General features: G+C 34.1%; 2 protein-coding genes across 17 annotated transcripts; both read right to left on the reverse strand.

The window, feature by feature from the left end:
- Nucleotides 1-9,403: 9,403 nt before the first annotated feature.
- LOC8258042 (uncharacterized WD repeat-containing protein C2A9.03-like) lies at nucleotides 9,404-15,790 on the reverse strand. Of its 4 annotated transcripts, none has more exons than XM_048375389.1 (10): nucleotides 15,617-15,790; nucleotides 15,231-15,436; nucleotides 14,920-15,087; nucleotides 14,741-14,827; nucleotides 14,499-14,633; nucleotides 14,130-14,240; nucleotides 12,336-12,427; nucleotides 12,149-12,254; nucleotides 11,370-11,456; nucleotides 9,404-10,024 (listed from the first exon to the last, which is right to left on the reverse strand). In XM_048375389.1, the coding sequence occupies exons 2-10, from the start codon at nucleotides 15,390-15,392 to the stop codon at nucleotides 9,611-9,613; spliced, it is 1,362 nt and encodes a 453-aa protein (XP_048231346.1). In that variant the 5' UTR covers nucleotides 15,393-15,436; nucleotides 15,617-15,790; the 3' UTR covers nucleotides 9,404-9,610. The 4 variants fall into 4 exon arrangements, with proteins under 4 accessions (XP_048231346.1, XP_002518228.3, XP_048231349.1 ...); XM_002518182.4 differs by having other exon boundaries at nucleotides 15,231-15,442; XM_048375392.1 differs by having other exon boundaries at nucleotides 15,231-15,459.
- Nucleotides 15,791-18,377: 2,587 nt separating this feature from the next.
- On the reverse strand, nucleotides 18,378-56,416 carry LOC8258034 (fanconi-associated nuclease 1 homolog). Of its 13 annotated transcripts, none has more exons than XM_048369885.1 (17): nucleotides 56,103-56,416; nucleotides 55,888-55,988; nucleotides 55,079-55,530; nucleotides 54,891-54,995; nucleotides 54,397-54,661; nucleotides 54,237-54,299; nucleotides 47,064-47,138; nucleotides 46,864-46,982; nucleotides 37,987-38,057; nucleotides 37,804-37,891; nucleotides 37,560-37,700; nucleotides 36,224-36,450; nucleotides 35,587-35,860; nucleotides 35,232-35,465; nucleotides 28,339-28,485; nucleotides 18,990-19,409; nucleotides 18,378-18,883 (listed from the first exon to the last, which is right to left on the reverse strand). In XM_048369885.1, exons 2-17 carry the CDS (start codon nucleotides 55,928-55,930, stop codon nucleotides 18,812-18,814), a joined length of 2,796 nt encoding a protein of 931 aa, XP_048225842.1. In that variant the 5' UTR covers nucleotides 55,931-55,988; nucleotides 56,103-56,416; the 3' UTR covers nucleotides 18,378-18,811. The 13 variants fall into 13 exon arrangements, 12 of the variants coding, with proteins under 12 accessions (XP_048225842.1, XP_048225834.1, XP_048225836.1 ...); XM_048369877.1 differs by having other exon boundaries at nucleotides 46,864-46,979; nucleotides 55,859-55,988; XM_048369879.1 differs by having other exon boundaries at nucleotides 35,587-35,800; nucleotides 55,859-55,988; nucleotides 56,103-56,415.
- Between the last annotated feature and the right edge of the window lie 15,673 nt (nucleotides 56,417-72,089).

The raw sequence follows: 72,089 nt of genomic DNA on the forward strand, positions 1-72,089 counted from the left end.
AAGAACCCATATTTGGTTGTGAAGTAGAGCTTTGAGATATAAAATTAAATGAATTTACAAGGGCATTCCAAACATCTCGAGATGAAGTAAGGCTAATGAAATAAGAAAACACCTTTTTAATTAGAGAGCTAAGGATCCAGGTTAACAACAGATGATCTTTTTGGAACTAAGATTGATAAGCCGAATATGGTATTTCAGGAAGTGGGTTGTGATTATTCAAATTGGTTTTTGGTGGTGAAGCAAGAACCATCAATATAACCCATGAGGTTTTGGTAGTTTAAGAGATGTAATAATTGAGTTCTCCATGCTAGGTAATCTTTTATGGCTAAGTTTGATTGAAGAAGTATGATGAGTTGAGAAAGAAGAAGAATTTGAAAAAGTAAAAGTAGGTTTAGTGATTTGAATATTGTTATTGTTTGCCATTTTCTCTTGAGAGCTCTAGTACCATGTAAATGAAAGTACTTTGGAAAGAAACTAATTAACTATATTAGATGTAAAACTCTTTACATATATATAGATTATAATGGGAATAGACTTAAGTGTTTAACAAAACTACAACAACAACTATATCTAATGTGTTAACCTAAGTCCTTTCATGACTTTAGGAACCCTTGATTTTAATCTTGACAATCAAACTAAGGTCTACTAATTTCATATTTGAGTGTCTTGACAATCAAACTAAGGTGTACTAATTTCATATTTGAGTGTCTATCATATAATGTTAAAGTGACTTAAGCATTAGACAAAAGGTCTTAGTAAAATTCAAATAGCATTGTTGACGTTACAATTGCATCTAGGCGCTTTCAAAGCGTGGGGCGCTTTTCTCTAGAAGCCTACCAATCTGACAGTGACACCTGGCAATCAAAGAGTCTTCTCCTTATAAAGTGCAAGGACGCCTCCTATTAAGGAGAAAGATAGAATATGGTAGAGAATAACGCAAGCTCAAGCGCAACGCGCTTCAAGGATTCGTAAGGGCGCTTCTCCAACATGGGGGCAGCATTCACATTAAATGCTAAGTCAGTGATCGTTGTGATGTCAAGTGATAAAGCAGCGCCACATGTCAAGAGCCATTGAAGTTCTAACGACTATAGTCGGAAAGCATGGGGGCGCTTTCAAAGCGCGAGGGCGTTTTTCTAGCAGAAAATTACTTTTTCCATATCATCTTTACTTTACATTTAATGAAGTGTGGCTTATTTGTAATGCCTATAAGAGGTTGGTATGTATAAAAATATCCTAGTTAGTTTTCTAAGTGCACAAACTCTTACAAAGTGGTTTCTCGTCTTTCTACATTAAATTCTCTTTATATAGATTTAAGTGTGAGCCATAAAACACTTGTACAGGTTTGAGTATAAGCCTTAAACACTTGGAAAAGGGTCTGAGAGTTAGCCTAGAAGGAAAAACTCTTGTAAGGTTTGGTGCAAGCCTAAAAAGTAAGTTTGGGGGTGAGCTTGGGAAAAACCCTAGGAAAAATTTTGAGTGTGAGCTTAGAAACACTTAGGTTTGATCTTGCACTGCAAAAGAATCATTAATAATGAAATATCCAATTGTAGGTTGGGGAATGGATGCAGGATTAGTTAATACTCAAACCACCATAAATCTTTGTATTGATTTTCTTTCTCTTCTATCTAATCTTTAGATTGTATTTTTAATTTCCTATTAACCTTTAATACATCAATTCAACTCCCCCTTCTTGGTGCATTAAGGGACAACAAGTGGTTTCAAAGCCAAGTACTCTTCGTCAAGCTTAAGTGTAAGAGTTAAAGATCAAAATGGCCAATAAAGGACTTCACCACCTTAGACCGTTCTTCGATGGATCCGATTATGCCCATTAGAAGTACAAAATGAAAATATATTTGGATAGTGATGTGGTGGGTGTTTGGGATTATGTTAGGAATGGGTGGAAGCCTAAGCAAGAAGATGGTGTAGAGATTCTTCTTTATAGAAATGAATGGATTGAGGCTTATAGAAGAGCCAATGGGAAAAATAAAAGGGTAGTGATCATTCTCTTGAGCTCTCTATCAAGGGAAGAATGTGAAAAAGTTTGACATCTTCCCATTGCCTTCAAAATTTGAAAGACTTTGGAGAATTGTCATGAAGGGACCAAGCAAGTAAGGTTCAAGAAAGTTCAATTGCTCATAACCAAAGATACCTTTTCAAAACGAAGCCTAATTAGAGTGTCACCGGTATGAACAACCAGCTTCTAACCATCATCAACAACTTAAGGAAATTGAGAAAGCACTATGAGCAAATTGATATCAACAATAAAATTTTTAAGGCACTCCCTCTTAAAGACTATGACTCAAGCGTTGCAAGTGTTGTAGAGGCCAATGAGGACTTGGGTAAAATCTCAACGGATGAACTCATTGGTAAGCTTCTCACCCATGAGATGGCTCTCAAGAAGGAAGAAAAGCAAGAAAAGCAAAGAGAAGGCAAAAACAAGTCCTTTCCCCTTAAGAGCTCAACCAAGCATCATCAAGAAAGTTAGAGCTCAAGTGCATATGAATCAAGTGGTGATGTTAATGAGGAACTTCTCATGCTTTTTAGAAGGGTCAAGGAAATCATCAAGAATAAGAAAAGAGACAAGAGACCTTTCAAGAAATCTCCTTCAAGCTCAAGTGGAGATATAATTTACTATGGGTATGACAAGCAAGGTTAGGTTAAGACCGATTGCTACAAAATCAAGAATAAGAAGAAGGAGAAAAAGAAAGCATACAGAGCAACATGAGATGATAGTTGATGTGTGCTACTTGTGTTAGCTACAACATAAGGCAGTGTACCTATCGATGCAGTCTAGCACTAATGGTGAGTACCAAGGTCGTATTCCTCGGAAAAGTGAAAGCCCAGAGTTACTCCTTTGTTCTTTGTTATATTAACCTAAAATGAATGATGAATAATTTCTAAACTAACTTATAGCTACAAGCTAAGTTCTAAGGGAGATGCAAGAGTAATTGATAACTAAAATAACCAAGACAAGAAAGCAAACCCAAAGGGAACCTAAACTAGTTGGCAATCAAATAAAAGATAAAGGATTGGTGAGTCTAATTATGCTACCCGTGGATGAATTCTTAAACGAATTCAGTTTCTCTCTCGAGATAACCGAATTCCTAAATCTAATAACCTAAAGTTGGAATCTCTTCCTAACGATTGATTCTTAAATTAGCATTAAGCTTTAATCTGCCTCTATTAAGCTTTGTTAATTCCTAATCCGGCTAGTTAATTATCCTTATCTCTAAGCGATTATTAACCAGTTCTTGCTATTCAAAATTTTAATTGCCAAATGGACTTCTTAATCACACAAAGCAATCTAAACACACAATTCACAACGTCTCCTGAACAATGCATTATCTTATTAATACTGAAGGCAAGAAGAATACAAAACTAACCCAAACAATCCAACAAAATAATATTAAGCCAATATAGTAAAGAAATCTCAATGGATTTAATCAATCTAGCTAATCATGTTCATTATCAAAATACACAAGAATTCAATTACAATAAAGAGTAAAGGTAGAGAAACCCGATTACACCCTTGGATGAGAGTAAACAGCCCCAATTCCTCTTGCTCGAATTGAATCGATTCTTGTTCCTCTTGCTCGATTTGAAAACCAATCAATGAACCTCGCCCAATCTTTAATCCTTGAAGGGAATCCGATTGAAACCTTGATCCAAGTCTCATTTTCCCTTGGTTTCAGCTCAGAAAACCCTTAGGGAGAGAAAAATTAGGGTTTGGGACGTTCTCCCCTGCTCTCCCTCTTTTTTCCTCTCTTCTTTCTTTTAACTAATTCCCCCTGTCGCCGCCAACAACACGGGCGTGTTCCCAACACGGGCTGGTGTTGATGCCCGTGTTACTCTCTGTGGCCGTGCTCCCTAAAACTTCTGTTTCTTTGATGTTTAAAACACCAACACGGCCGTTTTGGTGCACGTGTTGGGAACACGGCCAGTGTTGAAACCAACACGGCTATGTTCAGATTAGGGATGCGCAAACTCGACTTGTTTCGGCAATTTTGACGTCCAATTCTTCCCTTTATCACTCTTTGACTTCTTTTGGACCTAAAGCACATAAACAAATGCATAGAGTGAGTGTTGGGACCAATTCACATCCAAATGTCCATAAATTCTGCCTTAAAATCCCTATTTAAATGTGTGTATTCTACGCACATCAATAGTTCTTCAAGTAAAGAAGATGAACAAGAACAAGAAGTTAGCAACCTTTACTTTATGGCCCTGAAGGATGACTCTAATGAGGCATATTCTTCATTTCATACTTGTGATAGTGATTATGGTCATGATATACATGAGATGATTGATATTGAACTCTTAGAAACCATGATTTTAAAATATAAAAAATATCATCTTAAGATGAAGTTTTATAAAGAAAAGAGTTTGAAACTAGAAAATGATTTTAAAGAATTAGAGAAACAAGTTTCAAGTATTACTTCTTCAAAGAGGTAAAAGACTCTTTAAATGAAGTCTCTTCAAAACCTCCTCACTTAATGAGTTGCATAAAGAAAATAATGATTTGAAAAATGAAGTAGAGACTTTAAGAAATTTTATTTCAAAATTTCACAAGGGAAAGAAAGCTTTAGATACACTTATTGTATCGCAAAGACCTCCTCTCATTAAATATGGTCTAGCCTTCAATGGAGATTCATCATCATCATCTCTATCTAGTTCCCTTTTTGTTAAAGTCTCTACACCTTAAACATCAACTATGGAGGTTATACCAAAGGAGGTTAAAGCAAACATTAGGCCTTCTTTCTCTAAGAGAAAAGGGAAAGCATTACAAGGTCCAAAAGGTAAGCCTTAAAGGACTAATCATGCTTTCATGTATAATAAAAATGCCAACAAGCACACATATGCTCATAAAATATATTCTTGTATGCATAATAGAGATAGGAATGTGATGAGACCCAAATTTCAAGCAAGAAGAGCATTGAACAAAAGGAACCTCAAACCTAATACTCAATGTCATTATTGCATGAAATCTGGACATATAAATATGTTTTGTTATATTAGAAAGGCACACCTCATATTAGAGGACCCTTCCAAGACTAACCAATATGGACCTAAATTTGTGTCGGTACCAAAGAAGAAACTTCCAATGAGGCATCTTCTTATAGGAAAATTCCAATCTTCTTTAAGGGAAGAAAGCTAGCATTTGAATGGTAAACAAATAATTATCAACTCTACTTCTCTCAATGGAAGTGGATAAAAGGGGAAAATGAATATAAGCACAATTGGTACTTAATTTTTATAGTTGTTGCTTATATTTAACAAGTGGTTTAATTGAGATTTCTTTTCTCATAATATTATTGGTTTGCTCCATAATCCTTTCTCTCCTTTATCCTTTCTATCCATTCTCTAAAACAAGTGGCATATTCCTTTCTGATCTTGACAAAAAGGGAGAGAATATGGACTTGTACAAAAATTAATCAATTCTTACATTAAGGGGGAAATATCAACTTTAAAATAATTTTTTATTTTAACTTATTTATGAGTTAAAGGAAAAGACATGCACTCTGAGCATTCTATATACAATTTATTTATTTTTGTTCAATTTAATTGTCAAAATAAAAAAGGGATGAATTATTAGCCTAAGTCCTTTCATGACTTTGGGAATCCTTAATTTTGACCTTGACAATCAAATTGAGATGTTTTAATTTCATATCTTGAGTGTCTATTATATAGTATTAAAGTGGCTTAAGCATTAGACAAAAAGTCTTGGCGAAAATCAAATAGTATTGTTGAAACTGCAAAAGCACCCGGACGCTTTCAAAGCGCGGGGGTGCTTTTCTCAAAGTCACCTAGAACCCTCCCAGTCAGAAATTGACACTTGGCAGTCAAAAAGTCTTCTCCTTGTGAAGCGCGAGGACGCCTCCCATTGAAAAGAAAGACATAAAATGGCAGAAAATAGCGCGAGCTCAAGCGCGGTCGTGCTTTTAGGCGCACTTCAAGGAACCATGGGCGGCATCACATTAAATGCTAAGTTAGTGACCATTATGCCATCAAGCGATAAAGCAATGCCACGTGTCAATAGTCATTGGAGTTCCAATGATTATATACAGAAAGCACGGAGGCGCTTTCAAAGCGCGAGGGTGCTTCTTTGACAAAAAGTTACTTTTGCCAAATCATCTTTACTTTGCATTTAATGAAGTGTAGGTTATTTGTAACGTCAAGAGGTTAGTATGTGTATAAATATCCATGTTAAATACTTAGACAATGGTTGTTGAATTCTTTTAGGTGTCCAAACTCTTGCAAAGTAATCTCTCATCTTTATACATTAAATTCTCTTTATATAAGTTTAAGTGTGAGTCATAAAACACTTATAAAGATTTGAATATAAGCCTTAAACACTTGGAAAAGGGTTTAAGAGTTAGCTTAGAAGGAAAAACTCTTTTAAGATTTGGTGTGAGCCTAAACACTAAGTCTGAAAGTGAGCTTAGAAAAACTTCTAAGAAAATTTTGAATGTGAACTTAAAAACACTTGGGTTTGATCTCGCACCCGCAAAAGGATCATTAATAGTGAAATACCCAATTATAGGTTAGGAAATAGATGTAGGATTGGTTAATACCCGAACCATTATAAATTTTTGTGATGATTTTTTTTCTCTTTTATCTAATCTTTTGATTGAATTTTTAATTTTTCATTACCTTTCCATACACTAAATTCAATCTTCGCCCCTCTTCGTGCATCAAGGGACAACATAATGATACATGATAAATGCAATAGAAGATACATATAACAAGAGGATAAGCTTGTGCACAGGTCATGCATCGTACATAAAACACTAGGACAACCTTGAGCAGACGTCATGCATTGTACATAATATCCTAAGATGAAGTAAGGCCAATGACATAAGAAAGCACTTCTTCAATTAGAGAGAAAATGATCCAGGTTAATAATATTTTATCTTTTTGGAACCAGGAATGAAAGAACGGATTTGGTATTTCAGCAAATGGGTTGTCATTATTCAAAGCTGTTTTGGGTGGCGGAGCAAGAGAGCCATCAAAGTAACCTAAGAGATTTTGGTAGTTAAAGAGAGGTAAGAATTTAATTTTTAATGCTGGACAATTTTTGTGGGTAAGTTTTACTGAAAAAGGTATAATTAGTTGAAAAAGAAAAAGAATTTGAAGAAGCAAAAGTTAAAATAGTGATTTGAATATACTTATTATTTGCCATTTGCCACTACAACCACCATATTCATGGATTCAGAACTCACCTAAAAGAGTCTATCTTCCAATAGAAGAAAACTCATCTCACGATATCCAATTAATAAAACAGCCAAACATAACCTTGAAAATTCAAAATTGAAAATGAGCTAGGAAGCGAAAAAGAAAGAAGGAAAAAATATCTAATGAGCAACAAAGTGCGACCGAAGAAGGAGATCATGGTGATGATGTGAGTGGAGAAAACGTTGTTATTACTAGAAAATACGTTGTTATCGAATCCACCTCTCTCTCTCTCTCTCTCTCTCTCTCTCTCTCTCAAACAACAACCACTGCTCTACCTCTCTTGGTTTAGTTTAGTATTTGTTGAGAACAACACCACTCAATTTTTTGCTTCACTTTGAGAACATAAACATAAAAAATCTAGTATCGGCCCCGATAATCTATTTGAAGGAAGTTGTACGGCAAATATAGTTTTACTATTTTATAGAAACTTCAGATTCCTCGGATAACAAGAGACTAAATTATTATCTCCTAGATTGAGAATTAGTGTAAAAAATGGTATTAGTTGTGTGGTACTGGGATTTTGGAGATAAAGGAAACAAAGCAATAAAAAGTTATATTTTGTTGAAAATGATTACTCAGAGAATTTTAATACTGGCTATTTTAAAAATCAACCTAAAGAGGTTAAAAAATGATATTTTTATTCATGGGTTTACTAGGATCAATGAATTTTCAAGAAGCAAAAAATGAAATATTTAGATTTAGATTTGAAAATGACTTAGTTCTGAATTGGGAAGGTGTTGACGATAGAACTATATAGTGATTAATCAAGTTTCTGAGATTTTATGAATGTTAGAAGATTTTTATGATCAATGGTGAAGCCAGGACAAATGAATTAAATATAAGACACCATAAAGTCCATTTCAAGTGACCGAATTGTATTTTAGAAATAAAAATATAAATATAAATCTTTTGAAAAAAGTGAAAGAAATAATTAGAATTTTTAGATAAAATATGCTCCATATCCTCATCACACAATTCAAATATACAAAATATCCAAATGCAAATTCCTCGCTCATCCCTTAGTCTAGAAATAATATTGTTTTATTTAATTCTTTTTGCCGTTGTGAAGTTGCTAAGGGAAAAACCTAGAGTTTCTATCCTCATGAGCTTAACTAAGAAACCCTTGACCGCTACTTCTAATAGATTTCTCCGTTAGAGAATGGCCTCTCAAGCTGCCATTCTAAGCTGCCCCTCATACAAGAACCAAACTGAAACTCTCGGGGGTAAATTAAAATTTGACCCATCATACTCACGGAAAAACATTAATTAATTGGAAATTTTTTTTTTTAAATATCTTAAAATCGAAGAGTATAAACTTATTCTTTTAAAAGTATTGTAACTCTAGCCTTTTTTTAAAATTTAATGTGTGATTATTGTTTAATTATTAAATCAAAATCAACCAAAACTGTAACTAAAAAAAGAAACGGTATATTTGATATTTTAACTAAGTACAAATGGAAAAAACTAAAAAAACAATTACCGTGAAATTGATAAAAAAAATGAAAGGAGTATTTCTGATTTTTTTTTCTTAATTAAAATTCTCACAACAATAATAATCAGGAAGCCTTTCGCAGACTAAAACCAAATTATTCAATTAGGCTCCACACCGCGGACTATAACTAACCGGCTTCCTTCAAACTTAGTTTGGCACAAATCTTTAGTAACTCTATCCGTATCCATGATCGATGATAAGAAAAACCTCAACAGAAAGGAAGAGAACCACCCACCAAACTGACTGATAGCACAAATTTAGACTTATGCTCGATTGGATTAGTGCCAGTACTCGTCATTGTTTGCTACAACTTTAGAGAAGCTCAATCCAACCACCCTTCTAAAATAGAGATTGTTAATGAAATGATCGAGTTAGCAATTCCTTCAGTAGATTCTAGTGCCAACTTGACGCATTTGCATGAATAGTCCACTAAAAAACTACTTAAAAGGATCTTTAAAACACCATAAATCGTTACGACCCAATTAATTAATGAATCAAAGTCGAAAAGTTTAGAAGCCTAAATATGAGAGCTGGTGAGAATTTTCTACTTTGTGACAATTTTCGTACATCTCAGCATAACTACATATTTAACTTCTCCAGTAATAAAATGCAAGCATTTAGGCCTATGAAAATGACCTGCATGAACACGCAGACATGCATCCACAGTGGGGAGACCTATGGAAAAATAGGGACTTACCGAGACAGCTTCCTTCCACCTCGAGTATTTAAGAACAGTATATTTCTGTACATGATCAGACTAGAGTTCCTTACCTTATTCTATATGGTCTAGATTTCAACTCGAGCTAATTAGTTCACAAAGAGCATTCAGAAAGAGGAATAAAATTATCAAGAGCATGCTTACGAATAAAATCCTTTGATAGACAATCATAAATATGAATCAAGATATCCATATGTATGCCTTTTGTTATATTGTAGCAAGCTTGCATAAGTCCGATCCCAGATTCCTATGTATAAAGACTCGTCATCTGGACTTAGAGCTACTCCAGATATCTCACCAAAGAAATCAATCTCTTGCCGCCTCTTGTAGTCTGCTTTGGTACTATACACATGAACGAAATCTGCAGGTTCGGCCACCACCATGAACTGGCCATCTGATGAAAAGCGAATGGATCTCACAGCACCCAAGTTCCCCTTCAGGATTGCAATGGATGACGACAAGTTTCTTATATCCCATACCCTGCAAGTTTTATCTTGATTACCCGTGGCAAACACATGTCCATCAGGGTGCCACGCAGTTGCAAAGGAGAAATCTAGATGACCTTTGACTGTGGCTACAGTCTGCAAAACCATTAAATAAGATCCATAAAGATGTCATTCTGACTTCAAGACCGAATTTTGGTATGTAAGAAACAGTTTTATATACAGACACAAGCCATGTAAAACCAGAATTTCAACATTAACAAACATCATTTTGTGTCCATATAAGGGCATCCCAAAAAGATAAAGCCTCGTACTGATGATCCAAAATATTCATTTTCCTCATCTTGTAGAAAAATTGCATCAAGCTTACTTTCCCTTTCCCCACCCCCAAACCCCAGTTTAAGAGGGCACTGCACTTGCAGTTCAGTTCCATTTTCAGTGGGTATAATGAGATCTCTCCTTTCTATTTGGAGAATTCAAGACTATGTTATCAAGAAAAATTGCATCAAGCTTACTTTCCCCTTCCCCACCCCCAAACCCCAGTTTAAGAGGGCACTGTAGACTTGCAGTCCAGTTCCATTTTCAGTGGGTATAATGAGATCTCTCCTTTCTATTTGGAGAACTCGAGACTATGTTATCAATTTCTTTCAGCCTGGTCAGTTAAAGAGTGGTGGAATTGAGTGCCCCAGAGAGGTTATGTCATATGGTATTATTTTGTACAATGACAGACACATTTTAGATTATAAAAGAAAAGAATTCTGATGTAGAAGTACTGATAGCACTTGATATTATCCTTTTCTATCTGATGACATAGACAATTTTCTAGAGGCAGAGGTATTGAAGTTTCAGAATTTTTGGACTAAGGTTAACGTTACAGGAGTTATTAATTCGATTTATTTAGATCATCAGGGTTATTAGAGTTATGTCTTCTTCTGGTTATGAGATCCAAGATTGACCCTTATCTCAGGATTATACTTCTGGGATGCTATGGCTTATAGATACACTGAGCAGCTAGATGGTTTGAGTGGGTCCTTTCTCATTATTTCCTTTCAAATTCAGAATCAAACCATATTCCTATGGCCATAAGCACTTAAATACAGCCTCAAATGGAATAATTGAGATGTGTATATCACTCGGATGACCTTTAGGAAATGCAATTTCTCTAGCAAATCAATCTTTCAGCCTATCAGTTCATTATTAAGTTGGTGATGACTCTTGCATGTTTATTAAATATCTAGTAGGATTCCATAGTTTTTCCTCTTTATAATTTTCAACAGCCTCCCTTTTCTTTTCTTTCTCCTGAACAACTTCGGGCGTTCTTTTTCAGTTCTTATTTTTGCCTCATAATATTATTGCGTTTCCATATTCTTTTAGCACACAAAAAAGGAACTTCCCAGTTTCAACATTCAGAATTAAAAACATCCCGACTGCTGCAAACTATCAAGATTCTACAAGAAAAGTATTTACATCAAGAAGCACATACCTTTCCATTCTGAGCATCAACCAGCAACCCATCCAGGTGATCACCAACAACTCCTATTAATCTACGGTCAGGACTCAATGACGTATGCTGCATCAGAAAAAAAGAATAGTTTAGTGATGAAGCTGGAAGTCGCACCAAAGTCTTAGCAGCAAAAGATGCACCGACAGTTATAAAGACGCATTATTAGTTTATCCCAAGTTTCCACTACAAATTATTTTCTCACTTTATTTTCTGTGTCTTATGATCCCAATTTGTAATTAAAACTTTTCTTTTGAATCTCATTCTATCGATTTTTATTAAATTACATATTAAGAGTTAAAATATAAATCGACTTCAGAGGTGTTATCATTATTTAAATTTCATTTTTCCCTTTTTCACATCTAGTGGATGTATAAAATCTGTTTAATATATCTTATCTACTAACTTCTTCCAAGCAACTGAACCAAATGCAGATGAATTTGAACTGTAATTCTCAAAAACACAGTTTATTCCATGTAAAAATTATAATTAATGAAATGGTTATGGATGGACTTTTGATGCATGTTAATATGTTATTGGTCCCCATCACCACCGCCACCACATTTTTCAAGCACTTTTTTTGCATGGTTGCCTTCAACCTTGTCAAGTATATTGATGGCAAGTTGAAAGCTCAAATCTCCCAGTCAGCAAACCCTACTTTCAGATTGTTCCTTGACTATGAAAACTTAGATGCTTCTTTAATTAGAAAAATGCATAATAAAACATCAAGTTAGTTGCCTTAGGTACTAAGGAGAACTCACATTCACTGGCCAAGAGAAGCGGAAGTGATTCAGGAGCTGAAACCTCTCCATGTCATATTCTCTTACACCACAATCATTATTGGATGCCATGAAATGGACTCCACCCCTGTAAAATAGTTTCCTTATCTGAATATATTCACTAGAAATGATAAATTATACTTTAAAAAACTCAATATGATAATACTACCTCAAGCTGTCGTATATTTCAAGAGCATTTGTGATGGCATTATCATCATATGTAGTGCGAGCACAAAAGCTAATGCCTTGTTTATCCAACCGCTGAAACAACAGATAAAATGGGACTTTTAAGAAAATTAACTCCACAATACAAACAGAAAGCAGGCACCAACAACGAACCCCTACAGCAATTATTCTTTCTAGATACTCTGGTTTGATATTGAAATTGACAATGCTATTAGCAACAATATTCATAGTAAGTTTTACGGTAATTTTCTGTTCTGAATGAGAGACGAGTAAATTACATGCTACTGCTCGTCAATATACCAAATAAAGTTACACTAACGTAATGCTCCACTGAAGTCAAAGGCAAAAACATTTAATCATATATAATTTAGAGCCAAGGAAGACCACTTTTCCTCAGAAGAGGACCTAAGACTTCATGTATAAAGACATGAAATTGGGGCTACAGATCAGTTTCCCCAACATGGGCCTTCAATCCACCAATACAGACAGGATTTTATCATCAAATTATGCCCTGGACTCTGTATTCTTAAGATAGTCAAAATTTGGCTGGGGCAAATAAAGTTGTTCCAGGATCAGTACAAGTGCAATTTCAGCAACCTAATGAGTTTACTGAGCGTAAGAAAGTGGGAGAGTTATGGCAGTTGTGAAGAGGATGGTAATATGTTACTCTGCAGTGTTCATGAAATAGAAATATATGAGCAAGGGGTATGTTAGGAATTAAATTTATCAGAGGAATTTGTAAGTCACTGAGTGCACTAAGGGCCATAAACTAAAACAGTTGGCAGGTGCAGCTAGGTCATGGTGTTATGCTCAAGTTTGTTAGACCCAACCTCCCAAGCCAGATGGATCCAGCAAGGGTTCAAGATATTTGTTTATCTATTACTAATATATACTAAGATTGTAAGCACAGAATTTGTATCAAGAAAATACAAAAGAAAAATGACAGCCACTTTTTTGAATAATGTGCTCAATAGGTGAAAAAAAAAATTACTTTTTAAAGGGATCGTATAATAATGACTTGCAATAAATTAAAATAAGGGGAAAAATAATAGATATAATTAAACAAGAAAATTAAAGAAAAAGCTTCAATTTGCTCATTCAGCATCAGTACAGAAGCTACTCCAGGCTTTGTTGTTCCGTTCTTTTTCTCTTTCTTCCTCATTTTCCCCTTAGCTTGTTAAATTACCTTACCAGATAAATTATAAACAGTTATTGGTCAAGGCTAAAGCTTATAATGTCCCTAAAGTAGACAAGGTAGGTACCTAAATAAATTATCCTCATATCCGAACATAGTTGGTCTAATTATACGATTAATTCGGTTCTATAATTGAATACTTCAGTTTTGATAAAAATAAAACCTTCAAATTGTTCAACTCTAGCAGCATACCAACAGAATAGGTCTGATTATAAGATTTATGCTTTTTGCATCTTTGTGGTTACAAACAAGAAAAGTAAAAAGGCCTCTTGTCATACTCATTCGTGCACAACTGCACAAGTGTGGATGTGTCTAAGAGAGAACCAGATATAGATAAATAGATAGATAGATAGAGACAGACACAAAGAGAGAGATAGAAGGCCAAAATAAGCTAAATAACTCAATTCATCCAGCCCATGAGAAGCATATGACCCAAAACAGCATAAGAGTACCAAGTACTTATCATCACACATGCTAATAGAGTTTTACATTGTTGTTCAAAATTATATGCATGCAAAAGAAATTACAACGTATCCAAAGTAATTAGAAAAAACTGTGCAAGACAGGGTTATTAACACTCACTTTGCATGTAAGCTCTCCTTGGAAACCCCCTGCAACAAGAAAATTATCCCTGACCGCTAATGTGCTAATTTGAGTTTGTGTGAAACCTTCTAGCAGACTTCCTGCATGTTTCTTTATTAACAGCAATAAAGAGTGTTAGCAAACAAAATAAGTAACAAAGCAAGAGGGTTTGACCTCAGCCATACAGTATACATGTGTGTCTGTGTGTGTGAGTACAGGAGAGAGAAAGAGAATCAGCAATAAATAAGTAAGAACATACTTGACCAGAATGTCTTATATTCTAAACTTATTTATATGTAAAAAGAAAAAATAAATACTTCACTAGGATTACTTATAAAGTCGAAAATTAAAAAGAAGAAACCATAATACCTCAGTAGGTGCTATATGTCCTGCAAAGTTAATGACCTCGGACAAATTACAAGATAATGACGACCAATGCATGACTGAATAATTAGACATGAGATAGACATCGTGTTTCGAAGTTGCCCAAACCAAGTTTCTGAGCTGTAATGCCATTACACACAAGAGAAAAAGAGATTATCAAACACAAGCAGCCTTACGTCAAAGGCAAAGCAAGTATGTAAGCACAAGAAATAACGAGTTACACGGACCTGAAAATGAAGAATTGTGGGCTTAACCAATCTAGTATTAAGGAAGAACTCATAGTAGTTGCCTCCTTTTTCCATTTGTTTACACTCCTACAAGAAGTAGTAGTACAAAAATCAGCATAAACAGAAACCAAGTTCCTGAACTAACGGAAAGAAACCACAAACAATAAGCAATGAAAAACCTTATCAACGGCTTGACCAGATAAAGGAATGTTTTCGTAATTCTTGTACTGTTCAAGCCTAGTCAACCTATACTTGTCCCTGGAAATGTTCAATCTTTCCCATGGAATACCCTGTATGTCTTTGCCCTTCCTAGCTTGGGCAGAAGACGTATCAGTCACCTTTGTAAGCTGCCCTCCAATACAAATCATTCGTAGACATTTTATAAATTAGCAAAATTAAACTCATCAAATGAAATACTATAACAACAACTGGCAAAAAAAGATATTAAAAAAAAAAAACAGAAAACAAGACAAGAAAAATTAGAAGATACCATCTCATATTCATCTGCCCCCATTTCTACAGTGCCTTCTCCACCATAGTAATTATCTTGTTCCATCTCATCTATTTCATCACCCATCATTATTTCTCCTTCTCCTTCTCCTTCTCCTTCTTCACCCAAGTAATTGAATTCTCCCAAATACTGGTGAGACATGCTTTGATTCCTCTCTCTCTCTCTCTCTCTCTCTCTCTCTCTCTCTATCTCTGCAAGCAATCACAAACTTCAACGCAATACCCATACAAAATCATCCACATAAAACACAAACACCCAATTAGATTAATTTGCAAAGGAATTGATGAATGTGAAACATAGACTTTACCAATATCAAGCGCATGAAATTAGAGAAGAAAAAAATAAAAGAATTAAAGAAGAGTTACCTGTAACCAATAAATAAGGGGCGAAAGAGAGAGAAAAAGAAAAGAAAAAGGAAAGAGTGAGAGACGTAATGAGTGAGAGAGTTGGGGTTTATGGGAAACTGTCGGCGAAAACCATTTGGTTTAGTGATTGCAACAGCACGCAGCGCAGCGCAACCCACATATCATCTTCTTTTTATGTGTCTCTGTGTGGATGGTTTTATTTATTTATTTATTTATTTATAAAGAAAAATTAAATTAAATTAGATAGAAATTAAAAGAAAATTAAAAGAAAATTAAAAAAAAAAAAAACGAAATAGAGAAAGATGATTGATTGATGATAAAATAAAAGAGATAAAAAATGCAAGTTTTCTTTTTTATTATTTGGATTAAATAGATAGAACCAAACAAAGATAACGAGACGAGGGCATGAATACGGAGAATTCCGCTTCCGGACGTGGAAACGGGGCCCACTCCTTACGTGGCGTGACGTGACTTGATTTTATGTTTATCTACTACTCGATATTTTGTGTAGGCAAAATTCATCATTAACACCTTGAATTTTTGGATTGTTAAATTTTTATTTTGTTTTATTTTTTAAAGTTATATATTTTTATAATATGTTATGAGGTTTTTATTTACTTTATTAAATTTTATATTTTTATTTATCTTCATTAAGTATATTAAATTTATAATAAAAATTTAAAATTTAAAAATACAAAAGCTTGATAAATAAATAAAATATATAAAAATTCAATAATAAATTAAAAATTATATATTATTAAAAAACATTAACATACCATACTCTCAAGATTTGAGAGATAGAGATGTTTTATTTAGTTTAGTACAAAATTGATTAACATTAATAATTGTTAAAATATAATTTTACAAAATAACGTAGTATTCTATAAATATTTAAGATCATAGAATTACTCTCAAACAAAATCACACAATTATTCTCAAAAAAATCACACAATTATTTTCAAAAAATCACACAATTCGATCCAATTTCGTGTACAATAGTATCCAACTATGTGTTATGGAATTATAAAAGTATTTAAAATTTTATTTAAAAATATCATCTTTTAAATTAAATTAAAAATTAAAAAAATATTATAGCAATTTTATTGTGATCACTTTTACTTAAATGTTAAATTACTTAGTATTATTTCATCAAACAATTTATTTATATTAATATTTATAATATAGAAAATGAAAATAAATATATTGTGTATTTAAAAATGCTAAAACAAAATACACATCCCAATTTTTTTGGAAAAAAGAAAAAGAAAAAAAAGAAACACTCTCTATCCCCAAGTGTTAAAATACCTAAAGCTGAATGCGTGGTTTCATATTTAAATTTTACAGATCTAACTTTGATATTTTTCAACTAGTATACTAATCTATTCTATTCTTCAATATTTATTTTTTTACCTCTTTCATCTCTCAATTTGATTTTAAATCTTTTTTTACTTCTATATGTGTAATTTTATATTCTTATACACTTATACTATAAGAAATTGAATAAAAATATGTACATAAGGGAAAAAATAGTAGAAAAATAGAAGTTAAAAGGTATAATAAGTTAAAAAGAAAATGAAAGAATTTCAATGTTAAATTGATAAAATTTATAGGGGAAACTATGCATTAAGCAAAATACCCAACTACAAAAGGCAGCTTGTTAGAACTCTGCCCCTATACCCTTTCTAGATTTGCCTTTAACATACACATGAGTCGTTTTTGTTTTTAAAATTATTATTTGTAAAATCTAAAAGAACTTCGTTAATGATTTCTATTGCTTTTAGTGCTTTGACCACTTAATTCTGAGTCAAACTTTGTTCACACCTCAGATTAAAATATTTGAAATCCTCAAAAATCATAATAATTTAATTTTAAATTTAATCTCATAGGTGAGTGTGAAAGTTCTATCAAATTAGTTATAAAAGAATGAGTTACATTACAACTATCATTTTATATTTATCTAAATTTTTATATTAATTAACAAATTGAAGTTTAATGATCATAATATAATAATAATATAATATAATATATAGTTTATAATTGGAATAAGAATAATTACAAAGATGATGTATAAACTTATTAAGATTTAATAATTAAGTGTTTAAACTTTTAAAAGTTACAATTTTATTACATTGTTCTCCTTATATTTTCATTAATTTTATTAAGAAAATTTCTCTATTTCTCTATTCAACTTTGAATGACACTTTGTTTCTTTAACCCATTACTATAAACCTCTAAAATAAAATCAATTATTACTAAATTAACTATAATGTTAATTAATACTATATCTCTTTATGACATGTATAATATTTATTCATATATTTTTATCTATTTTTACAATCTTTATCTATTTTTGTAATTTTTTATTATTTACATGAAAAATTTATCATTTTTTATGTAAATATTATCTTTCACTATAAAAATATGAGTTTCATTTATCTACAAGTTAATAATTTTTAATTTTATACATTAAATTGTAACTTTTAAAAATTTAAACACTTGATTATTAAATTTTAACAAGTTGACATACCATTTTGTAATAAACTGATATAAATAACTTATTATTGACCTATTATATACACTCAATCATAAATATTTAATAAATTCATATACCAAATTATAACTTTTAATGTTCAAATACTATTTTTGTAATTATCTTTTATAACTTAAATGACCATTAGTGAGATTAACCTAAGACATTAAATACTTATTTCCAATGAAGGACAATCTCAGTGCATTTGTTAATCATACAAAGATTCTAACCTTGGAGTAAATTTCACTTTAATACTGTATTTTCGCTTGCAGCTACTGCAAAAATGTTTACAATTTTATGTCAAAAATAATATCTGACCAAAACTAATGCTGGCACAGCAAAAATATGAATAAAATACAATCAGAATAATATTTGGTAATAAGTTTTGCCAAATCCTTATTGATTTTGATCTCCACCCTCTAAATATGGCATCATTTAGGAAGTAAAGAATGACAGATGCCATGACATAATTGTAGAGTCCAACCAGTCTCAAGAAAAGGATGTGGAGACTCTATAGGAGCATGCTGCACTCTCATTTCCACAACAGTAGGAGCAATTTGAAGAACTACCAATCAAATCTGAGTGCAGAAGCACTTATAATTGAACCCTTGACATAATAAAGAATTGCACTTTACCCTCTTCTGAGGTTGGCTTGAGGTACCTTCTTAAATACTTAGCTTCCTCAAATGATGACTCCCCCCATTCTTGGCTTCAGACAGGAATCCGAAGAAGTCGGGCTGAAAGAAAAACCATCTGCGTCACTTCACTTCCAATTATGAATTGCTCTTTCTTTTCCATACAGCACAAATGTATAAATCATATATCCGATGACATAGGTCTTACTTTACAAACTTCTGTACTGAATCCACAATCCATTAACAGCAACAGCCATGCTTGCTGCTGCTCAGAGAGACTATCTTTAGGGCCTTTAACTTCAACGAGCTTGGCTTCACCTCTGTATTCTCCCTGGAAGCGCCACAGGAATAAATCTGGCATTCCACTGGACCAACTACGATAATCTTGAGAAAGATGCCTGCAGAGTGAGGCCAAACAAGGGCTCCTGATGCAGGTAACAGCAGCCCGAACTTCAGATAGAGAATGTCGGACCCAATTAACTCCCCTACAAGATGTTCCCGAATGCAGTTCCCATGATTTAATGACAATCTCCTCAGCCATACCATCATGAATTTTCTGCAAGTGAGATTCTATAAGGCTCTTTCTTGCTAGATAGAAGCCATCAGTCTCCAAGTCCAATGGACCAGTCTGCAAAATGAGATGGTTTTTGATTTTCTTATATCCTATTTAACAAGAAAAAAGAGAAGGAACTGACATTTATAAATATTTGTTGAATATTGGCAGGAGTAAACAAACATATATAATGAGATTAACCAAAAATCTTTTCTTCACTAGAGTTTCTTTTCATTGAATAGCTGTGTGTTTTCTTGAATGTCTTCAAATTGCTAACAGGAGACATTTTTTTGCTTCCTAGACAGGGCTGAAAGAAAACCATGTTGTTCATTCTTTATGTTTCGTATGTTAGCAGACAAGTTAAAGCCTCATTTTATATCACTTACTAAATTATTTTGTTGTATTAGCAGCCCTAACGGTCAATACTGGGTTGTCTTTCCTGTTTTAACCATTATGGTCAAAATTATAAGATTTGTCAAGTACTTTGCTCAAGCTATTGGTTGTGCCTTCGCCCTATACAACCATATTTAGAAACCTAATATATCCTCATCCACCTTTAAGATAAATCACAAATTCAACATTCAAGCGTCCCAACTTATCCCCATTTAAATCTTGATCCATTTCATCTGAAGTTTTACTAGCAAATGATGTAACCAAATGACAGATAGTCGAAAGGATTCTTTTATCCCTTTAGCTTGAAGCATAATGGGTGTGACACAATACAAACATCCTATTTAAGCACAATCCTAACATCTTTAAGAAATTTAATATTCACTACACTCCCCTCGAGCTGTGTTAAGAACATTGAATAGCCCCAGCTTGTCAACTAGCTTCTCGAACGCTGATTTGAACAGTCCTTTTATTAACAGATCCGTAGCCTGTAGTGATGATGGCACATGCTTAATGCAAGCTGCTGCTCCTATTTTCTCATTAATGAAATGTCTGTCCAATTCCATGTGCTTTGTCCTATGACAATGAACAGGATTGTGTGAAATAGAAATTGCAGCCTCATTGTCACAGTAGACTTTCATAAGCTTATTTCCAGCAACTTCAGCTCACCTAACAGTAACTTCAACCATAATAACTCACAAATCCCATGAGCCAAAGCTCTAAACTCAGCTTTAGCACTGCTTCTTGCAACAATTATTTGTTTCTTACTCCTCCACATTAATAATTTTCCCATACAAACTTACAAGACTTGTTGTTGACCTGCAATCTTTCATGAAACCAGCCTAGTCCGCATCTGTAAAAGCCTCATTTTTCTTAAAGAACAAACCCCATCCAAAAGTTTTTCTAAGATGCCTCAAAATTTGAAAACAGCTTACATGAGCACTTCATGAGGAGAATGCATAAACTGGCTGACGAAACCTACAGCAAAGTCAATATCTGGTCTAGTATGAGAAAGATAACTGAGTTTTTGCATTAGACGTTGATATCTACCTTTATCAATCGGAACACTTTTTGATTTTTTTCCGAAAGTCTTATTTGGAATCATGGGAATATCCATAATTTAGAACCAAGCATTCCAGTTGGTTGTAAATATATGGAATAATTTTCTCATATATTTCAATGATATATATACAAGATACAAGTAACTAAATAGGAAATATACAGAAATATACAGCTGTATATATATTCCTAAATTAAGGGAAACTATACATGAAATATATAAAATACGAACCATACAAAATAGGAAAGAATCAAAGCCCATTCCTGCCAACTCAGTTTCTTTTAAGAGACCTAGTACATACTTTCTTTAGGAAATGGACATACCGCTTCTTTTTTCGAGCAACCTCTATACCGAGAAATACCCACACCTGAGATATTGAAGAGTGCCAAGTCTATAGTGAGCAATCAAAATAATATCGATCGGCCAAAGCTTAAAGATGTTGATTTGGATGGGCTTGATGATGAGGGCAACAAGAAAGGATCAAGGAAGGATCCATTAAGTTTGCCACAAGATCCAATTACAAGATCAAAGGCCAAGAAGCTTCAGGAGTCCTTAAATGGCTATATGCAAGAGTGGCTAACAATGGAAGTCCAATAGAATTCGGCCCAAATGAAATTCATAAAGAAGGGGCTTTGTTTAATGTTCTTAAAATCCAAGTTTATGAAAGCTAAATGGGCTTTGTTTAATGTTCTTCAAATGCAAGTTTGTGAAGGCTTTGCTTAGCTCTTAGTATCCTATTTGGTTAGATGTTAGAGTTCCCTAAGCTTGTAAGGAAACTCATATTAGATCAGATTAGTTAAGTAAAAGCTCTATTCTTCTTAGGACTTTGGATATATCTTTAAAACATGTCAAATTCGTATGCCTTTTTCAGATTATGATTAATTAAAGTTTTTACTTTCTTTCAAGTCAAAATTGTTTGTACCTTGTGTTCTTGTATGAATGCAAAACTTACTTATCAATGAGTTGATATATCTTTGTGGCGTACTTAGGATTGGGGTTTAAGGGACTTAGTTTTCCTTAAATTCTAATTCTTGATCATCTTACAATCTGATTAGACGATCCTACGGTTTGATTTCAAGTTGTTCTTTGGGTTTTCAAGTTAGTGATTCACGAGTTCATTCACGAGTTCATAAGGATTAGAGTTTGTAGGTTCTATTCTTGGAGGTTCTTTAACACAAAATAAGGGGTAATTACTATTTGTCTCATGTATTTTGCCATATTATACTAGTTACCCTTTTAACATTTAAAAATAATATTTTTTCATCTTTCTAATTTGCAATTTTATATTAAAATGTCATTGATGTGCGTAGAATACACACATCTAAATGGAGTTTTTAAGGCTGATTTTATGTACATTTGGATGTGAATTGGTTCCAACACTCACCTTATGCGTCTGTTTGTGTGAAAAAGAAGTCAAAGTGTGATAAAGGGAAAAATTTGAGCAGAATTGGACGTCAAAGTTGCCGAAACAAGTCAAGTTCGCGCATGAGGAAGCTGAACACGGCCGTGTTCCCAACACATTCTGAAGAGCAAGCCGTGTTCCCAACACGGGCCATATTCTTTCTCTCTCTAAGGGTTTTCTGAGCTGGAGCTAAGGAAAAAGGAGAATTGGACCAAGGTTTCAATTGGATTCTCTTCGAAGATTGGGCGAGGTTCGTTGATTGGTTTCAAATCGAGCAAGAGGAACGAGAATCGATTCAAGATTGGGCAAGAGGAATTGGAGCTGTTTACTCTCATCCAATGGTGTATTCGGGTTTCTCTACCTTTACTCATTGTTGTAATTGAATTCTTGTGGGTTTTGATAATGAACATGATTAGCTAAACTTGTTAACCCATTGGGGGTTCTTTATCTAGGGATTTTTGTACTTAACTTTTGAATTGAATGATTGTTTATCAGCTTTTGAGTTATTAAAGGAAAAACTAACCACGGCTACCATCATGGTTTCTCCTGATTGGGAGCTGCCCTTTGAGCTTATGTGCGATGCTAGTGATTTTGCAGTTGGAGCTGTTTTAGGCCAGCGCAGGGAGAAGAAGTTCCAACCTATTTACTACGCTAGCAAGATGCTTACGGATGCCCAAGAACACTATACCACCATAGAGAAGGAGCTCCTGGCTGTCGTGTTCGCCTTTGATAAATTCCATTCTTACCTTGTGCTGTCAAAGACAATCGTTTACACGGATCATTCTGCTTTAAAGTATTTATATTCAAAGCATGATTTTAAGCCTACATTGATTCGTTGGGTTCTTTTATTGCAGGAATTTGACTTGGAAATTAAGGACAAATGAGGAGCTGAAAATCTTGCAACAGACCATCTTTCTCGATTGGAGAACCCGCACTTGGAGGAGCTTAATGAGCAAGCGATCGATGACTTCTTTCCGGATGAGCACTTATGCTCAATGCAGGTAACTAATGCTATTCCTTGGTTTTCTAATTATGCTAATTATTTGGCTGCAAGGGTACTCCCAAAGGGTATGATGAGCCAGCAAAAGAAGAAATTCTTTGCTGACTTGAAATACTACATTTAGGACGACCCATTTTTGTTTAGGATTTGTGCAGATCAAATTATCAGGTGTGTATATGGGGAGGAGGTCATTCAAATTCTCAAGCATTGTCATGAGGGACCGGTTGGTGGACACCAAGCCGCAAACTATACGGCCAGAAAGGTTTTGAATGCTGGTTTTTATTGGCCGACTATCTTCCAGGATGCACGAGCATATGTCCAAGTTTGTGATGCATGCCAATGGTCAGGTAACATTTCTGCCCGAGATAGTATACAAGTGTTGGAAATTTTTGATGTTTGGGGCATTGATTTTATGGGTCCTTTTCCTTCTTCATATGGATGCAAGTATATATTGGTTGCTGTTGAATATTTTTCTAAATGGCCCGAGGCACAAGCCTTACCTACTAATGATGCTAGGGTAGTTGTGAGGTTCCTTAAGAAACTATTCTCTAGGTTTGGAACACCTCGAGCGTTAATTAGTGATAGGAGAACCCATTTCTGTAATTCTCAACTTGAGAAAGTGCTTAAAAGATATGAGTATCTCAACGATTTTTCACGGCTTATCACCTACAAACGAGTGGACAAGTAGAGGTTACTAATAGGGGGCTTAAGCGCATTTTAGAGAAGACTGTAGGAGCCAGTAGAAAAGATTGGGCTACAAAGCTAGATGATGCTTTATGGGCATTTAGAACTGCCTATAGGACTTCTACAGGGTTCACTCCCTTTAGGCTTGTGTATGGGAAAGGTTGCCATTTACCTGTTGAGCTAGAACATAAAGCGTTATGGGCACTTAAATCTTGTAACTTTGATTTAGATAGCGTAGGTAGACAGAGGCAGTGGCCACTAAATGAACTAGAGGAGTGATGTCAACAAGCTTATGAAAATTCGACAATCTATAAGGCGAAGACCAAACAGTGGCATGACAAGCGATTGAAAGGTTTGAAAGAGTTTAACGTAAGAGATAGTGTGTTGTTATTTAACTCTCGTTTCCGTTTATTTTCAGGAAAGCTGAAGAGTCGCTGGTCGGGGCCATTTACAGTGAAGCAAGTCTTCCCTTATGGTGCGGTTGAATTGCATCATCCGTAAAAGGGAAATTTCAAGGTTAATGGGCAGAGGTTGAAGCATTATCTTGGAGGGTCACTGGATGTGGAGGAGCGTGTGAATTTGGCGCTCCATTTCTGATTCGAAAAGGATTGAAGTCCAGCTTATGACTTTAAAGAAGCTTGTTTCTTTTAATTCTTTAGTTTTTCCATTTTTTGTATTGATTTTGGTTTGAATTATGTGTGAACTTAGTTTGATTAGGTTTTATAGTTTGTTTTTGTTAAGTTTTATGCATGTTGAGGACTTATTGGTTGTGCAGGTGAGAAAGTGCTGAAAATCTCAAGTTTTGCAGTTTTTGGAGCTCAACACGGGCGTATCCAAGGCCGAGTTGGTAACATGGCCAGTTATGCTGACCTTATTAATCAACACGAATCGTGTTCTATTTGCAGAAAAACAAATTTTAAGGGGATACGTTCACAGAAGGTAACACGGCCAGTTATGCTGGACTGTGTTGGCAACACGCCCCCGTGTTGTTTCAACACGGATCGTGTTCAATTTACAGAAAATTAAATTAAAGATCGACAAGTGCACAGAAGGTAACACGGGCATTTATGCCAGACCGTGTTGCCTTAACACGGGCGTTTTCATCAAACTCGTAAGTTAGCACGTTTAAGTTCATTCAACACGGCCCGCAGTGCACTGAATTCCTTTTGCTAAGGTACGCTTTCCTTATTTTCCTCTCTATTATTATTGCTTGTCGCTAAACAATTGGCTCTAACATATTTTGTCAATTATGAGTGTGTCTGTTCTATTTAGTTTGTTGGTTTGCCTTGTGATGGATTGTGACGAATTTTGATTTGATATGGATGAATTGAGAATTTAATTGGTTAGCACCATGGTTGGCAGTGTTGTGGATTGAATTTTCTTTGCAGGGCATTGAACGGTTTAATTTTATCGAGTTAAATCGTTCAGTTTGTCCATTTTTTGCCGTTATGCTGCCAGAATTTCGTTGATCCTTAGCACTAAAAATTTCTTTTTCAAGTACCATGTCCACTAGACGAGGATCAGGAGTTTACAAGAGGCGGATCGATGGTTCCTCTTTCTATCGATCCTCAGGCACTGCACCGACTAGTTCAAGCCCAATTAGACCACCGTAGCGCTATAGATTTCTACTTTTCCACGGGCTTCGAGCAGAGATACCAGTCGATGAGGCACAAAGATTTGGGAAAGAGGCGTAGGATAGAGACCGTCGGACTTCGCATTGAGACGCCCGTTTCAACGTTTCTTTGAGATAGTTGAGCCGACGTATAGGGAGTTGACTGTGGAGTTTGCTAGCACTTTATTTCTGCAGAGCCAGTTGCGGGACTTTCAGCAACCGTATGCTATTAGTTTCAGACTAGTAGATCGGACTTTCACGATGAGTGTACAGCAGTTTTGGGTACACTTGGGTTTTTGTACTAAGGAGGATGTAGCTGGGGAGGTATATAGTGGCTGTATACACACGCCTGGTGTGTCATATCTGCAAATGTGGGCTAAGATTTACGATGGCCATCCAAGGCGCCTAACTTGCTCGAGGATGCAGTACTTGCATGCATTCGACTAGGACCATCAACGCGAGGAGAGGCAATGGTGGTGTAGTGACCCAGTTGGACTTGTTTATACTTTACAGCATGCACCAGAGCCAGTGAATCGACATGGGATACTTGTTGGCCAGATAGATCAATGCCTTCTGCAATAACTCAAAGAAGGTATTTTTCTGTTTTGGGACTTACATTACTCGGCTGGCTAGGAGCTTAAGGGTTTTAGAGGAGGCAGTACCACATTTAACAGAGCTAGGGGTAATGAAGACTTTGGGACTTCCCTAGTTGGTTAGTATGGGGATGGTGACTCGTAGGCAGGGTCCGCTAGGACCAAAGCATAGACTGAGGAGTGCTCTCTTGACAGCACGCAGAGAGGAGCGACCTAGTACACAGGATGTTCCACCTCCTTTTGATATTCCAGAGTCTTCCTCAAGACAGTCTATTTCAGCTCCTTCTGGGTCTTCTTCAGCTGTTTTAGGAGTCTCCCCCATTGAGTTTAGAGAGCTGCAGCTTAGAGTGTAGAGGAGCAGCAGCAGTACTTCATTCGAATAGAGCTTTTCAGCAGGATCTTTTACAGCGTCAGGCTGAGTTTCAGAGCTAGATGATGGCTCAGTTTGAGAGGCAGAGGGCTATGCTTCAGGCCCTAATTGAGCAGGGAGGTAGGTTAGGGCAGGTCGCTCCTCTCTGCATGCTGCCAAGAGAGCACTCCTCAGTCTATACTCTGGTCCTAGCGGACCCTGCCTATGAGTCACCATCCCCATACTAACCAACTGGGGAAGTCCCAAAGTCTCCATTACCCCCAGCTCTGTCAAATGTGGTACTGCCTCCTCCAAAACCCTTAAGCTCCTAGCCAGCCGAATAATGTAAGTCCCAAAATAGAAAAATACCTTCTTTGAGTTGTTGCAAAAGGCACTGATCTGTCTGGCCAACAAGTATCTCATGTCGACTGACTGGCTCTGGTGCATGCTGTAAAGTATAAACAGGTCCAGCTGGGTCACTACACCACCGCTGTCTCCTCTGCCAGTAATGGTCCTAGTCAGCAATGCATGCAAGTACCGCAGTCCCTCAGGCAAGTTAGACGCCATGGACTGGCTGGCACTGTACCCCTCAGCGTCATCAGAAATCTCAGCCCACATCTGCAGATATGACACACCAGACGTATGTATACAGCCACTATATACCTCCCCAGCTAAATACTCCTCAGTCCACAAACCCAAGTGTACCCCAAACTGTTCTACACTCATCGTGGAAGTCCGCTCTGCTAGTCTGAAACTAATAGCATCCGGCTGCTGAAAGTCCCGCAACTGGCTCTGCAGAAAGAAAGTGCTAGCAAACTCCACAGTCAACTCCCTATACATTCGCTCAACTATCTCAAAGAAACGTTGAAACGGGGGCGTCTCGAGGTATCGGCGGACTGCAGCTACAAGTCCTACGGTCTCTAGTGCTGGCCAGTCTATCCTACGCCCCTTTCCTATTTCTTAATTGTCACTGCCTCTGTCTACTTGCGCTATCTAAATCAAAGTTACAAGATTTAAGTGCCCATAACGCTTTATGTTCTAACTCAACAGGTAAATGGCAACATTTCCTATACACAAGCCTAAAGGGAGTGAACCCTGTAGAAATCCTATAGGCAGTTCTAAATGCCCATAAAGCATCATCTAGCTTTGTAGCCCAATCTTTTCTACTGGCTCCTACAGTCTTCTCTAAAATGCGCTTAAGCCCCCTATTAGTACTTGCCCACTCGTTTATGGGTAATAAGCCGTGGAGAATCGTTGAAACACTCCATATCTTTTAAGCACTTTCTCAAGTTGAGAATTACAGAAATGGGTTGCCCTATCACTAATTAACGCTCGAGGTGTTCCAAACCTAGAGAATAGTTTCTTAAGGAACCTCACAACTACCCTAGCATCATTAGTAGGTAATGCTTGTACCTCAGGCCATTTAGAAAAATATTCAACAGCAACTAATATATACTTGTATCTATATAAAGAAGGAAAACGACCCATAAAGTCAATGCCCCAAACATCAAAAATTTCCAACACTTGCATACTATGTTGGGGCATTTCATCTCGGGCAGAAATGTTACCTGACCGTTGGTATGCATCACAAACTTAGACATATGCTCGTGCATCCTGAAAGATAGTCAAACAATAAAAAAACCAGCATCCAAAACCTTCATGGCTGTATGGTTTGCGGCTTGGTGTCCACCAACCGGTCCCTCATGACAATGCTTGAGAGTTTGAATGACCTCCCCATATACACCTCCTGATAATTTGATCTGCATAAATCCTAAATAAAAAGGGGTCGTCCCAAATGTAGTACTTCAAGTCAGCAAAGAATTTCTTCTTTCGCTGGCTCGTCATACCCTTTGGGAGTACCCTTGCAGCCAAATAATTAGCATAATCAGAAAACCAAGGAATAGCATTAGTTACCTGCATTGAGCATAAGTGCTCATCCGGAAAGAAGTCATTGATCGCTTGCTCATTAAGCTCCTCCAAGTGCGGGTTCTCCAATCGAGAAAGATGGTCTGCTGCAAGATTTTCAGCTCCTCGTTTGTCCTTAATTTCCAAGTCAAATTCCTGCAATAAAAGAACCCAACGAATCAATCTAGGCTTAGAATCATGCTTTGAATATAAATACCTTAAAGCAGAATGATCCGTGTAAACGATTGTCTTTGACAGCACAAGGTAAGAACGAAATTTATCAAAGGCGAACACGACAGCCAGGAGCTCCTCTATTGTGGTATAGTGTTCTTGGGCATCCGTAAGCATCTTGCTAGCGTAGTAAATAGGTTGGAACTTCTTCTCCCTGCGCTGGCCTAAAACAGCTCCAACTGCAAAATCACTAGCATCGCACATAAGCTCAAAGGGCAGCTCCCAATCAGGAGAAACCATGATGGGAACCGTGATTAGTTTTTCTTTTAATAACTCAAAAGCTGCTAAACAATCATCATCAAATACAAAAGGCACATCTCTTACTAACAATTGAGTTAAAGGCCTAGCAATCTTAGAAAAGCCATATTATACTAGTTACCCCTTTAACATTTAAAAATGTTATTTTTTCATCTTTCTAATTTGCAATTTTATATTAAAATGCCATTCCCTCAAAATTTACGTTAAACAATCATTAGCTAGATTTGATTTAATACCGTTTACCCCTTAATTTTTGGTATAAAATAAATTCCCTCCTATATTTTGTTTATTATACTAAAACCCTCTTGCATTTTGAAAATGAATGCAATTAAAAGAATAAATTGATGAAAAAATATATTTTGATCCTTAAACTTCTTATCAAAGTTACAATTTTAGTGTAACAAAATTAACAATAAGAAAAATACTTATTTTATTTTGGTAATTTAAACTTAAATTATATGAATCTTCAGTATTTTGATAAATACAAGTCATTTTAAAATGTTTAAGTTTTACCAGGATTAAATTATTCTAAAAGAATAGAGCAAGTAAAAGATTTAATTATTAAGTGGAAAATTTCTAATCAATTTAATCTTTTAACTGTCTGGACTTTGGATGAAAAAGGTAATAGTTAGTTTTATTAAAAGACAAGGGGTTTCTAGTGTAATAAATAAACTATAAAGGGCAATCAGTTTATTACACAAAAACTCAAGGGACAAATAGTATAAAATTAAACTTAATTAACAATTGTTTAATGAAAATTTTGACGAAAGGACTAAATTACAAAATAAAATGATGAAGTTTTAAATGTTAAGAGGTAAATAGTATAAAAATCCAGGGGGAAAAATTAATTACCATTTAAAAAAACTTATATGGAACACTGCATGTAGCTAAACCATTGGAGATAGCTCAACCTTCTAAGCTTGGATCCAACATCTTTTAATTGAAGGTTTTAAATACTATTTACCCCTTGTGGTTTGGTCTAATATATGAGTCGATCCCTGCATCTTTTATTATATTAAAACCCCTTTGAGTTTTAATAAAACTAACTACTACCTCCTTTTGTGTTAGTCGAAAGACTAAACTGGTAATTTAATATTATAATTTAATTCTTGAACTTATTATCAAATATCAAGCTCGTCCAAAATTAATTTTATTATCAAATTAGAGAAATCTTGGGTCTTTTGATGGGAAGAGCATATCTATATCCATATTTGATAAAAATCTTGGGTCTTTTGATGTTTGTATAGCTTGACTAGCATGTATCGCCCTCCTTTAATTCTCTTGGTTGCCTCTTGTCAACCTAATCCTTTTAGAAGCATTCTCCAAGTAAGCTCATAAAATATCAGCTTGCTCCTCGACCTTTAGCAAATCTATAAGCTGAGAGAATACTGCTCATAGCCAAAATTTGATAGTATGTGGAGTCCAATGTTGTGAGAAAGCTAGACTTCAGGAGCAATCTATTCATGCATTGTTTAAGAAGTAGAACCAGACACTCAAGAACCTTACCCAAAACACTAACCTTATCAGAACCAAAAATAGATACAACCCCAGGACGGAAACCAAAAGCTTGCTAACCAATACCAGTAACTCAACCAATACTAGCACCACTCCAATACTAACTATTCCTACTCAAACACCATAGCACACTACACTAAAACAGTCAATACAAACACCAAAAGAGTCCCTGGCCAATGCTTCAGATGTGGGGATAAGTATTTTGTGGGGCACCAATGCAAATCAAAGCAATTGAATGCTTTAACTGCTTTAGAGGAAAATGATGAAGTTACTACAATGGAGGAGTTTGATGCAGAAGAAGATGGCATAGAAATTTCTATGCATGCCATTGAAGAAAGGGAAGCTGCTAATTCACTAAAGATTAAGGGAACAGTGAAAGGTAAGTCAGTGGTCATTTTGATTGATAGTGGTAGCACCTATAGCTTTGTAGATGCTAGAATGGTGACAAAAGTAGGTGCATCAATAGTAAAGGCAAAAACACTTTGGGTAACTGTGGCCAATGGACAGGACATTGTCGACAGGACCAAGTGTGAAGGGCTTAATTAGTCTATGCAAGATACTGAATTCACTTATGATTTTAGAGTATTGAAACTTAGGGGACATGACATGGTTTTAGGTGTGAATTAGATGAAAACTTATAGCCCCATGGTCTTTGATTTCATTCATATGAAACTGACATTTGACAAAGGAGGGAAACAAGTGCAATTGGTGGGGATGAAAGAAACAGCAACTCTACAATCCATGTCCTCTAAGAAATTGCAGCATCTCTTGAGAAAGACCAAACCTTAGGTTGTTGTGCAACTGTTACCAATCTCTTGTAAAGCCAATTTAACCACTACCATTATAAATGCAACCAATCCCATTAAAAACAATCTACCACCAGAAACACTATCCCCATCTATCATCCAATTAGTAGAAAGCTACAACCAACTTTTCCAAGAGCCCCATTCACTACCTCCTGCTAGATCCCAAGATCACAGTATACCCTTAAAAGAAGGATCATAACCATTTAGCATTAGATCATACATATATCCTTATTACCAAAAGGTTGAAATTGAGAAACAAATAAAGGAAATGTTGAAAAATTCTATAATCCAACCCAGTTGCAGTCCATTTGCATCACTAGTTCTTTTAGTTAAGAAAAAAGATGGCACATGGAGGTTCTGTGTTGATTACAGACAGCTCAACTACATTACCATCAAGAACAAGTTTCCCATTCCCATCACAGATGACTTGCTTGATGAGCTGAGGAGCCGAATTCTTTTCAAAAATGGACTTGAGGGTAGGTTACCATCAGATTAGAATGAAGCCTGCTGACTCACATAAGACTGCCTTCAGAACTCATTTAGGGCATTATGAGTTCCTGGTAATGACCTTTGGCCTTACAAATGCCCTTGTAACTTTTCAATCCCCGATGAATTCCATTTTTGAGCCTTACCTTAGGAAATTCATACTGGTGTTCTTTGATGACTTACTCATCTATAGCCCTGATTTGGAGACACATGTCCAGCACTTGGAATTAGCATTTCAGATCCTGTAGTAGAATCAACTCCTAATAAAGCCCTCCAAATGCTCCTTTGCTCAAAAGCAAATTGAGTACTTGGGGACATATAATGAGTGTGGAAGGAGTAAGCACTGATCAATCCAAGGTAGAAGCTATGATCAATTGGCCTATACCAGTGGACCTGAAGGCATTAAGAGGATTTTTGGGGCTCACTATCTATTACAGAAAGATTATAAAGGGATATGGAGTTATTGCAAGGCCACTTACTAAGTTACTAGAAGATTCTTTCAAATGGAGCACAGCTGCAGAAGGGGCATTCAATACTCTCAAGGAAGCTATGAGTAAGCTTCCTATATTGGCACTGCCCAATTTTTCAAAGTCTTTTGTCCTTGAAACAGATGTCAGCAGCAAGGGGATTGGTGCTATGTTGATGCAAGACCACAGACCAATAGCCTTCATTAGCAAGGCATTGAGTCTAAGACATCGGGATTCTTCAGTATATGAGGAGTTGATGGCCATTCTTTTTGCAGTCTCCAAATGGAGACACTACTTGGAGAATAGCACTTCATTATCAAAACAGATCATCAGAGTATAAAGTACTTGCTTCAGCAGAAGATCCACACTCACATTCAGGCCAAGGGTATGTCTAAATTACTTAGAATGGATTATAGCATCTTGTATGTAAGGGAATTGAAAATAAGGTAGCAGATGCACTTTCAAGAAAAGGATGGAATTTTGAGGAAAAAGCTTAAGGGTTTGGTATTAATGTTGTGATTGTGCCAAAATGGTTAAAAGAAGTTGAAGACAATTATGACAATTATGACAATGATGAAGAAGTCCAAGGAATTATTCAAGCCTTGACCAATACTGCTACCAAGCCTCATTCCCTTGTTCACAAGGAGTTTTGAGGTATAAGAATAGAATTTACATTGGTCAGGCTTAGGGATTAGAATAAGATTCTGGAAGCAATTCATGATTCTTCCTTTAGAGGACACTCTGGTATAAAAGCTTCTTATAGCAAGCTCAAGGCACATTTTTTCTGGAAGGGCATGAAAAATGTTTATAACTGGGTTCGGAAATGTGAAGGGTGCCAGAGATGTAAAGTGGAGAATGTGGCATATCCAGGGCTGTTGCAACCCCTGCCAGTGCCCAATCAAGCTTGGGAGTCCATTTCAATGGATTTCATTAAACAACTTCCTAAATCAGAAGGTAAAGATACAATTCTGGTTGTGGTTGATAAGATGACAAAGTATGCTCACTTTGTTCCATTAAAACACCCTTATACTGCTCTTAAGGTGGCACAACTGTTCTTGAATCACATTTACAAATTGCATGGCTTTCCTAGCAGTACTATTTCTGGCAGAGATAAGGTTTTTACAAGCAACTTTTGGCAAGAGCTATTTAGATTAGTTGGGGTTAAATTGAATTTGAGTTTAGCATACCACCCTCAGTCAAATGGGCAGACTGAGAGAGTGAATCAATGCTTTGAAAGTTATTTGAGGATCATGTGCTTTCGAAAACTAGGCAGTTGGTGCAAATGGGTGGCTTTAGCTAAGTTTTGGTATAATACAAATTATCATTCAAGCTTGAAACTGACTCCATTCAAGGCCTTGTATGGTATCAATCCTCCCTTGATAACTTCTTTACCTGCTATGGGAACTACTGTAGGAACAGTGGAGGAATTCTTGGAGCAAAGAAGACAAATGGTTCAATAACTCAAGGAAAACTTAGCAAGAGCCCAGAATAGACAGAAACAGTTTGCTAATTTGCATAGAAGTGAAAGAAGTTTTGAGGTAGGTGATTTAGTATACCTGAAGCTACAACCCTATAGATATACCTCAATTGTAGTCAGGAAACACATCAAGCTCTCAGCCAGGTATTTTGGACCCTATAAGATAATAGCTAAGGTTGGTACAGTGGCCTATCATCTAGAATTGCCTGTCACTTCTCAAATTCATCCTATTTTTCATGTGTCACTCCTTAAGAGGCATATTGGTCCTAATGTCTCCACTACCATTGAATTGCCTACTATCCATAAAAATGGGGAGTTCAAAATCCAACCAATGGCTATCTTACAACACAGAGAGATTATGAGAAAGAAAGAAAAGGTGCAACAAGTTTTAGTCCAATTGTTTAATTTAACTACTGAAGAAGCAACTTGGAAGATCTTAGTTTTCTGAAGGCACAAGTTCCAGAATTCTTTCTTGAGGACAAGAAAGTTCTTGCAGAGGAGAGAATTGTCATGCATCAGCACTGTCAACTGGAGAATGACAAGTTAGTAGCCTTGTCAGCAGCACTATCAGCTAATGATGAGGCAATAATAAGCTAGAGAATCGTTGGGGGAGGAGCAATGGACATTATGTTAGATATTTTGAAAATATGTCAGTAATGATTGCTACTACAACTGGAAGTTTTAGTTGTTATTTTCCTTGTATTTCTTTCTGTTGTCTTTTAGTTACAAGTTTGTTATTTCTTTGTCCTTTTGTTAATTATGAGCTGTCATTTGATCACAGCATTCTAGAATGATTCTAGCTAATGATTGATCCTTTAAAAGAGAGGAAAAGGCTTCATTTGTATTCATACTGAATATTTATCAATACAAGTCTCTTATTTCCTTCTTTCTATTCTCTATGCTCTTCTTCCTTCCTCTCCTTTATTTCTCGATCTTTTTTCTTGAAGTACTAAGTAGACTTCCACTGCTAATCTTGAGGTTTCTTGGCATTAATGAGCTTGGAGCCTGACAAATATATGATAGGGTTAATTAGTAAAACACCTCAGAAGTTTACCTTAATATGCACTTTGGTAATTTTGACAAACTTGTGTTTTTAGCTTCTATTGGCATATGCTAATGGAACTTTTAGGATTATCCAACTTGATTGGAGGCTCGAGTTTTATGTTCTTGTTTGTAATTGTATGCTGAAAATTTGAGATTCCTTCCTCCAAAATATATTCTTGTATTCTTATTTAATTAAATTTCTTCCGTGTTTTGATTGGAGGTTTTCCTTGAGAAGACCAACTTCTACACAAACCCTAGCTACGTTGGGGCGTGAGACAAGCTTCGTAGGACCATCAAGGGTCAGGCCAATTCCGAAAGTATAGCAATAGGCTCCACCTTCAAAGCATATGTTTAAGTTGCCCTGTTTTATATAATTGGCCCCCTGACCCCAGTCATTGGTACCTAGCTTACAATCACTACTGAAAGAGTGCCAACTAGCGAATCTGTTTATAACCATTCAAAATTTTGTATTTTCGCTCGAAAGCTCAGAAAAAAAAATCTCTCACGGAATTGCGAGAAATTCGAGCGCTGTGTGTGCCTGAACTTCCAACTAGCAATATTTTGCTCCTAAAACTTGCCAAGAGATGAGAGCTTTATAGATCAAATACACATGCATACCTGAAATCTGTTGAGGAAGACATTTGGTACATCAGAAAATATAATGTCCCACATAAGAAGCCCAAAAATGGTCAACCAAATGCCACTCTCAGAATGAACACCATTCCACCCACCTCCTTCACCAGCATAATACTGCAAAGCAAGCTGCTCAACTCCACACTGCTCCCCATCTTCCCCATAGAACCTACTCTTCTTTCCAGTTTCATGGTTCAAAGGTCTCCCCTGAATATGAACCTGAATTAACAATGATAAAAGCATTAAAACATACGTGTTAAAAGTATACAATTTGAATAACGAATTAGACTTAAATATTTGATTAGCATCCCAAATCTTAAAATAGTGCACCAACTATTACCTCCTTGATCTTCCTCCTAATAGAGTATGAGAAGCTAGGAGCTTTCCAACGCCTTGGAGGTTTCCCTAGGCGAAGAACTCGCCTCTGCAGTGCTATTTTTGAACCAGCACGTACCGACACATCCAATAAACCATCTTCGGCAATTGAAAGGCTCTCATTGGGACAACCAATGTGCTCCAAATCGATAGACAATCTCAATGTCCAATAACCTCTCCTTCCATCACAAGGAAAACAAGCAAGCAATCGCTTCAGCAAGTTAATTGCATCTTTGTACCTAAGCATAAGAAATTACTAAGAATTCCCTTTATAGTACAGAGAGTTTAAGAATGATGCACAAAACAAATTCTTCGATCCCACTAAAATTTTGTAAAAGAACAGCAAAATGGAAGAGATCTTATTGGCTATATTTGGCAGGAGTATGAAAATACAAACATCTATAGAGAACATGTATATAACAGTGAGTGCTGCCTTGGGTGCCTCTATATTTTATAAGTGTGGACCTAATTGACAAGAAAAAATAAGAAGGTAAGCAAACTACACAGCAGTTCCCATAACCCTAAGTGAGAGAGAATGCGAGAGAACCACCCAAATGCAAGACAAATTTTGGTAAGAAATGATTCAAATCACATTTTTATACCTATGCTCATGTTCAAAAAATGAAACTCCCAGAACAACCACTTTCGAGTATACCCAGGATGCAGAAAAGCACGAAAGAAGAATAGCTGCCGATTCAGAGGCCATTGATTGAGTTGCTTTTGCAGTAGAGCTGGATATTCGGGAGTCAGCTATCTTTATGCATCCTAATACCAATTCACTATTATTTTCCTCAAGAGACTCATCCATTATTTGTGCCACTTCAATCGCCTGTAAGACATGACTACTCAACAAGGTAAAAAGATTGTCTTACGAGTAAGAGACTAAGAGATAACAACAATAGAAGTCCCATATATTAGTTCCTTTTTGCAATGTGGTTCATAAAGATTTTTTTTTTCAATACAATCAAGTCCTAAAACATTATAGAAAACAAACCAGTAGTCCTATATGTTAGTCAAGGCTTGATATATAATTTTCGTTTTCATATTTTGGCCCTTGTAAATATCTTTTTCTTTTATTTATCCTTAAATAAAATTAAAATTTAGATTATACATGAAATTTGATTTTTCACAAAGTATTCTTATTTTATATATAAATAGAAATGCTATAATAACAGTTTCTTTTCTAATTTTTGAATATTTAAACATCTAAATAAAGAAAAAGAAATTTGTTAAGCAATTAAAACAAAATTTATATCAAACTTTTAAACTAAAAGAATTATGTATATAAAATTTATATACAAATATTTTTTGAAATTTATATATAAAATTATGTTTTCAAAACAAGAGGTTGGTGTTAAAATAATAAAAATTTATAATTACAAATAAAAATTATAAATGTATATATAATAAATGAAAATATTATATATTACAACTTTATTTAAATATGAAATAAATTTTTAACAATTACAAGTAAATATCATCAGTTTCTTAATAATTTAAAAATTTAGGGTTTCAAAGATGAAGGGAAAGAGAGATTGTTAGAACAGTTGTGGTTGTCATATGAGATTTGAATATTTATTAAAAAATTTAAATTATTTCATTAAATGAAAATGTTTTATCTTTTATGTATTATTTCAAATTATAAGGTTGCTTTACTAATTGATGTTTCTTTTATTAAAAAAAAGGTGGAGAAAAAAAATTATACTTTTAAAAGTCTAGGACCAAAATGTAAAAATAGAATACATATTAAGCCTTACCTAGCTTAACAAAGCTTTGACTAGCAGATAGGACTAACAATATGTTACAAAATCTATTTGGACTTGATCAAAGAAAAGATATTTTCGGATCACATTGTAGAAAGGAGATAACTTTTAAGACTTCAGATGTCATTCAAATTAACAAACAAAATACTAGTAGTTCTGGATAAAAATATAGCACCTCTTCATAAGCTAACAGATTATCTCGAGTCAAGTAAAAATGTTCTGATATAATGCATCGGTAGGTTGGATACTTGACAATCCCCAAATCAACTTGTAGAAATGTTGATAGATCCTGCTCTCCATTAAGGAAGAAAAGTCTCTGCACATAATAAAAATTTTAAGATCACATAGATATCAGGCAGAGCTACATTATTGTATGAACTATGTTGGGTGTTAGTAAAGAACCAGAAGCATGAAAGCACCTCAGCACGCCAAATAAGGGATTCAGCTTTTGCAGATATCTTAATACACATTCCAGTTCTATCAAAAATGGCAGTTTGTAGAAATAAGCTGCTTATTGGAAATAGAAAGGAGAAGATGGAAGTTAAAATACTTGTTAAACTATCAAATGAACAAGCATGATGTATGGATAAATTTTCTGATACCTTGATCCATCTTCATAGCTGGACACAATATATGCAATGATATCGTGCTTCCTTGTATAATGAGTGTCATTCTGAACACAGTTAAGCAAAGACATATAACTAGAAGTCCCATCAGAGAAACAAACTTAAAAGCATGTGAAAGCACTTATACAAAAATCTATTACAATAGGCTTTTTGGTTCACAAATGATGGTGGCGGTGTGCATCCATGATTTTAGCTGTGTGCATCCATGATATTAAAGGGAGAACGGAAAGGTACTTTACATAAGATGCACCTGCCTCACTTTCTGGTTCAAGTATGAGGTGGAAAGCATAAAACTTATGTTAACACCATATATGATATTTGAAGTCAATTTGATGCATGTTTTGGTTATTCAAATCACTTTTTACACATACACAACTCATACAATCATCGGAATGTGAAAAAACTCCCAAAAATCAAATCCAGGACAGAGCCACATCACACAGCCGATCGGCTGTGGAGCTGAGCCGATCGGCTCTGCAGTAAAACTATGAGCACTGTTGAAAATCTAGAATATCTTTCCTGTACAGCTATAAAATCTATGTATATCCCATGATTTTTGCTCTATTTTAGGATAGAATAAATTAGCTCCTAATTTTTGGGAGATTACAGATTTCATGGAATTGACAAAAGTCAACTTCCATTTGTATAAATATTGCATAGCCTGAGCCTAGAATATAAAAAAACAAAAAAAGCAATTTAGTTCTCTCTTTTTGTTCATGGTATCAGAGCCTTTGCTCTTGGGACCTCTTCTTGTCAGCCTTCATTGCTGAGTACTTTCTTCTTTTCAAGTCCTTATTGCCAAGTGCAATTTCCAGCCTTCATTGCTGAAATTTTCACTAGGCCCTCATTGCTGCAACATGACTGAAACATCAAAAATTAACTCCAGTACCAAATCAGAAGAGACCTCAAATATTCCACATATAGGAGATTTGCAGAATATACAGGCAGCCTACAGGCTCAACAGAAAAAACTATTTGAAGTGGTCACAATTTGTTCAAACATTTCTCAAAGGAAAGGGCAAAATCAGCCACTTGCTTGGAACTGGACCCAAAAATGGTGATCCAAAATTCGCTGCTTGGGATGAAGAGGATTCTATGGTCATGTCATGGCTGTGGAACTCCATGTTACCTGAAATAAGCGACATTTGCATGTTCCTGCCAACAGCTAAAGACATATGGACTACTATTCGACAAACCTATTCAAAGGCAAGAGATGCTGCCCTAATCTATGAGATCAAAACAAAGATCTCAGCCACTAAACAAGGCAACCTTTCTGTTACCCAATATGCCAATCTTCTGCAAAATCTATGGTAGGAAATGGATCAATATCGGTGTGTTCAGATGTTGTGTAGTGAAGATGCAGCCACCTTGAAAAGCTTTATCGAAAAGGATAGAGTTTATGACTTCCTTGCAGGTTTGAACGTAGAATTTGATCAAGTCAGAGTCCAAATATTAGGGAAAGAAAGATTTCCATCCCTGAATGAGACAATATCCTTGATCCGAGCTGAAGAGAATAGGCGAGAAGTCATGTTGGAGCCTAAAACATTAGAAGGGTCAGCAATGATTTCTACAAAGTTAAACAATAAGGAAGTAAGGATAGGTAATGGGCGTGCAGAGTCAAATAAAGACACAGTTTGGTGCACATACTGCAAAAAACCACGCCATACGAGAGAGGATTGTTTCAAACTCTATGGGAAGGAACAAGTCCTTAGCCGTAAAGAAGGATTCAAAGGAGGAAAAGCCTACTTAGCTGATGGAGAAGACCAAACCCAAGAAAAATCCAACCAGGCTGGTATAGGAGAATTCAAAAAGGAGGAAATTGAAAAGATAAGAAACCTCCTAAATTCCCTTGAACCTCTAGTACATGTTCATTGGCTCAAACAGGTAAGTACCTTAACTCTTATGCTTTAAGTGCCTTAAGCATGTCTTCTCTAGGCTCTTGGGTCATCGACTCAGGAGCTACTGACAACATGACTCACAGCCCAATCAGATTTAGAACATACAACCCATGTCCTGGAAATAGAAAAATTACTGTTGCTGATGGATCTCCTATAACTGTTGCAGGCCAAGGAACATTAAATCTATCAAATTCTTTGTCCCTAAATAATGTGTTGCATGTCCCCAAATTGTCCTCCAATCTCATATCCATCCATCAAATTACCAAGGATCTAAACTGCAAAGTAACCTTCTATTCTACTCATTGTGTTTTTCAGGATTTGATTACAGGGAGGACGATTGGACTTGCTAAGGTAAAAAAATGGGCTTTATTACCTTGAGGAAATGAGTGGCAACAAGAAGAACAAAAATCAATTATCCCTCATCTGCTCCTTAAGTAACCTATCTCCTAATAAATCTGAAATTTGGCTTCATCATTTTCGTTTTGGTCATCCATCTTTTATTCTACTTAAAAGCATGTTTCCTTCACTTTTTAAAAATGAAGATGTTAGTAGTTTTCATTATGATACATGTGAAATTGCTAAACATCATAGATTTTCATTTCCATTGATATTTGGGGGCCTTGTAGAGTTCCTAGTATTTCTGGAGCAAAATGGTTTGTCACATTCATTGATGATTGTACTAGAACTACGTTGTTTCTTATGAAAGAAAAATCAAAAGTAAGCAATATTTTTCCAATGTTTCATAAAATGATTTACACACAATTTGGAAATTTGATTAAAAAAGTAAGATTTGACAATGCAAGAAACTACTTTAATCAAGTTCTCTCATCCTTTTTCCAAAAAGAGGGTATAATACACGAGTCATCTTGTGTAGACACACCCCAACAAAATGGGATTGCTGAACGAAAAAATAGACATTTACTCAATGTGACACGAGCAATTTTGTTTCAACATAAAGTCCCAAAAACTTTTTGGGGGGAGGCTGTTTTAACTGCTGCACATTTGATAAATAGAGTACCTTCAAAAGTGCTAAATAATCAGAGTTCCATTGCTACTCTTTCTGTTTTTTACCCTGATTTTAATGTTTCTTGCAAACTGTCACCAAAAGTGTTTGGTTGTGTTGCTTTTGTACATATTCATGCACACCAAAGAGGGAAACTTGATCCAAGAGCTTTAAAATGTATTTTTGTAGGATCACAAAGCAAGGATACAAGTGTTATCATCCACCTTCAAAAAAAAATTTTACCTCCATAGATGTCACATTTGTTGAAAATGAGCCTTACTTTCAAAGTAGCAATCCTCATCTCCAGGGGGAGAGTTCTTGGGAAGATAAGGAATTTCTCCTTGATTTTCAAAGTCCCACATCCAACTTGAAGTCTTTCAAACTTGACAATACACCTAACACCAAAGGAGAACATGCCAGCAGTGAACCTGAACCTGAATTTGAATTTGAAGATGAACATGCTAGTAAAGAAATTGAACCTGATCTTGGAGCTGAGGGAAAAACTGATTTAAATCCTACTACACCACTCAAGGTCTACTCAAGGAAGAAAGTTCATATTTCTGAACCTGTGCAAGTCCAAGAATCTGAACCACAATCAGGTACTGAAAATTTTGCTCCTTTGTGTGTTCAATCTAACTCTGCCCCTTGTGAATTTAATGATTTAGACCTGCCTATTGCTGTTCGAAAAGGAACACGAGAATGCACTAAGCATCCCATCTCAAATTTTGTCTCCTTCCATAGACTCTCTCCACAACATAGAACTTTTCTTACCACCATCAACTCCATTTCAGTCCCACAAACACTACAAGAGGCACTTAGAAATAAGAACTGGTTACAAGCTATAAAAGAGGAGATGAATGCCCTAGAAAGAAATAAGACTTGGGAAATTGTAGACCTGCCCAAAGAAAAGAAAACGATGGGGTGTAAGTGGGTGTTTACTTTGAAATATAGAGCTGATGGTTCATTAGAAAGGCATAAAGTTCAATTGGTCGCAAAAGGATACACACAGACATATGGGGTAGATTACCAAGAGACCTTTGCACCCGTAGCAAAAATGAATACTGTGTGTGTTCTTTTGTCTTTAGCTGCTAACTTTGGTTGGTGTTTACAACAATTTGATGTTAAGAATGCATTCTTACATGAGGACTTAGAAGAAGAGGTGTACATTGAACCTCCACCATGAAATGTCTATTGAAAAGAAAGTGTGCAGGTTAAAGAAAGCTTTATATGGATTAAAACAATCACCAAGGGCTTAGTTCGGAAGATTTACTAAAGTGATGCTAGCAATGCAATACAAACAAAGTCAAGGAGATCATACCTTGTTCATAAAACATTCAAAAGGAGGAGTTACAGCTCTACTTGTATATGTAGATGACATCATCATCACCGGGAATGATCAAATTGAAAGAGAAACACTCGAAAAGTGCTTAGCAAAGGAGTTCGAAATTAAAGAACTCGGGAGGCTGAAGTATTTTTTGGGAATTGAGGTGGCATACTCAAGTAAAGGCATCCTTATTTCCTAACAAAAGTATGTCTTAGACTTGCTTAAAGAAACAGGCAATCTTGGATGCAAGGCAGCAAGCACACCCATTGAGCCTAACTTGAGATTGAGTGAAGAAAAGGATGATAGCATGGTAGATAAGGGAAGATATCAACGGTTGGTTGGGAAACTGATATACTTGTCCCATACAAGGCCGGACATAGCATTTGCTGTAAGTGTAGTAAGCCAATTTATGCATGATCCAAGAGAGAAACACTTGCAGGCTGTCAATAGAATTCTGTCTTATCTCAAAGGGACATCCGGTAGAGGAATTTTGTTCAAGAAAAATGAAGAATTGCTCATTGAGGCATATACCGATGCTGATTATGCAGGTTCTGTTGTAGATCGTAGATCAACTTCAGGATATTGTACATTTCTTGGTGGGAACCTAGTGACATGGAAGAGTAAGAAGCAATCGGTTGTTGCAAGAGCAAGTGCTGAAGCAGAGTTTAGAGCTATGGCTCATGGAGTTTGTGAATTGCTATGGCTCAAAATAATACTTGATGACCTTAAAATCAAGTGGGAATGACCTATGAAACTCTATTATGACAACAAGTTTGCCATCAACATTGCACACAATCCAGTGCAACATGATTGCACAAAGCACATCAAAGTAGATAGACACTTTATTAAAGAAAAGCTGGACAACGACATGATTTGCACTCCATATATAACATCAAATGATCAATTGGCAGATGTCTTAACTAAGGGAATGCCTACTTCCAACTTTGAAGACATTACATGCAAGATGGGAATGGAAAATATTTATTCACCATCTTGAGGGGGAGTCTTGAAAATCTAGAATATCTTTTCTGTACAGCTATAAAATCTATGTATATCCCATGATTTCTGCTCTATTTTAGGATAGAATAAATTAGCTCCTAATTTTTGGGAGATTACAGATTTCATGGAATTGACAAAAGTCAACTTCCATTTGTATAAATATTGCACAGCCTGAGCCTAGAATATAAAAAAACAAAAAAAGCAATTTAGTTCTCTTTTTTTGTTCATAATAGCAAAATCTGCCCCAGTGGCATCATACAAAGCCATGACTTTATAAGCCAGAAATTACAGCCTCCATTTGAGGGACTTTCTTTGTGAACAAGCAAACATGGTACATTCACATAATAGATCAACATTTAAATTGACTTTCACTATCCTCTTATTTCAGAATGCAATCAAATCTTACGGCCTGTAGGATTGTACATAGACTTAATTACAGGAATTCTTAATTAGTATACCTTAGTATAACTTCCTAACATAAACTACTCAAACCGTAAATATATGAATCTTTTCCTATGAATATAATCATCAAGAAATTACTTTTCTTTCTTAGTTTACATGGTATCAAAGTAGTAAAAGAAATATTCAGAATTTTTGGAACTTTTCCTTTTCCTCTGCCCTACTGAGCACTGAGCAGTGTTTGTTTATCAATTTGGGTCACCCTTTTTGAGTGGCCACCTGTTCTCATTGCCATCAAAGTCTTAACCGCCACATGGAACAATGCATTCCTCTCAAACCAGGCTTTCTAATGTTGTCCCACTCTTTTCGGCACTCCTAGTTGTGGTGTTACTTCAGAACTCATCATCCATAGGAAAGATTCTTTTGCCTTGCCTTTTCGGTTTTGTTTTGTTTTGCTTTGGCTACTGCTTTTGCGGGTCCATCTGATTCTGCCTTTGGACTTATTATCTGAATCTTCTATTTTGTTGCTATGGCTAACAATCAAAAGAATTTGCTTGTGACAGAAGTGATTCCAATGATGTCCAAAATCACAGAATATAAGTTAACCGGTTCAAATTATCTAGATTGGCGTAAGATTGTTCAGATTTACCTACACAGTATCTCTAAGGATAATCATCCAATTGAGGATCCACCAGTAGATAAAACTTGCCAAGAGCAGTAGAGAACTGATGGCTGCTTATTCTTACAAATCAGGAATTCAATTGATGTTGAGGTGGTCAGCTTGATTAATCACTATGTCTATGTCAAAGAATTGTGGAATATTTAGAAATTATGTATTCTGGAAACAGAAACGTTTCACGTACTTCTAAAGTTTGTAAAGGGGGGAGTTGCATGTTACTATTGTCATGAGTCAGGGCATACCTTTAAGCAGAACATTATAGTTTCTGCAGATGAATTTGCTAAATAGTCGGTCCCACCATCACGGCTGCTATTACCTCCTCCTCCACTTGTCTAAGAGTTTGAATGACCTGTCTCAGTCCCATTGTTACGACTGACAGGAGCATTGGGCTGCTACATCGAAATGGTCATCATGTTAGCATCTGTAGGAAGCACTCTTGTAAAGGCTTCAAATAATGAGGAGATTTCAGCACTAGCAAGAACCTAAGACTTTGCTCCTTCAAACTGAGAATCAAGACCAGCCAAAAAACTTATAACTGTCATTTGTTCATGTTAAGTCTGTTGGCTAAAAGCAATAAAGCATTCAACTCTTCATAGGTCCTCTTAAAGTTCATGAAGTAGGCCTGAAGTGATTGGCTATGTTGCTCAGCACGATAGAAACTCTTAAGAACATCATAAATACATGAAAGATCCCTTTGACAGAATATAAAAACTCCAAGGATTCCACTAAGTCTTTGTCAGTCCCACAATGAGTAATTAAACTAACCACGTCAGCATCAATAAAGCTTCTAATTTGTAATTTTTACTTGCATCAGTCTTAATCCATTCTTGACAAGTATCATCTTTTGGAGGATCATTAGTGAGATGATCAATTTGAGATCTACTCAATAAATAAAGTCTGACAGTTTTAGATCAGTAAAAAAAATTGGACCCAGACAGCTTATGATCAGTAATCTTGGCTAGCATAAGGATAACATCAGTCACAACCAAATTTTTCTTTGCAGCAGCCATCACAGAAAGTCAACAAAACAGACAATCCAAAACCAAACAAAAGTTCCAAGAAACCAATCAAAAATTTCCAGAAAACCAATCTAGGCTCGAATCCACAAACCGACTTTCCAAATGATAAATTAATACTGCTGGACACAAACACCAGAAGCAACTGTCCCGCAATAGCAAAGATAGCAACTGAGTGAAGAATCAAGAAAAGATATTCCTGGTGGGTGCACAAGTACCAGAGAATGGGAGAATAGGCGGAGGCAACTCCAGAAAGGGTGACCAGAGCAGCAGCTGTCAACGCACGCACTTCTACGAGCCAGCGTGTGAGAGGGATTCTTCCAACAGCGCGTGAGGCTCACATGCTGAGCTTCTGGTGGCTGGAGTTGCCGGAAAAGCCAGTGGGCAGGTGAAGCTTCAGTCCTTGTGGGCGGTGAGAACAAGTGGTCGCGCAAAAGGGTGACCGAAAGAAGAATTGAAAGAGAATTTGATGTATGTTATTGAGGAAAAATCACACATATATATACAACATAATAGGGACTAATTTACGAAGTAAATCCTCTACCTACTCCTAATATAACTAGGACTAATTCCTAATTGAGCGGTAATACATATTTACAGCTGTAATGCAAACTTTTAACAAAATATCCAAATGAAAATGCACAGAGAGGTGATAATTTGAGGGTAAAGGGAGACGTAAGAGGCTTAAAGATTCAACAAACATATTTATTAAAAATGTCAAAAGTTTTTGTTTCCATTACACCCATGTATAAAATCTTAACTAGAAACATGCAAAGATGTTTGAGCTGTATTTTCCACAGAGGAGATCTCTTCCCATGTGGTCTTCAAAAAGCCAATTCATTATTTTACGAGCATAAACTATGGATACAACCAAAATTAGAAGGATCCACCCGAAATGCTCCCATTTTTTACTTCAAAATTGCTTGAGAAACAGTAATACTAGAGCAGCAAATTCTTTTCCTAAAACTTGCAAATACATCCCTGTGAAATATTCTGTTGCATAATTATGCAACAAATCAAAAGGTTATTAAGAAATTGCCGAAGGGGGAAAAAAGATGCATGAGAGAAGTGGTACATACTCCAAAAGGATGATGATTAAAGAGTTCAAATTGACTTTTTTTCACTTTAGACTGGATTTTTCACTAGTTTAGCTAATTAACATGTGTTGGCTCAATTACCAGCACTTGGTGCAAACAGAAACATATTAAATCAAATAAAGAAGATCTTCAAACAGTGCATTTATAAGTAAAACTAATTCAAAAGAAAGCCAGGAAAGATAATTTCAAGTAAACAGGGTAAAACAACCACAGCTACAATAATGAAGGTCTAAGCAGCACAACCCGTAGGCCATGAATTTTGAACTTCCAGTTCTTTTTGTTAATTATCCTTCATAATCCTTATTTCAGCAACATAATGCATAATGCGTGGCATTATTGTAACAAAATGCATGGAATTTTTTGTAAGAAAATACTTCACAAAAATGGATCAACACAATGATGAAATCAAACTTATAAGCTGCATATAATGATTGCAAACCTTCCTGAACATGCATGTAATTTCACGCAGTTCAGAGACAGTGAGCAAATTCAAAATCTCTTCCATGTCACTGTTTGGCAGTTCTTTTGCATCTTCAAAGGAACTAATATAACCTGCTGCTGCAACACAGAAAATCTAACATAAACGATCTGATTTGGCAATCTAACATAAAAGATAGAAAAGCATGACTCAATCCTTACCAGAAAGCCCCTTGACTGCATGCTTAGAATCAGAAATTTCTGGGTATGAAATATTAGACATCCGGAACCATGGTCCTAAGATAGAAAAAACCAATATAATAAATTATAAAGACCTGAGAGAGAAAAAAAAAAGAATCTAGGCCCACATTTAACATATGCCGGTTAGTTATTAGAATATCACCATATAAACAAGCTAATGTAGCTAAAATACATACAAACTGCAATTTGCATTAACCAAAAAAATTGATGCCAGTTGTAGAGCATAAAATCAGAAGATAGAAATTGGATAGAAGACCGCATCCCATAATACAGACCTTACAAAAAACAGAAGTTAGGTTAAGAAAACCAAAAGTCATTAATTGGAAGCATCACAAGTACGGCCTAACTTGTGAAAGTTAACTATGCCACAAGGCAAAGTTAACAAGCTAGAAGCTATGGAGTCCTGACAATGTGAAATCCAAAGAGAATCAACTCAAAGAGCAAAAAAAGAATAGATGGTATATGTTGGAATAGGAAATATTGACCTAGCTGTAAATATAGGAATTCTAGGCTACATTAAAGGAGATTATGCAAATCATTAGGCAGATTTCTTATATAGCTGTAAATTGCTGTGATTATGTTCTTTCTTTATTAGGTGATGTTTGTACCTATATATATATGTACAATGTAATACATGTAAATTAAGGAGCAATACAACCTATCTTTTCTATTTATTTGCATGGTATCAGAGCCATCCGAAAAAAAAAAAGAAAAAAAAAAAACCCTAGCCTCCTCAAAGAAAAATCTAGCCACTGCAATTCCATCATGCCTGCAACTCCATCTGATGGGTCAGTCACTAATCCTACTTCTGAAATACCTACTTCATCCAATCAACAAAAAATCTTAGCCACATCTGATTCTCATTCAGTCCAAATAACTACTATTAGGTTGAATGGAGAGAATTTTCTCAGCTGGTCTCGATCATGCGTATATATTCGGGGAAGAGTGGATACTTAACTGGTGAAAAGAAGGAACCAGACATGGATGACCCATCCTATTCTTCTTGGGATGCAGAAAACTCCATGGTTATGACATGGCTAGTCAACTCTATGGAGGAAGACATAAGTTCCAATTACATGTGTTATCACACAGCAAAGGAACTTTGGGATAATGTCAATTTAATGTATTCAAATCTGGGAAATCAGTCTCAGATATATGAAATCATGCTGAAACTAGGAGAAATCCATCAAGGTGAGGATAGTGTCACCAAATATTTTAATTCTCTGAAACGTCTATGGCAAGACTTGGACTTGTTTAACTTTTATGAATGGAAATCCACTGATGATTGCAATCATTACAAAAAAAAGGTAGAAGATGATCACATTTTCAAATTCCTCATGGGACTTACTGTGGAGTTTGATGAAGTGAGAGGGCGAATCATTGGGAGACAGCCCCTTCCATCTATTGGCGAGGTATTTGCTGAGGTTCGACGTGAGGAAAGTCGCAGGCTGGTTATGTTGGGGAAAAAAGGCTCAAACAGCAGCACTGAAAATTCTGCATTAGCAGCAGCTGAATCCTATGCAAGAAAAGTGAAGAAATTTGATGAAAAGCCCCGTGTTTGGTGTGACCACTGCAACAAACCAAAGCATACACGTGAAAACTGCTGGAAACTTCATGGAAAACCAGCTAACTGGGAGGGAAAACATGAAGGCAAGTTCAATCGGACTCCTTCTGCGAATGAAGCTGAAGCTGTCCCCTTCACTCCACAACAAGTTGATCAAATACTAAAGCTGCTGAAATCTAATTCTGGATCATCTGGTACTCCTAATGCTTCCTTGGCACAAACAGGTAGAAATTTAAATGCCTTATCCTGTGTGAGTCTAACTGCTCCATGGATCATAGATTCTGGAGCATCTGACCATATGACAAGTGTCTCAAGTTTATTTCATACTTATGTTCCTTGTTCTGGTCATGAAAAAATCCGTATGGCAGATGGTTCTTACACACTAATTGCTGGTAAAGGTACAATCAGTTTGTCAAAAACCTTGACTCTTAAATCTGTCCTCCATGTACCTAAACTTGCATGTAATCTATTATCTGTCAGTAAACTGTCTAAAGATTCCAATTGTCGTGTCATTTTTTGTGACTCCTATTGCGTGTTTCAGGACCAGAATTCGGGGAGAAAGATTGGCAGTGCTAGGATGATAGATGGGCTCTACCATTATCGATTAGGGCATCCTAGTTTTTTCTACCTTAAAAGGTTGTTTCCTACTTTATTTAAATGAATAGATTGTTCTTGTTTTCATTGTGAACATTGCATTTTATCAAAAAGTCATAAGCACATTTATCACTCAAAGCTTTATCAACCCTCGAGGCCTTTTTATTTAATTCACAGTGATGTGTGGGGGTCCCTCACGAATCCATACTTATTCGAAAAAAAAATGGTTTGTCACATTTATCGATGATCATACTCGATTGTGTTGGGTTTTTCTAATGACTAACAAGTCTGATGTTAAGACGATCTTTCAAAATTTTTACGCTATGATTGAAAATCAATTTGAAACTAAAATCAGTATCCTACATACTGATAATGGTACAGAGTATTTCAATGAAACGCTTGGAAAGTTTTTAAAAGACAAAGGTATTCAACATAAATCTACTTGTGTTGATACGCTCCAACAAAATGGTATAGCCGAGCGCAAAAATAAACACTTATTGGAAGTGGCTCGTGCTATTATGTTCTCTATGTATGTACCTAAATATTTATAGGGAGAAGCTATTTTAACTGCATCATATTTTATTAATAGAATGCCTACCCGTGTTCTTGATTTCACTACTCCCCTTGAATGTTTTCAATGTTACTTCCTACAACATCGTCTTTCATCCAATTTACCTCTTAAAATTTTTGGTTGCACAGCCTATGTCCATTTATCTAGCAACAAGGATCAATCCAAACTAGATCCAAGGGCTGAGAAATATGTTTTTATTGGTTATGCATCAAATAAGAAGGGGTATAAGTTTTTTAATCCCCATAATAAAAAGGTCATAATTTCTATGGATGTTATCTTTCTTGAAAATCAGCCTTATTTCAAAAGGAATTTTCTTCAGGGGGAGCAATTAGAGGAAGAAAATAAATGGGACAACATTGTTTTACCCAAAATTGTGGCTTCTACGCCAAATATTTTGGAAGATAAAACTTTTATTTTGTCAAGCAATATTGAATCTATGACAGAGAAAGAAACACTTCCAAATAATGAGCGTGAGGTTCTTATTTATATAAGGAGAAAGGATCACAAAAAAGGTAGAAAACTCATCATCTCCTCAGCACCTAGTCAATCCACTCCAAATTCAGGTACTCAAGATTCTCCTCAAAATAATGATTCTTTTGATAATCCTCAAAATTACATGAATATTGTGATCTTGATGTCCCTATTGCACTTAGAAAAGGAACCCGTTCTTGTACTAATCCAATTGCAAATTATTTATCTTATAATAAACTCTCCAAGAGTCATATGGCATTTGTGTCAAAAATCTCAAATTTGTTTATTCCAAGAAATATTCAGGAAGCACTTGATGCTCCAAATTGGAGGATGGCAGTAATGGAGGTGCGTTGAAAAGGAATGGGACATGGGAAGTGGTAGAACTCCCCAAAGATCAAAAAATTGTTGGTTGCAAATGGGTTTTTACTGTAAGAAAAGGAACCCGTTCTTGTACTAATCCAATTGCAAATTATTTATCTTATAATAAACTCTCCAAGAGTCATATGGCATTTGTGTCAAAAATCTCAAATTTGTTTATTCCAAGAAATATTCAGGAAGCACTTGATGCTCCAAATTGGAGGATGGCAGTAATGGAGGTGCGTTGAAAAGGAATGGGACATGGGAAGTGGTAGAACTCCCCAAAGATCAAAAAATTGTTGGTTGCAAATGGGTTTTTACTGTAAAATGTAAAGCAGATGGCAATGTGGAGAGATACAAGGCTAGGCTGGTGGTTAAGGGGTTTACTCAAACTTATGGTATCGATTACCAAGAAACCTTTGCTCCAGTAGCCAAAATTAACTCTATACGTGTTTTATTGTCTCTTGCAGTTAATTTCAGTTGGCCACTACAACAACTAAATGTGAAAAATGCCTTTCTCAATGGTGATTTAGCAAAGGAAGTGTTCATGAGTCCACCTCCTGGATTTGAAAAATCTGATGGCAAAAACAAAGTTTGCAAACTTAAGAAATCTTTATATGGCCTCAAGCAGTCCCCAAGAGCATGGTTTGAACGATTCGAGAAAACAATGAAAAAATATGGATACAATCAAAGTCAAGCAGACCACACCATGTTTTATAAACGTTCTAAGGAAGGTAAAACAGCAGTGTTGATTGTGTATGTTGATGAAATGATTTTAACTGGTAATGATGAGGATGAATTAGCTAGTTTAAAGAAAAAGCTAAGTCAGGATTTTGAGATCAAAGACCTAGGGGCATTAAAGTATTTTCTAGGCATGGAGTTCGCAAGATCACGAGAAGGAATTTTTGTGAATCAAAGGAAATATATCCTTGATCTACTAAATGAAACAGGTCTTCTAGGTTGCAAAGCTGCTGAAACTCCAAAGGAGGTGAATCTCAAATTACATCCTGTAAAACCAGAGGACATAATTGAGAAGGAGAGGTTTGTTGGGGGACTTATATATCATCACATACCGACCTGATATAGCATTTGCGAGTAAGCATGATTAGCCAATTTATGCACTCACCGGTGCCAAGAACACTTTGAAGCTCTATAGGATACTTAGATATCTAAAGGAACACTGGAAAGGACTGATGTTTAAAAAATCTTGTCATTTGCAAGTGGAAGTCTATACCAATGCTGATTGGGCGGTAGCACTCGGATAGAAGGTCAACATCGGTCGCACTTTTATTGGAGGAAATCTTGTTTCCTGGAGGAGCAAAAAACAAAATGTTGCAGCACGTAGTAGTGCTGAAGCTGAATTCAGATCTCTTGCACATGGAATTTGTGAAGCAATATGGATTAAAAGGTTACTAGAAGATTTGGAACTACCTATTTCCCTCCCCATGAAAGTCTATTGTGACAACAAAGCTACTTGTTCCATTGCACATAATCCAGTTCATCATGATCGGACTAAGCATGCTGAAGTTGACAAGCACTTTATCAAAGAGAAGATTGAAAGTGGACTGATTTGTATTCCTTATATTCCTACATCTCAACCAATAGCTGATATTTTTACCAAAGGACTACTAAAAAGACAATTTGATTTTCTAGTAAGCAAGCTGTCAATGGGAGATATTTTTCAGCCAGCTTGAGGGGGAGTGTCGGAATAGGAAATATTGACCTAGCTATAAATATAGGAATTCTAGGCTACATTAAAGGAGATTATACAAATCATTAGGCAGATTTCTTATATAGCTGTAAATTGCTGTGATTATGTTCTTTTTTTATTTAGGTGATGTTTGTACCTATATATATATATGTACAATGTAATACATGTAAATTACGGAGCAATACAACCTATCTTTTCTATTTATTTGCAGTATATGTCTTTCATGACTGCTTTAGCATTACTATCATCAATAAATTGCAAAATAACCTCTAATCATCTAGACATAAGCACATAAAAGTTATAAACAAAACACCACTATGGCCAAATCAAAGTCAACCCACTAAATATTTCAACTCTCCAGCAAAAGCTGTAGAAATAGGGTTTAAATTATACATGAGAATGGTAAGGTAGAGAGGAGAGAGAAGGTTAGAGGAATTAGAAACTGAGAAGACATTAATTAAAACTTCAATAAGATTTTTCTTATTTAAAAGAAAAAAGTATTCTTAGCTTCATTTTAACTCCATCCATTTTTCATAAAAATTTCTTTTCTAATTTTACAAATCTTGGAGAAAGAACAGAGAACATATTGATTATTTTAAATAACCTTTTTACACTTTAAAAAAAGGGTTAATTTTTAGTTTTTGTTGCATTCCTATTAACTTTTAAGTTTCATAGAATAGTTCTTAAATATATATTTTGCATGTGTTAATGAATGTAAATTTTTGATTTCATAAATGAATTTGTTAAATTTTAGTAGGTTGGATGGCTTAAATTCTTAGCATTCAATCTACAGTTAAAATATTTTTATTGAAGGTACTTTTTATATTGTTCTATAATTTACACTTTAAGTCCTAAACACTTTTAGGACTCGGACCAAACTCATAGGTTGAAAGAATTTCTTCCCAAGTTCTTGTAACTTGCTCTTGAACCAAGCAAATTCATGCACCATACGGACCAAAGTGTGCTATTCAATTTAGCACTGCAACAAGCAAAGTGTTGTCACTTGTTCAGGACACATTATGTCCTCCAGAAAATATAAAGTCAGAGCAAATGGCATTCAGAAAATATCCTAAGCCCCTCTTTAGTCTGATGCACTTGCAGTTAACTTAGAGCTAGCGCCAGCCTAATGGTAGTAATTAAAGCATTGATTTAAAGCATAATAGTTTTGCACCAAAGAAATATTTTTGGTCCAAACATTAAACATAACAATCTATCATAAGTCAAGACCCGTTCCTAATGTGGAAAAGACTAAGACATTCTAATCTTCATCAACATCCAAAAAATTTTCATCACTTATTTATAGCCCTCAATTTTCTCTAGATTTACTTTGCATCAACCTCTTCATCGTCGAACATTTACCAAAGTCATCTCAAACTTTAAAGTTATCAAAATATGCAATTGGGAAAGTCCTTCATACCATACAATAGATTTTCCCATACAACAAAATCAAACCCTCCCTATTCCAAGAATTTGTACATCTCCTATTCAAGATTCCTGTATAAGAACTAATGCATCCATTATATCTAACTAGTGTAAAGGCAAATGATAAGTAGGGACAACAAAAAGAAGAGCTTATAGATGCCAGTACGGCCATAGGAGACAATGATGAGTAAGAAAGACCACATAATCCATGCAACAACCAATAGTTAATTTACCAAGAGAAAGAGGTACAAGATCCTCCCCAGTATCATTTGGCATAAATCAAACATCTTAGTCCCATTGCCCTGAGCAAGCCAGAGTGAGATAACGATTCATCTAGACTTGAGAATAGATATTGATTTCTAGGAAGTCAAAAAGAGAGAGAGAGAGAGAGAAACATGACAAAGACTTCAAATCAAAAATAGAAAGTGAGATAAAATTAATAACCTTTCCGCGTGTAAAGTCGAACAAAAAGCCTCTGACTGTCATCTGGCAGAGATAGAAATGATTCTGCCAACAGATAACACAAGATATTGTAGCAATCTGCCAGAATACAAGACTTCAGAAATACAGTAGAAATATCAAAACAAGATATTAGAGTTAATACCCATGAAAGTTTTCTCATCATCAATGAAAAGGTCAGGATTGCTTCTCAAAACCTCTTGAATTAACAAACGAAAGTTCTGCTGGTATTTTGTAGAACTATTTGCATAACTCTTTGTAGATTCAACTACATGGAGAACATTTTTCCATAAATATGTAAAAGCCTCAATTTGACTGTGGTCTCTATCACCATGTGATATCACTTTGGAACACATAATCTGAATGGGAACAGCATCAAGTGAACGTTTGGGAACAGAAGTAACATGCCCCTGCAACAAATTTCAGTATGAATAAGGAATAACGGACATTTGAATCTAACATAATTAGGAAACAGCAAGTTTAGATGTAGAGTTTTGAAAGAGGGGTCCATGAAAGTAAGCTTAGACAAGTTAGTAAGAAGTTGAAGCTCAAAACCCTCAAAAGAATTTGATAATCAAGACATTAAATGCATACAGGCTCAGATATAAAAATGTTCCCACAGCAATAGAACTATATTACCTCAAAGGTTAGACAGTACTTCTCAACTAAGGGAGCCAAATATTGAGCTAACTCTCGGGGAAGAAAACCAAGCACTTTACTGAGAGTCGAATCTGCCAAAACAACCTGACTCAAAAGGACCCTGCCACCCCTTTAAAACTATGTTATAATAACTCAAAATTAAAGACAAAAGCGGGAAGAACACACACCTTGATAGCATTTGGATCATTAGCATTACCCGGGTCTCTCAAAAGACAGATTCTTTCCCCAAGATTTAATTCCTTCTCAACACTAAACCTACGGCCAACAATGAAAGTCTCAAGAGTCGCGCCCAATATTTCATCATAAGTAGTGACTGGATCACATTTGGGCACTTCATCTTTCAGGGGCAATGAAGGAGGATCAATGTGGCAGTTGATCCCATACCCATCAACTGATTTCTCAGTTGAACTAACAACATCAGTTTCGACAGTCAAAGGCTTTGTACCCGATGGTAATTCACAAGGATCACTATCATTTTTGTCAACATCAGCAGTAAATTTCTCTGAGTCAATAACAGTATCCTGTACAACACTACTTGTTTGTGATTGTGAGCAAAAGTTCAACTGAAGAAGGGTTCGTTGAGTCAATTTTCGTTTTCTTCCACTAGACAGGCATGCATCTGGAAACATTTAATTTGAACAGGATTAGTTTGCTATAAATAAAAAAAAGAAAACATTAAATGATGAATGGCATTCAGTTTTCTCAATGTAAGTAGGTCTTTCTACTGAAACACTAGCAATATAAGAGCCTTGATAATAAAGGTAACAGTTAGCAATTTACAACTTGGCAAGTGCGGCACCAGAGTTAAAATTACAGAATAAATAAAGAATGAATGAATTAAATTAGATCATTATCAATTTATCATATATAAATACGAAATGCTATCTACATATTGCAGCTATGACATAAAGGCAAAAAGAAAATTAAATAAAAACACATGCAAATACCCAAATGAGAGTTAATTACGGAGTCTTGCCCGCGAATCCTAGACCCGCAAACAGGGCATAATACCCAGTCATGAGAAGATATTTCAAGCTGATTTTTCTCGTCTTCCATTTTATTATTCTCTGAGAAACTCTACAGTAAAAAGAAAAAAGAAAGAGTTCAATCATGGATGTAGTATTTAATTTTGAAATCAAGAAATAGAGAAATTGGAAGATGAATTGAAAATTAAAAAATAGTAATGGTAACCTGGAGTATCGGAATGGAAAGCAAAGAATGGCGATTAGGAAGGAAACGTCGTCGTTTTCCAATCACTCGAACCAAGCTCTCTCGTCCAGTTAACATTATTCACTAGATACAGGAAAAACCAGTCGGGTCTTTAGCGGGTACGACTAAAGGTAGAAGGAAGTGGAGGGAAAGAAAATAAAGCAAATATAAAAGGAAGCTGTGAGAAAAATAAAGAAATCTTTATTCGAACTTAAAAATTAATTTCTTTCATCTATCAAGAAAATAATAATAATCATAATTCTTTTCCCCTGAATTTGTTTGCTTTTTTCTTTTTGATCAGAATAATCCTTTTACCCAAACAAAATGGTTCAGACCTGAAATCGATAAACTGTTTGTTAGTGTATGTATAATCTCCCTATAATCCATAATATAATATATAAAAAATATAATTAAACAGTATTTATTTTATTTTATTTTATTTTATTTTATTTAGTTTAGATTTTTAGTTTAATAAAATTAATCATCTTTAATCTAATTTAATTCAAATCTATCATAATTTTATAAATATAACAAATTTTATAAAATATTGATAAATGTATTAATATATATATATATATATATATATATGAGTTAAGATATTTTATTATAAATTTTTATAAAAATTAAAGATAAAAAATAAAAGAAAAAACTATGATACTTTTAATACTATTTAAATTAATTTATTTATTTATGTATAAATTTTTATTTTTTAATTTTATAATATTTCGTATATATTATTAATTCTATAAAATTTGATAAATTACTTTATATCACTATTATAATAATATATAAAAGGAAAGAATTTTTGAACTGAAAAAATACCTTTGCTAATCTTATTATAGTTCTATATGTAATTAATTTTAATTTTTAAATTCTAATAGAATTAATTAGTGATTAATCTCTTAAATCTAATAGGATTAATATAATTCGATTTTAATTCTATAATAATTTCATATGTATTCCTAATACCATGGCATTAGGATTAAAAAGAAAGATATACTTATAATTTTACATTATTGAACATATTAATTTATATGTTATATTTTTTTTCCAATTTAGTCATACATAAAAATGTTTTTTAAAAATGACCAAAACTCATTTTTAAGATAACCTCACCTTTTTTAGGCCTTTAATTTTTGGTACTATATTTTGTCAGACATTTGAAATAAAAGATATAATTTTTAAATAAATGAAAGTTGAAGGGTGAATTCTCCTTTAATTTTCAACTAGATAATTGCCATTCTATGGGCGGTTTAATTTTAATATCAATAAAACTATAAAATCACTAAAAATTAAATTGAATAATACCGTACCATAAAAATTTAGCAAAATTCTAAAAAAAGATTAATTGATTATATAACCATCTAAATATAAATATATATTTTTTTATGTTAAATCTTTCATTGGATATTTAAACATTTATTAATTTTGATGATGATAAATTAATTCATTAAAAAAAGTTTATTCTCTCTTTTTACAAACTCTTTAATTTTCTTTTACCATCTATATGCAATTAACTAAATAGAAATAATTTATAAAATTAAATAAGTTAAATATTTTAATAAAATAAATTGAATTAAATTAAAATATTATATTATAACTTGATTTAATATTTGATAATTTCATTTATCTTTTAATATCTTTTTGTTGATTTATTTTATATATTTTAAATATATAATTTAGTAATATTTTCTTACTTTACATATATAAAAGTAAAATCATTTTATGTTATGTTATTAATTTACTAAATTATAGAAACTTTAATCTATAAATTAAATTTTAATTAACTAATTTTCTTACTTAAAGTTGAATCTTATCAAAATAATTTCGTTAAAATATATTTAAGATAGAATGTAATGATGGATGAAAGGTGTAAATAAATATTAATATTATAATTAAAAATTGCTTTAGTAGATAATATAATTATTCAACTATGAGAATAAAAATTCTCAAAAGAATCTAATTAAAAATTAAAATTCTAAAGAAGAATTTAGAGAAAAAAAATGACTATTAAATACTAAAATTTATAATTAAGGTGCTGTATATTATAATACAATACCTGAAAAAGAAATTATTTAAAATGAAAGTTATAAATAAGAATTTCAAATGGTATAGGAATATTAAATAATAAAATATCCTAATTAAGATATTAAAAGTTGTAATATAATACTCTTTAAAATAGTAGAAAAAGATGTTAAAATTAATTAATTTTCTAAAATTTAAAAGAAAATAATTTAAAAATTATATGACAATCCATGTAGGATAGAGAAAAATAATATTAAAACATTGCTCATATATATTAAATTATATAAAATCTAATTTAAAAATTACTTTTTAAAAAATACATTCAAAATACTTTATTTATTAATTTAAAATTAAATTCTATTAACAAATTCTTTTTACTTGAAACTAAATTCTACAAAATAATCTTAATAAAATATAAATAAGATAGAATGAAAAGAAAGACGAAGAGTATAAATGTGTAATTAAAAAGAAAAAATAATTTTTTAATTAATCAGATAATTATTACATTATAAAAATAAAAAATAAAAAAATTAATCAAAAATTAAAATTATAAAAAATAATTATAAGAAAAGTTTATAAAATAATTAAGATTTATAATTAAGTTGTTTTATATTGTAATACAATATTTTTAAAAAAATTATCTAAAGTATAAGTCATGAAAAGGAATTCAAAAAAATGAAGGTATGTGAAATAATTATATATCATAATTAAAGTGTTAAAGTGGTAATATAAAATTTTATATAAAATAGTAAAAAATATTAAATTGATTAATTCTTAAAGAATTGAAAAAATAGCTTAAAATTCATATAATATGAAATATAGGAGAGAGAAAACAATGTTAAAATATTGATTTATCTAAAATGAGTAAAGAATTCAAAAAGGTGGAGTGATGTGAAATAATAATATATTATAATTAAGATGTTAAAGTGGTAATATAATATTTTATATAAATAGTAAAAAATATTAAAAAGATTAATTCTCTAAGGATTAAAAAAATAGTTTAAGATTTATATAATATACTATGTAGGAGAAAGAAAACAATGTTAAAACATTGCTTTCATGTAGATATATAGATATTTAACATCTATAAAATGTAAAGGACACGAGCTTTAACAAAAGTGGACTTTTGGAATCGGCTAAAAGCACCTAGAGGCCTTTGCTTAACAAATTTAGAGATTTGGAAACCGGTGAATTCTAGGTGGAATAGTTACTATTTTTTTCAGTTTTTGCCATGCTATATAGTTATTTTTAATATTTAAAATTATATTCTTTTCATCCTTCTATTTTGTAATTTTATTTTAAAAAGTCATTCTATTGAATTTCCATTCAATGGTCATTAATTAAATTTGATTATATACTATTTGCTTTCTGATTTTTAGTATAATTCATTATACTAAAAATTCTTTATTTTTTTAATAAAACTAACCATTATCTCTTTCATCCAGAATCAAGATAGTTAAAAATACTAAATTGATAAAAAAAATTTAATCTAATTATTAAATTTTTTACTTTATTCTTTTAACATAGTTTAATCTTAGTAAGACTTTTTAAAAGAATTTATATTTAGTAAAAGATTAAAAAAATCATAAAATTTGACTTTTAATTGTAATAAAAATAAATATTATTCTTATTATTAATTTTATTATATTAGAATTGTAATTTTGATAAAAAGTTTAATGATCAAATTTTTTTTATAATTAATTTCTTTAATTACCTTAACTTTCAAAATGCAAGAGAATTTTAGTGCAATAAGTAAAATATATAGGGCAATATATATTTTACATAAAAAAATTTAGAGGCAATAATGATTATTTACTATTTAATATTATCTTATATACTAATTTATAAAATAACTTATATTATAATTTTATAATAATTATTTACGAGCATAATGTGCATAACGAGAAATACTAGTATATATATATGTAACAAGTATATGCTTTGTGCTTGCCTTGTTTGAGGATCATGCATATCAAAAACTTGTTAATTTTCAGTCCGAACATCCTCCTTTTAGGAAGATAACCATTCCTTATGGAGAAAACGAAATTGAAGCTGCACCTTACAAACTAGTAAGAGAGAATTTTGGAAAAAATATCAAAAATATTATTCAACAGAACAATTTTTCAAATACCTATCTTAACACAATAGGAAAACAGCTGGTTAGGATAAAAAAGCCAGATTCAGAGATCTACTACAGTCTTAACCTCTGTAATCTCCAATACTGGTCATCCAGGGGAGACGAGTCAAATAGACAAACTCAAAAATCTTCAAACCCTATTAGATTTCAAAGTCTAGTCAAGACCAATTTCAGAAGCAAACTGAGTTTGCTATAGTAGTTAGAGAACAGCTTAGCAAGTTAGCCACTTCCGAGTTTTTAAAAAACCTAATACCAGATACTCCTCAAAGCAGTAGGAATATCAGTGCTATAGAACGAGCCCAAACAGTGAATCTAATGATTCAGAACTAGAAAGTGTAACTAAGAAACCCTCCCAGATCAGTAAATTGGGATGACAAGCTCCTAGATTGACTTGGCATACTCTTAGGACTACTGCCCCTGACTTAAGCATAGAAAACAGGAATAATGCCTCCTCCATCTATGAATGGAATATAGATGGGATGTCTGAATACAACATTTTTGGTCTCTTACAACAGATGACCATGGTAGCAAATACCTATAAAACCCAAGGCGCTACCTCTGATAGAGCTATAGCTGAACTCCTTATAGCAGGTGTTTCAGGCCAGCTTAAAGGATGGTGGGATTACCATCTCACTCAAGCATAACAGCTACAAATCCTAGGTGCTAGCCAAACCACAATAGAAGGAACCCCTATTTTAGATGAATTAGGAAATCCAATTGAGGATGCTGTATCAATTCTAATCTTACGATTTCCCTCCATTTCACAGGAGATCCATCTCATCTCAAAGATAAGAATGCTGAACTTCTCAGCAATCTAACCTGTAAAAAACTTAGTAATTTCCAAGCCTATAAAGACACTTTCCTGACCGAAGTAATGCTTAGAGAAGACTCAAACCAACCTTCTGGAAAGAAAAATTCTTAGCTGGTTTACCTAAAATACTATGTGAAAGAGTTAGGAATACTATTAAAGAAGCCCATAATGGCCAAATCCCCTATGATCTTTATACTTATAGCGAATTAGTTAGTCTTACTCAGAAAGAAGGACTAAAAATTTGCCATGGTCTAAGCTTCAAAGACAGCTCAAATGGAAAATGAAGAAAACTAGGCAAGAACTAGGTAGCTTTTGTAACCAGTTTGAGTATAATCTTATAGAACCTTTTCCCGCCTGCAAAGGAAAATATAGAGAAGATTTTTCAAAGCCTTATAAGAAAAAATATTTTCACAAATGCATGAAGGTGCCAAAGAACAAAGAAAGTTTTTACAAGCGGCCATCTTCTTCAAAATACATAAAACAGAATCCCAAAAAAGATTTTAGCAAAATTACTTGCTACAAATGCGGCAAGAAAGGCCATAGTTCAAAGTATTGTAAGTTTTTTAGATCAGGAGCTCCAAATAGAAGAAGAAATTTTAAGCAAAATTTCAGCTTTTCTAGTTGAAACCTCTAGATCAGAATTTTCTAATAACGAGGAAGAATTCTAAATTGATGAAATTAAAACCTCATATGAATACTCTGAATCAGATCTGGATGAGATTTCAAAAAATATTAATATGCTCACTAGGCAACAAGAAGCTCTTCTTGAAGCTGTCAAGCATATTAATGACCCCCAAATTCAAAAGTAAGTTTTGAAAGAAATTTTAAAAACCGAAAACCTCATCCCTTCATATAGTAAGAACACTTACGATCTTACTATGGTTTTAAAAAAAGGAAAAAAGCAAAAGCATCCTCTTCCTACTATCCAAGAACTCTAGAAAGCAATTAAAACTATTAAAACAGAACTCAAAGAATTAAAAGAAAAACAACAAAATGATTTTATTCTACTCCAAAGCTTGATTCTAAAGAAAAACAGTGAATCAGATTCTTATGAAGAAAATGATTTTCAAAATCTTGAGGTTTCTGAAAACGTTCCAGAAAATTTTATTAATGTACTAAAAGAAATAACCTCAAGAAAATATCTGATTAAGATAAAACTCATTTTCCCTGATGATTTTCAAACAAGAACTATAGCCTTGTTTGATACAAGAGCAAACCTCAACTATATCAACTATGAGTTAGTTCCTAAAAGATGTCATCAAGAGACAAATAAAAGACTCACCTCTGCTAATAATTCAAATATTAGAATTACCGGAAAAACTGAAGCTGCAATTCTAAACAAAGACATTGCTTTAAAAAATATTTTCATTCTTACAAAGGATTTGCAATAAACAGTTATTTTGGTGACTCCTTTCATTAATTTGATTACTCCCTTCAAAGTAACTACAGATGGTATCATTTTCAAAGCTAAGGGTTCAAAAGTTATTTTTCCTTTTCTAGAAAAACCTAAGAAAAGAAATCTCAATCTTATAAAAGTTCACTCGATTTATAATTTTGAGATAAATGCTTTAATTAAAGGAAAGCAAACCCAGCTATTCCATTTGAAACAAGATATGAGTTTAAAGAGAATCCAAAGCCTTTGTAAAATGATTTTGTTCAAAAAAGAATTTCTGATTTACAAGAAAAAATCGAAAGAGATGTTTGTTCAGATTTTCTAAATGCTTTCTGGAAAAGAAAACAACATATGGTAGATTTACCATATGAAAAGGAATTTAGTGAAAAATAAATCCCTACTAAAGCTAGGCCCATCCAAATGAATGAGGCCTTACAAAAACATTGTAGGATAGAAATCCAAGACTTAGAGAAAAAAGGCTTAATTACTAAATCACGATCTCCCTGGTCCTGTGTAGCTTTCTATGTCAATAAAAATAGTGAAATAGAAAGAGGTACACCTAGATTAGTAATTAACTAAAAAACTTTAAATAAAGCTCTTAAGTGGATTAGATATCCTATTCCAAACAAAAAAGATCTTCTTCAAAAGCTTCATTCTGCTTTCATTTTTTCAAAGTTTGATATGAAGTTAGGATTTTGGCAAATCTAGATTCATCCTAGAGATCGTTACAAAACTGCATTTACAGTTCTATTTGGCCAGTATGAATGGAATATAATGCCATTTGGTTTAAAAAATGCTCATTCTGAATTTTAAAAAATTATAAATGACATTTTTATTCCCTATTCAAAGTTCTGCATTGTGTATATTGATGCTGTACTAATCTTTTCAAATTCTCTGGAACAATATTTCAAACACTTGGAGATATTTTTCTATGTTGTTAAGAAAAAATGGTTTAGTTGTTTACAAACCCAAAGTATCCTTATTCCAAACGAAGATTAGATTTCTTGGGCACCACATCTCCTGGGGAACTATTATTCCAATTGAAAGATCTCTAGCTTTTACTTCAAAGTTTTCAAATAAAATTTTGGAAAAAACTCAATTGCAAAGATTCATTGGCAGTTTAAATTATGTCATGGACTTTTATCCAAATTTAAACTGTTTAGCAAAACTTCTCCATGATAGGTTGAAGAAGAATCCCCCTGCATGGTCTGATGAACATACAAAGATTATTCAAAGCATCAAAAAATAAGTTTCTGAAACTCCATGTTTGTATTTAGCTGATCTATATGCATTCAAAATAGTCAAAATTGATGCATCAGATTGAGGTTATGGTGGAATTCTTAAACAAATTCAACACAATAAAGAATGTATAGTCCAGTTTACTTTTACACATTGAAATGATAATTAAAGAAATTATTCAACCATCAAAAAAGAAATTCTTTCAATAGTCCTATGTATTTCAAAGTTTCAAAGTGATCTTTTAAATCAAAAATTTCTTTTAAGAATTGATTGTAAATCTACAAAAGAAGTATTGCAAAAAGATGTTCAAAACATAGCTTCAAAGCAAATATTTGCCAGATGGCAAGCTATTTTTTCTATTTTTGATTTTGAAATTGAATACATAAAAGGAGATTCAAATTCAATACCAGACTTTCTAACTAGAGAGTTCCTTCAAAAACAGGAGTGATAATGCCACGTAAAACAAAAGCAAAGGGTAAAGAAGAAAAGCCAAAAGAAAATTTGAAAGCTGAACAAAGCCCTAAGAAGCATATTATTTCCTCCTCTTCAAAGCCAATCAGAACCTGGAATGAGATCATCCAGGAAGAAATAAATAAAAGCCAAGAAGATCCAGCTCAAAAGCAATTTCAAATACAGGAATGGCTTGCACAATAACCTCCTAAGTTTTTAAAAATGGTCCAAGAATATTCAAAGACAAAACCTGTGGCTGAAGTCCAGCCAGAGATTTCTCCAAAGTCATCTTCTTCTTCAACCAAGGGTAAAGATATACTCCCTATCCTTCTTTCAAAGCCTGAGATAGTAATTTTCTCACAAAACCTATCTCACAACTCTCAAAGTATTTCAAATCAAATTCACAAGAAATAGTTTTGTCTCAAACAAAACCTTTTAAAACTAATGAATACATAGAAGAATAAGATTTTTAAAGTATTTTAACTGTTGAGGAAGGATTCTGTACGAAAAATCCCTCAAAATTAGTTTCAAAAGTTTTTCCTCCATGATGGTATTTTAAACCCTCGAATAAAGCAAAACCTCAGTCGTATTATCAGTCCATCCTGGAGGTAACTGGTTATGCAAAGTTTAAACATTTCAAAAAATACAATGACCATAAAGACCCAGCTTATTCCACTAGCATGGAGATAAGAGTCGCTACTTGGGTAATCACTAAGACACTTTTACTAATGAGTGGCGTTTCTCAGATTCCATAAGGAAGCTTATGCCACAGAGTCCAGAGATGGACTCGGAAGCCAATTTCCTTATTTGTGTATATTAGTCTTTAATTTTATTGTTTAACAAATTATTTGCCATAAGTGCAAATAATTTATACACAGACATACCAAATAACACACATAATACACCTAAGTCTAGCCCATTTTTATTCAAGCCCAATCCATATTAGAATAGTTAGCCTATTTTACTAATTAATTATTTATATGGCCCACCTAGTTTAGCCTAATTATATGTTATGCTTTTGATTTCCAGCTTTTAAACCTAATGGACTACTTATTATGAGAAGGCTCATTCATTGTAATCCTTATTCTAATTATATCTAAGATCTAACTAAAGCATGCCAAAGTCCGTTGTGTCTACTTAGATTTTAGGAATTTAGGCCCAGTTTATGTTGATTAGCCTATTAGACTACCAGATTCATATTGGATCTAGTTTAAGTCTAAGTCTATGTGACCCATTTTAATTAATCAATCATATAACACATGTTTAATTAACCATAAAATAAGCAAAATAAATAAAATAATGTAGAAAGTCTCGAGTCTTATGGCAAGTGATAGCTTAGAGGTAATTTAAGAATTGCAGCAACTTCAAAGGGAGACAAATCCAATTCACCATGTCATGTTTCTAATAATTTTTATCCTCATCAATTAATACATCAATCGTGGCCTCCGGTGGAATTTCCTTCGTAACTAATGGCTTTAAATTATCACATCCAAAAGCCATTTATCTTGCCACACCTTCATCAACAAGTCCCTTTCTTGATAATTTCCTTAGAACTAAAAATACTACGCCAAAATGTAGCTTGGCACATCCTCTTTAGCCTCATAGAAAGATGATCTTGGAAAGTACTTTAACTTTAAAACTTGTGTCATTAGACAACCTTCATTCATAAACAGTCACCATCCTTGTTTTGCAAAATGCCTAAAACCAAACCACCATCACTCTTAGATTTTCACAACCTATCCCAACCAACCCAATGAATTTTCCTTCCCTTATTAGAGCCACCCCACCATTAGTTATGAATCAAGCTCTATATAGTATCACAAAAAGTGCTTCGTAAAGAAAACAACTCATAATATAGGAAGGAATTGCCTAAGCAGCTGACTTAATAAGAACTTCCTTACTAGCAAGATAGACAACTTTTTCTTTCCATAGAGAACTTTTTCTTTCCATCCTTTTAACTTTTTCCAAATACAGTCCTAAAGAAATTGAAAAATGTTTTTCTTTGATCTTCTAATCAATGCTAGGAAGCCAAGATACTTTGGGTGTTGCCCAACTTCCTGAACCCCTAACAACACCTGAATGTACTCCTTCCCGTGCTTCGATACTTCTCTTTTCAATCTCCTAAAAGTTATTTAATGAGATCTTTACTTAGAAGCTTGTGTGGATCATCAAAAGAGGCTGGTCATTTAAATAGCTTTGAAGTGCATCAATCATCTTTGAAGAATCAAGAATCAACAAAGCTAGAAGCGCTCGTTGGAATTAGCGGCATACTCTTTTTGTAAGCCTTCTCCATCTTTTGCTTGTTTTGTATGTTTTGACTATTTTACATTTATGAGATCCTCGGTAGAAATTGGAATTTTTTTATTTTTGCTTCCATGCGCTTTTTCTTATATTTTAATATCAATTCTCAACAGTAGTATCAGAGCCTCTATTGATTAATTTAGTCATAATGATTGCATAATTGTTAATTGATCATAAAAATGCAAATCTGAAATTTCTGAGATGTTTTTAGAGATTTTATTGGTTTCCGTAGCTATACTTCGAATTTTTACGTGATTCTTGTTGCATATGAATCCTAAGAGATAAAATTATGATATGGAAGTTTGTAGGATTTCTGGATCTTATTTGATTATAGTTTGGGTGTTGGGAGTCCATGTCATGTGCATAGACAACTTTGATGTAATCAATAATACCCAATCTATAATCAAATTTGGATGGGCAAATTAATTGAAATAAATGCATGGGTAATTTTTACGACACGTTTCTTAATATTTGATATTCAAAACTGGTTCAAAATAATTTAAAATTGGATTCTTAATGATCAAAGCAAAACTATACACATACTACACATCTTAAGGTTTTAGCATGTGCATGTGCATGTGTGTATGGGTTTTGATTTAATTTGATTTTGAATAGCAATGAATATGGTGAAGCTTCCTTATGAAATCTAGTACACCACTCAATTAGTAAAAGTGTTTCAGAGAATTATCTAGGTGGCGACTCCCTTTCTCCGTGCTAATCTCTATGACTAATTAGCGCATTCCTAATTAGGTTAAAAGGCCTTGTAGTGTTGTAGTCGCTATAAATACTTGGGTGCATGCCCGAAACCACCACATGTACAGTGATATTTACTTTATATCTTTATTCTTTGAGCTTATTTTTTTTCAAAATAAAAAATGGGGAGATTATTAGCCTAGATGACTTATTAAAAGGCTAAAGTCTCTAATTTTGATCTTGACACTCAAATTGAGTCTTAATTTAATATATTTTCAAGTGTTGTTTGTGTAGCATAGATCAAGGTTAAAAATTCAAGTCTATCTGTAAATCATGACTGCACCCTCCGAGGCGCAATCACAAAAAGCTTAAGTTTGTGGAAAGAAGCTATTGAAGACTTCGATGGAAAATCGTGACCGCACCCTCAAAGGTGCAACGATGAAAATGAAGACTTATGAGGTAGAGACTAATGGGTTCCTAAAACTGAGAATCACGACCGCAAAATTCATGAAATATTGTGACCGTTACAAACCGCCAACGATTACTTTTAAAGTAGCTAGTGTCTCCATGCCACGTCAAATAGCCATTGCAGGCTATTTAAGATTCGCAACTACCATGCAAGAAGCAGGACTGCGATTTGCACTTTAACAATGCATTATCTTAAAAGAATTTGGTGAAATTTTTGGGACTAATGAGCAACGGATCCTTGAGGTTGGTAAGCTATAAAATCCACCTCCAAAGACCTTTAATGGTTGATCAATAACTTTCGAAAGCTTATACCTATTGTACATTAATTCTTCTTTCTTCTTTAACAATATTTAGTTGTTGTAAGAGCTTAAATGCTATAGTGAGGTTTGAGTATTAGCCTAAACACTTGGAATTAGATTGAGAGTTAGCCTAGATAAAACTTTTATAAGGGTTGTGTGTGAGCTATAAAACATGAGGATAAAAGGTTTGGTATGAGCTCTAAACACTAAGTTTAGAGTGAGCTTATGAAAACTCCATTGTAATTAATTGAAAGTATAGTGAATGCCCAATTTGAGATTGAGGAGTAGATGTAGAGTTGATTAACACCCGAACTACTATAAATCTTGGTGTTCTTTCTTCTCCATACTTCTTCCCTCTATCATCAATTTTTTTCCAAAACCTTTATATAATTCACCAATTCAACCCCCCTTCTTAGTCCATAAGGGCAAATAGAAACTAAAGCTGACAACAAAGATATAATAAAAAGCAAAAATATGGAATGCACCAAAATAAAAAAGAATGAGGAAAGGATGAAAGGGAACAGAAAGATAATAGAAAACAAAGACATAAGATGAGATAAAAAGTTGTTGACCTAAGGATCAATTAACTTCTATTTTAATCTTAGCATTCAAATTGAGTGTTGCTAATTGGTTCTTTAAGTGTTCATATGATAGTGCTGTGATATTTCAAAGATTGGATAAAAGTGCCTTAAGCTTTTCAAGATTGGCTTATGAAAACCTCTAAAGTGCTAGAGCGCTTTTCATCTGGTCAAGTTGACCAGCCACCTGGTAGTCAAAGAGTCTTATCTTTCAGAAGCGCGAGGATGCTTTTAAATCAAGGATCGATAAACTTTTGGTAGAGAGTTCGGCGACCTAGAGCACCAGCACCTGTGTTGCTAATTGGTTCTTTGAGTGTTTATATAATAGTGCTGTGATGTTTCAAAGATTGGACAAAAGTGCCTTAGGATTTTTAAGATTGGTTTGTAAAAAATCTAAAGACCAATCGTGAAAACTCTAAAATGCTAGAGTGCTTTTCATTTGGTCAAGTTGACCATCCACCTGATAGTCAAAGAGTCTTCTCTTTAAGAAGCAAGAAGGCACCTTTGGAGCGTGAGGATGCTTTTAAATCAAGGATCAAGCAACCTTTGGCAAATAGTTCAATGACCTAGAGCACGAGTGGATTTCCAAGCGCAAACAAGTCAAGCTCGAGGTTGACATCACATTTAATGATGAGTCATTGACCATTGAGCCGCCATCTAATATCCTAACGATTATAATCATAAAAGTGTAAGGCTGCTTTGCAGGCAGAAAACTACTTTTTGCCAAATCACATACATTTGCAATTAATATGTTATAGGCTATTTGTAATGACTTCTAAGGGGTTGGTATGATTATAAATATCCCTAATAAAGTCTTAGTATAAAAGTGTGTGAATTCTTTAGTGCCCCAACTCTTGTAAATTATTCTATAAACTTTCTACACTTAATTCTTTATTGTATAGTGCATTAAATTGAATTCTTTCATTTAACTAAACTTGTAAAGGGTTATTGAGTGAGCCCAAGAATAAAACACAAGCTAAAGGGTTGTTTGTGAGCCTAGGATCAAAACCTAAGGAATTGGTTATTGAGTCTTCATTAAAACTTAATGGTTAAGGGACTTAGTGTGAGATTGAATCACTAAAGGAAGAGGTTCGGTGTTATCTTGTCAAAACACTAAGTTGTTGGGCGAGGTTGCTAAAACCCAAGATTTGTAATGAAATTTAATTATAGTGAAATACTCAAGTATGATCTTGTGGAGTGGATGTAGGGAGGAGTGTTCCCGAACCACTATAAAACCCTTGTGTCAATCCCTCTATCCCTTATACTCATCTTTTTATCTTGTCATTGTGTTCTGTGATCATTATGTTTGATAATTTCACTTTATTTCTACGATTTGAAGTCACCAATTTAACCCCTCCTTTTTTCTTCCAAAGAACAATAAGTTGTACCAAAGCATCGTCACTCATTTTCAATCTTAATTATAAGTTTAAAGATCAAATGGCAACTGATAGAAGTTCCATATGCATTTTAGAAATTTTATATGGAAATCTATTTGGATGTTAGGAATTGATTTTAACAACATCAAAAAGGCAACAAAAGCTATTTAAAATTTTCTCTCAATTCCTAAGTTAGATGTCATTGATTAAGATAATCATAATATACAAAACAAGCAAAGAATGGGGAAAGCTTGCAAAGGAATTATGCTACCAATTCAAAGGAGTGCTTCTAGCTTTGTTGATTCATTCAAGGATGATTGATGCACTTCAAAGCTACTCAAATGACCAATCTCTTTTAGTGATCCACATGAGCTTCTAATAAAAGATCTCTTAAACAACTTTTAAGGGATTGAGAAAAGATATAGGAGATTGAATGCGAGTTTCAAGCAAGGAGACGAATCAATTAATCCTATTGATTGATTCACCTAGTGATTTACTTCATAAGAGCATAAAATACCTAGCTTGCTGTATACACATCTTTTTTTATATATATGGCATTTTATTAAGGTTTAACAATTGTACAAAACCCTAACTTACATTAAGTTAGGCTTTTATTTTTGTAATTGAACTTTGATTAACTAATATCTAATTTATGAATAATAAACCCATCATAAACCAAATAGTACAGGCCCATTAAGTTGGGTTTTTATAAACCTAATTGAACTTTATTGTATACCCAATGCTTAAAGGCTCATTTTAATCCTCACTTAAAGCCTATTTGTGTGTGACCTAAAAGATTCCTAACATATTGGCAATGAATATGGATTATGAATTAAACTCCTCTAATTCAATGTTAATTCTCTAATTAACTTAATTCGTATTCGTAGATCAAGATTAGCATCATGACCACCTAAATGTGTAGGAATGATTAAAGTGCTTTAATCAACCTTTGCAACGAACAATCTTACAATATAATTCATTCCTTTTGTTATACTTTTATCCTAATTGATTCATAGAGTGTGAATGCAAGTGGCAACTCTATAATTGAACCAATCATATTTGTCCTTGATAATTGCATATACCATATTGAATAAAATCTATGAAACACTTTTCATAATCTTCATTCATACAACCTTGGCCAATTTTCATGTTAATGCATATAAAAAATCATTAGGATAAGATCCCATGACATATTACCTTGGGCAATGAATTCTTTATTTATAAATTATTTATCTTCATACGACTTTTACTACATCCAATGACTATCCCTCGAGCACTCTATGGATAGGAGGACATAAGATAGTATCAAAATATAATAATCCTCATATAAGATAATATACTATTAGCTCAAGTCTAAGGATCACATCTTACATGATTGTCATAAGAGCATTGTCCATAGACACTTGGGATAAATTCCATATGGACTACTCAGTAAGGTCGTGTTCAATGAACTTGTTCTTGTAACATGCACCCATATGCTTATATTAGAATCCATATTCCTCAGCCTTATGAGATAGATTGCTTACTTCATAAGTCAATGATAACACATTATGGTAGTCTCGAGCGTTTGATCAATATTCAAAAATCAATATCTAATTCTTGATCAAACATTAACTATGAATAAATCTTAGGAACATATATAATGAGGTCTCATCATTATAAAATCACTTTATAATTTCTCTTACTTTGTGCTAACATTCAATGGTGTTCATTTCTAACGGTCTAGATTATTCCTTGATAATACCACAACTACTCGTACCATTAAGAGCTGAATAATACCTTCAGTATAATTGTATGCCATCAATTATGATGTATAAATTAACACAGATCATCTAACAACTACTTATCTTTAGGGCATACTCTAACATTAGATTCATATGGTATTAAGGTTTGGAATGATGTTGCGAAAGAATGAAAGCCTCCCACTAAAACAAAGGATGGAGAAGAAAAAAATCTTTCTAGAGAAGAATGGATAGATGCTCACAAGAAGCAAAATTATAAAAACAAGCAAGCTATGGCTATACTTGTGAGTTTTCTATCAATGGTAGAATGTGGGAGAGTACAACATTGCACAACGACATATTAAATTTGGACTACCTTAGAGAACTACCATAAAGGTATCAAGCAAGTTAAATCTAGGAAGATCTAAATGTATGTCACTAGGTATGAAATGTTCAAGATGATGCCAAATGAATCTAT

The sequence above is a fragment of the Ricinus communis genome, chromosome 1, assembly GCF_019578655.1.
Source record: "Ricinus communis isolate WT05 ecotype wild-type chromosome 1, ASM1957865v1, whole genome shotgun sequence".
Lineage (NCBI taxonomy): Eukaryota > Viridiplantae > Streptophyta > Magnoliopsida > Malpighiales > Euphorbiaceae > Ricinus > Ricinus communis.

Coding starts and splice junctions, on each gene's coding strand:
- LOC8258042 (XM_048375389.1), bottom strand. CDS start 15,392: ATGTCTCACCAGTATTTGGGAGAATTCAATTACTTGGGTGAAGAAGGA. Junction 14,828..14,919: donor CTGGTCAAGCCGTTGATAAG/GTTTTTCATTGC, acceptor TACTTCTTGTAG/GAGTGTAAACAAATGGAAAA. Junction 12,255..12,335: donor GAAATATACGACAGCTTGAG/GTAGTATTATCA, acceptor ACTATTTTACAG/GGGTGGAGTCCATTTCATGG.
- LOC8258034 (XM_048369874.1), bottom strand. CDS start 56,198: ATGTTAACTGGACGAGAGAGCTTGGTTCGAGTGATTGGAAAACGACGA. Junction 35,466..35,586: donor TTAGGAGGAAGATCAAGGAG/GTAATAGTTGGT, acceptor TTGTTAATTCAG/GTTCATATTCAGGGGAGACC. Junction 18,884..18,989: donor TCAGTACAGAAGTTTGTAAA/GTAAGACCTATG, acceptor TTTTTCTTTCAG/CCCGACTTCTTCGGATTCCT.